A 72,089-nucleotide genomic window follows, 5' to 3' on the forward strand; every position below is an offset into this window, starting at 1 on the left:
GCCCTGCTGAAGACAGACAACTCAGGGCTTCTAATGAGCTCTGCTCTTTTACTGCCAGGCTAATGGAAACCTCGGGAGACCTGCGTCGCTCTCTGCCTTTTCTGTGCTTCCTTTTTCCCAGAGGCAGCTGCACTCTCCACCACCCTAATGGCCACCTCTGGGACTGAACACCTGCGACAAGTGAAGCTTTGCAGGTTTGCCGTCATCACTTTCTCCTCTCGCTCCAACTCGGCTACTTTTTCTCACCCATCTTTAACGCCGGTGAATAATTAACAAAAACCATATTAGCGCGTTTGTTTCCCTGCGGGGGGAACCTTCCTTAACGCGCTAAAGAGTGTTTATTTAGCAGCAATGAATGACCATTAACTCAGAGGGAGGACGTCTGGTTCTGTTCCGACATGTGCAACAACATCCAAATTATCACCTCATTAAAAAGAGGCTAATTCACACGTAGCACAGAGGGAGGGTTTGTATGCCGCTTTCTCTTCATTAGGAAGTATTTTATTGTTCTGGAATTACCTCATCTTTAGAGGAGGACATCAGGCGGACACAAACCAGCAGGCACCAGGCAGAGAATGAGCACAAACAATAGCTTTTTTAACCCCAAAATTGACCCGTGTCAATGTTCTTCAAGAAAATATTAGAAGTTTTACTGATATATATGGAATCACTTTAGATATTTTTAGGATTTTTGGGGGGAAGATTTTTACTCATTTTTTAAAAATATTTACAAGAATTTTCTTGTCAAATTTGGGGGATTTTTTAAAAATAAAACTTTTAAGGGAAACTTTTAAGGAATTATTGGAATTTTCTTCTTGAAGGTTTTGCACATTTTCAGAAATTTGGGGAATTTTTCTGCTGAATTTTGGGATTTTTTTCAGACAAGGAAACAATACTTTTCAGTGCCCATAAACGAGGACAGCAGGAGGCTTAAAAATGCTGTGTTTGCATCATCCAGGAGTGTGTGAATGTTTGACAGCAACTTCCTCTCCTCTTTCCTCCTCCAGCAGGAGGTTCTTGTCCGTGGCGGCCATATTGTCCTCCTGGAGTGGGTGGTGTTCACCAGACACCAGCATGGAGGAGGAGGCGCCGCTGCCCCTCTCCACAGGTCTCCCCTTTCACTATTAACCGCTTGTAATTTGGGGATGAAAGCCGCCTTTTCTCTGTTTCTCCACCCCCCAGTCGCTCTGTCATCCCGAATGGGCCATGCCAGCTTAGGCAGCGGGGAAACAGAGAACCTCCGTCCCTCCACCAGAGCTTCCTCCGGGGGGGAGAGGGCCACCGGTGGCCAGCGAGGCCTGCAGCAGCGAGCCCCGCCCAGGCCTGGATGAGCCGAGCATGACATGTGACGCTATTCTGACTCATCAGCAGCACAGCTGGAGAATGGAAGATGATGAGGAACTGGGAGGTGCTGAGGAGCAGGGAGGGGAATAAACTAAACTGGGTGCCGTTAACAAATAATCCACTCATTTGGGAAGTAAAAGGTGCAAGTTTAGCCAACACAGGGGCACAGTCTCAAGCTGCTTCTTTAGAGGATTTGAAGCCGAGGATGTGAACCTGCTGTCAGCTGGACCGTCTCAGAGGAGACGAGGATTTCCAGGAATCAGGAAACAATTTGAGAGCCAAAATATCTAATCATCCCAATTCAGCATTGTCCTCTCTACAACTGAGACTCTTAAACTCTCAGCTGATTCTGTCCCCAAAACCTGACAGAAGGTTTTGTACTCGTCTCGTTTAAAATTTTACCAAAAACAAACCATTTACTCAAACCAGATTCTGTAAAACACTAAAAATTCTCTGCACCTTGATGCAACCAGGAAGCCATGAGTGACTGGGAACAAAAGTCAGGTGACAAAAATTCAGATTCCCTTGGGATGAACTGCAGGCTGCGTTTTCCAGGAGAGAGAAGAAAAGTATGGAAGCTAATAGTTAAATATTATAATATGTATAGTATGTAGAGTCACAGTTGGACAAATATTGTACATGTTAAAACCACTTTTATTTTGCTAAATAAATAAAGATATTCAATTTTTGTGTTTTATTTTCTATGATTTATTTTGTTTAATTTTGTTAAACTGCACTAAAGGCATTTTTGCATTCTCTTTTTCTAGCTGTGGTTGTGTAGTTTTAAAAGGTGCAGGACTTCATAATGCAATAAAAATGAATTCATTGAACAAATCTAGGAGAAAAAACATCCTCAACTCAGTAGATCTAAGAACTGTGCCGTCATGCAATTGTTTTCTTTTTCCATGATTTTTGGCATTACAGCTTTTGTTAACAGATGACGTTTTTGAATTTTCTCTACTTTTAGTCATAGTTGTTCTGTTTTTAGAGGTGCAGGACTTCATATTAGAGTGACAAATGAGCCCACAGTGAGTCTCAGGTGCAAAAAATGCCCACAAACTGCTAGATAAAAACCATCCTCAACTGAGTAGGTTTAAATTTGTGCCGTCATGCTGTTGTTTTCTGCAGAGAAAGGCTCCAAAATCCCCAGTGGGGCTTGTAGTTTCCAGCAGCTTTCTGTAGCTCTGCAGATGGTCGACACACCGAGCCGCTCATCCAGCAGACGTGTCTCTGACCCCAGTCAAAGGCCCTTAACCCATCTCTACACATCAGCTCCAATCAGGCCTGACCAATCAATACCCGCTTCCCGGGAGGAGCCACGCCACGGCGACGTTTGTCTGAGTGTTTGGGTCTTTTGTGACGAGCCGGTCACAGCCACGCCTTGAGAATTTTTGGAACAACACTCCTCTCTCCGTCCCATGTAGGCAAACATGAGGCGTTCTGTTGACCCGCTGCCTTTCACTGGCGCTCTGTGGAACCAGGTGGCCTCTTTGGGCTTCGACAGGAAGGAAGGAGGGCGAGGTCAGCGGCAACAGAGAGTGGACGGGTCACCTACGTGGAAATGGGAACACCCCTGTGGCGAGCAGATAAAAGGACGTGCACCCATCCAGAACTGTCCAGGAGCTGCAGTCTGACTCCGGCTCAGCGGCTACCGGTGGGGGAGCAGATAGATAACAGCTTTCAAACAGCGCAGACTTCCGCAATCATCCCCAGTCTGATAGTGGAATTCGTTTTCTTTTTTTTAAGGGAGCCCCCCTCTTTTCAACAATGCTCCACTTGTCCTTTTGTGGCACCATAAGTAGCTTTTACTGCTTCGTGGGCCTGTTTACCTCCACTGTGTTTTATCACAGACGGGATACAAAGGTTGACCGGAGAGACATCCTGCTCTGGGATGGCGCCAGAGCCTCACCTTTGATTACAAACCACATCACACACAGCTTTACAGTTAGGTGTGTGGTCCACAAGTTACAGGTCAGAACTCTTCTAGTGCACAGATCAGCAAATGAAACATCCTCTGGTGCATTCTGGTTGAAACAAACTTCACAATAACACAAAATACAGAAAATAAAAACCACTGCATGGCTGCAAACTCTGCAGCTCTGCTCTCCTGACATGTGTACAGCTTCTAGTTTAATGCTAAAGCCACCCCAAGGGGAGGAGCACCAGCTCCCTGACAGTGAGCTAAGACCAGAGCCCGCGACACGACAGCAAAACCACAGTACAGTAATTATATATCAAAGCCCCTTCATAGCCAATACAGCTAAACAGAATATGAAGCGAGCAACATGCGCCACAGGCTGACAGGACGAGACGAGGGCTGCAGTCAACAAGAGTTAGGAGTAAATAAAAGGCCTCGACAACAGGAGCAGTGGGGAGGGAGGTGAACATACAGCTGCAGCAGGAACCGAAGCGACAAAACAGTAAAAATACTTCAATATAAAAGAAGATTGATGCATTTAAGTGGAACTTTGGCTGCTGTTGCTCCTCAAATTTGGCACAAACTTACAAAAAGTGTCAAAAAAGACAAATTTTCACACCTAAGCTGCAGCATGAACCAAAATAAGATTATTAAAATAAAATAATTAAAAATATATATAAGATTGATGTCTTTAAGTTGAGCTTTCGCTGTTGTTGCTTATCAGATTTGATACAAATTCAAACAAAGTCTTAAAAAAAGCAACATTTTAACACGAGCTGCAGAATGAACCAAAGTGACCAAAAAAACAGTGAAAAACAGTTAAATATGTAAAAGACTGATGCATTCAGTGGAATTTTTGCTGCTGTTGCTCCTCAAATTTGGCACAAACTTCCGTAAAATCTCAATGAAGCCAAATTCTCGTACATTTCACACAGGAGCTGCAGCATGAACCAAAACGACAAAATTAACAGCAAAAAATAGTTAAATTTATAATACGACATGTATTTAAATTGGAATTTGCTGTTACTGCTTCTAAACTTTTGCACAAACTTTCAAAGAATTTCAAAAAAGCAAAATTTTCACACAAGTTGCAGCATGAAGCAACGTGACAAAAAAAATTGCAAAAAATAGTTACATTTATAATAAAATTGATGGCTTTAATTTCAGTTTTTTCTTGTTCTTCTTTCTCCAGTTTGACATAAACTTCCAAAGAGTCACAAAAATGCAAAATCTTTGCACATGAGCTGCAGCATGAACCAAAATGACAAGAAAACAGCAAAAAATAGCTACATTTATAATAAAATCCATGCATTTAATTTGAGATTTGCTGTTATTGCTTCTAAACTTTGGCACAAACACAGACAAGGTCGCAAAAAAGACAAATTTTTGTACATAAGCTGCAACATGAAGTAAAATTCCAAGAAAACAGCACAAAATAATTATATTTAAAATAAAACTGATGCATTTAAGTTGGGCTTTTGCTGCTGTTGTTTCTCTATTTGGGCACAAACTTCCAGAAAGTCTCAAAAAGCTACATTTTTGCACATTTTGAAAAATGCTAAATTTCTTTTTTTTTTGCGCTTTTAATGTTTTTACAACTTCATATTTTGTCGTTTACACATTATGCCTCCTTATTTATTCATATATTATCTCTGTCTCTGACTTTCCCCTGATTTCCCTTCTAAAGCACTGTTTAACTGACTGAAAAGCACAGATTTGCTGCACATTTTGTCTTTTAATGTCACAAATTACAAAACAAAAGGCTGCTTCCTCTGAATCAAAGTTTTTTCAGGAATCAACTCCCTGCATTCACCCTGACTGTGTGCGGAAGTTTTTGTTCTTTTTATCAGATAACACCAGTTGCACTTTCACCAACCAAGAAACAGGTGCAGACAGAAAATAACGAACCAGTGTTCCTGTTCACATTCAGCCACATTGGCCCAGCAAGCTCTCACTGTCTTTCTCTCTCTCTGTGTGTGTGTGTGTGTGTGTGTGTGTGTGTGTGTGTGTGTGTGTGTGTGTGTGTGTGTGTGTGTGTGTGTGTGTGTGTGTGTGTGTGTGTGTGTGTGTGTGCCTTTGGGACCAGTTCATGCATGACCTCACTGTGAAAATGTGTACCTCCTGATTCAAGGACCCGCCGGTCGACAGCAAGAATCATGTGTTTGTCTTTGGCATAAATAAAAACTGTCAAAGTGCATCAGAAATCCACAATGAGGCTTCTTATCTCCACCTCCTTTCAGTCTCAAAACTTTTCCCAGAGTTCTTTTCTGCTTTTAGTTCTTCTACGACTGCATTTACTCGGGTGGAATTCCTAAATGTGTGTCCGCTGGGGGGACGATGGTGCAAGCTGGCTGGAATAGTGGATGGCAGAGGGCATTGTGCAAATGGACAAACAAGCAGAAGTGAGTTACACAACCCAGATGCACACATGTAGCCATCTGATCAGATCATGTTCCAGCTGAATTTATTTCAATGCCATGGGTTTTGGAACATTCTGGCGTCCTCTCTGATGGGACAGTTGAGGAGACTCTGCAATGAATGAAGCCTGATTTCCTTTCTGAGTCCATCCTCACTCTAGAAACTAACTCTTTCCCTCCACCTCCTCCACTACAGGGACTGCTTACGCCAGCTCTTTCACAGGAACATACATTTCATAAGTTCATAAAAAAGTATGTCAGGACAGATTTCACTGCAGCACAAACCCCAGATATGAACATCTAGCAGAAAAACACGACTTAATGGAGCTTCGATTGGCAAAACCACATCTGTTTAGAACAATAACTGAAGCATAAAAGTGCCTCAGATCACAAATGTAGTGTGGAACTGAACACTGATTGTGTTCTCAGCGTTCTGATGAATAAAATCCCAACATACGTGTCTTTCTGTATAAGTACATTATATTAATAAGTATGTATATATATATGTGTGTGTGTGTGTGTGTGTGTGTGTGTGTGTGTGTGCTTCAGTTCTGTGTCAGAAAGCCTTGACTTCTTTATGTAATCTAAAACGTATTAGATTTCATGGCCTAAAAACTAGCAGACAGCACTTTTCCACAAGTCCCAGTCCGTCAAAAAAACTTCTGTAGGTGTTTAAATAAGAGCCTTTCATACGAACCAGCAGATCTGGTTGCAGTAAATCAAATTTTTTCTTCTTTTTTATTTTATCAAAGCAGGGACATGAAACATCGGTGTCTTTATTTTAAATGCTGCCAACACTTGGTTCCCATTCAACTCTACATTTCCCCATTCTGTCGAACACTGGTGGACGCCTCCTTCCACGTCCTGCATATTTATGGAGGCCGAGGTTTTGAAGGGAAAAAAACTGGGCCAAATCTATTAATTCAGGAAGTCCAGAGGAAAATTTAACAAATGGTGGGTGGACTTCTTGCTTTTTAAATTCAGATAAAAGTTTGTGAAACAAGCCTGAGGGCAAAAGATTTTACATTTTTAGGTTTTTTATAAAGAGGGTATTTTTTTTGACTTAACTAGAATTTCAATATCCAATCAATAAATCGATTCTGCCACTGGCAATTAATTAGCCATAACTTAACACTAATTGTAAAAATAGATTTAAAAAAAAAAACGCCCATTTTATTGAAGCAACGATATAATTCAGGTAAAATAGGCAGCGAATAAAACCAAACTTTAAAAAAAAAAACTGTTGGAAGACGCGCAGTTTCCTTTAATTGATTAAGTCTGACTGAGTTGTGACCTGCGCACTGCGGTCATTAAGCTCAACGGTCCCTCAGCTTGTTATATTAACACTTTGTGATGTAAATGGAGAGGATAATGCTAGTTTGTCGACCTGTGGAGACGTTAAAACCGTTTTCTGTTTTGTTCGAAAAGAAGAAAAAAGAAAAAGGATCCTCACTTTGTCTTGCAGATCTGTTTTTTTTTTCTTCCAGGCCTGAAGAGCTCATTGACTTAAGAAAGCTCCAAACTACATTAAGCCTTCAGATCTTTAAGCACTATTAGGTTAAATCTCTTACAAGAAAAAAACACTTTGCTGTTCTGTTTTTACTGTTTTCAAAATGACGAATAAGTGGAGAAAAAAGGAGGTATTGGTTTGGATCTCATCACAGTGGGCTCAGTCTAATTTGCGTAAATTGTGCCATCCATGTTAAGCCTCTTATCACACTGCATTTTAGCTCAGTAGGAAACCTGAGGCAGATTTTGTCACCTAAATGTAATACAAGTTGACAGAGAGCAGCAGACTGCCTCAATAAATGAGTTGCAATTTACAAACAAAAAAACAAAAAAACCGCACCACACTCGTAAAATCACACCAAATCTGACTAAATTCAATTTCCACCCGGACACACACGTCTGAAGACGCCACCGTGAAGGTGCAATGTTGCTCTGTGTCCAATAGAGATCACTGCACGTCGTGGAACCGGGGCAGCTCCGTGCGTAATCTCCAAGCAGCCTCACATATGAGTCAGTTCTCTCCAAACAAAATTACATCCGCGATAAAAATCAGTCCGCTATGGAAGCTCCAAATTAAAAGGTAATTAAAAAGGACTAATCTGTGAGAGTCAACAGCTCGAAGAGTGTAAAAGACGCAGAACAAAGCAAAGGGTCACAAACAGCGTGTTGTCACCTTATTGTGGGTTTAATTTAAAGAAATAAAGTCCAAAGTTGGTGGATAAATGTTAGGATGTTGTGCTTTTTATGAGGTTGAAATTAGAATTACGGTAAACCAATGTGGAGTTCATTAGTTTGTTCTGCTGCGCCTCAAACGGCGCTAATGTTGCTGCGTAAAAATGAAATAAACTTAGAAAATTCCCTGCAGCTATAACACACTAAAATAAACTCCATATAAAAACACATTTGGCCTGCATTTGGTTCACTGTTCAGTTTCAGCATCACTATTCTGCAGCACTGCATTCCAATTCCTCCATAAATTCCCTCCCAGGAGTAAGAAAACGGTCTGAAATGGCTCAAAGTTGCCACATTTGGACTTTTACGCACGATCCCAAAAAGACGACAAATAACCAGAATTTTTTTTTTTTTTTTTTTTTTTTTTTACCTGTACCACTCCAGTCCGTTGTCATAGTTGCGGTCGAAGAAGTGCGGCTCCGCTCCCACGGCTCTGATGTCCGGATGAACCCGGAGAAACTCCAGCAGAGCCCGGGTGCCTCCTTTCTTCACCCCGATGATGATCGCCTGCGGCAGCTTCTTGCTCCCGGAGCCGTTGGAGAAGCTGGACATGGCGCTGGGGTCCGGGGCTCTCTGCTGCTCGGCCCGCATCTCGTCCCAGTCGTCCGCTCGGTCCGTCTCCAGCTCGTTATTGAGCAGGTCTCTGGACGCGGCGGTCCTGATGGACGGCTCCTCGTAGTCGCTCTCTATATCCTCCCAGGGCTGCGGTTTGGCCAGCAGTCTGGACACCAGGTCCGTCCTGCCGCCGCTCTCTGTCCTCTTGCCCACCGCCGAGCCGGTCTCCTTGCCCCGGTAACTCTCCACCACCAGACTTGGCATGGTGGAGCAGTAGCCCACGCAGGAGTACAGCATGTATACCCAGATTAAAAACATGATGCTGAGCAGAATGAGTTTCTTCTTCACGGGGCTGGACCAGAAGGCATACAGGCTGTGGCAGACCGGGCTATATTCCATAAGCCTTTCGGTTGAAAATCATATCCCAGCGGCGCATATTTGCCTTCAACTCACTCCCGGTGGCACCTCTGCAATCCGCGCAAAATCAAGCACATGCTCTCCTAAAACTAAAAATAAATAGCAAACAAACAAAGAAAAACAAAACAAAAAGCTACACTAAATGTAACCGGAGAGAGCGATAAATCCAGGAATGAAAAGGCATTGAGGAGTTTTTCATCATAATTTTGGCTAAAATGTGGGAAAGTGTTGAGCTGCGACTGACGCGCCGCGGAGCTTCTCCACAATCATCTCAGGTTTGTTGGAGCTGCTGCTGAACGCAGGACCTTATAGAGACACCAGCAGCAGACTGACAGCAGCGGCAGCCAATAGGAGCACGGAGGGTAAATATGCAGCCGTTTGTTGACAGAAGCGGACCAATCAGAGGGAGCAGTGGGCGGTGCCGGCCGTGGGAGCCTCGGTATGGAAATGAAGCGTGTGTGTGCGCGACTCTGCTGAGAGTTTGGAAAAACTTTTCTTATTGGAGTTCAATTAAGTGAAGTTTCTCGTGTCTGGCTGCAGACAGAGGAGTTTGGATGTTTCACTCAGGCCTATTCTGACGCATTTTATCACACTTTTTCCAACTGTTTGCTCCGCAATAAACCAAATAAAGTCATAAATAAATTTAATTAGAAGCCCTGCACATAGAACAAACCCGTCACGGACAATAAATAACCAGCAGCTCTATTTAAACAATCTATACAAGAAGTCATGCTGAAGAAATGAACAGAGGTTTAGTGGAAATTAGAAAGTTGGAGTTCTACTGGCACTGACTGAAAACTAACAATGAGGTCACTACTGTCAGTTCACGCCGTAAAAAGTAGAAACTTAAACAGGGAAAAACAAAGTCAGACAGATTATTAATTATAAATGTGCTTTGTTTTAATTAATTAATTAATTAACTGACAATCAATTTTACGCATTTGGAAACAATTAAAACTCAAAAAATATGCCACAAGAAGAACCAAAAACAAAATGTACAAACATACACAGGCTTATTATTATTATTATTATTATTATTATTATTAATAATATTATTATTATTGTTATTGTTATTGTTATTATTATTATTATTATTATTAATATTATTATTATTATTATTGTTATTGTTATTGTTATTGTTAAAACAAATGTAACAACATTTGTTTTCCATGTACTTCCTAAACGCGTTCTAATTGAATGCGTAATTACGCATTCTGGTAACTTTTCTTTACTTCTCCAACTTGTTATTACAAATGAACCCAAATGCTACAAACAACAAGTTCATTCAAAAATAAAGGCAAACTTTTCTCCACTGGTGTAAATTTGCTTTTACAAATTCAACAGGTTAAATGCATCACAGGACAGGACTTCTGTTGTTAATATTTAAAATAATCGACCCCCCTGGAGCGATATCCTCGGGGGTTTTGCTGATTTTTGTGACCCGAAGGCCTCTTTATAAACTTGAGAAGTCTGTTCAACACGCAAAAAAATAAAGAGAAAACTCTTATTAATTAACTGCTAATATCTATGAACCTTCTGTGTTTTATTTACACGAGAAATGTGCGTGTTTTACTTTAAAAGATGGCAACTTGAGCGTGCGTAAAAATGAGAGACGATCCACGTATGCGTTGAAACGTGTCCAACATCACTTCGTTTATTCGGACGTAACTTTAACCTAAATAACCTTTTGTTGTTTTAAATATCCGGGAAAAGTTGCACAGCTCAGCAAACTCTCGGAATAAAAACGTCCAACTTTGGAAATATGCACTTAATTTCCAATTTAGAGAGAAACAGAAAGAAGAAGAAGAAAAAAAGAGGGACAGCGAATACTTTTCATCTGCCTGGAGATGACTCAAAACAGATCTGTAATTTAAACCTCGGGAACTTCAGCCGCGGATGAAACAGTCAGACCCACTCAGAGACTATTTTTCATGTTTTAAAAACGAAGTAACAGATAGAATGAAATGTGCGCAAAGATGTTTTATTGCATTTTGTCGTTTTGGCTGCAAGAGTCGAAATAACGGCGCGTAATTATAAAGTGATCAAAGTGCTGCCAAAATATCACGTAAAACTGTATTTTAAAGAAAGGATTTGTCTTTTTAGGTGTCATTTCTCTTAAGAAAAAGAAAACTACAGTACAACAAAATGAGTTGTTGCTTGTTCATGATCCACTGAGTTTTTTTTTTTTTTTTTTAACACTAAAACTGCTTTTTCTGTGGCATCAAAGCAACTTTTCAGCCTAATATTCCTACAGGGACGTGTGGGTGTAGATTTACAGTGCTGGTTGTACAGTTTCAGTCTAAATATTGCTTTAGGATTACTGCAGCTATTTGGATTCTATTTTGCAACAACCAACCTTTGAAGAGGAGGCCAGAGGTCATCCGTCATCCTGAGATTTCACTGCTTGGTTTGAAGAGTCCTGGAATCCGAGCTGTTGTACAGTATTTCCCCCTGCGTCCTCTGATGTGAGCCTCAGCGTGGATACCGAGGCTTTGCTGCACTGGGGGGCTGACTGTGGATGGCTGTTTGGGGACTCTCTCCTGTATAGAGATGCATATTTCGCTCTTCTCTTTGTTGGTTCTGGCACCAAACCTCAGACTGAGCGGACAAGCAAATCACAGCAATGATTTAATGAGTGATATCAGCAATGGGAGAAAGAGGAAGCTCCGTGTGTTTAGGCTCAGAGAGGAGTCAAATAAAGGGGAAGAGCATTTCAAAAATAATAATACAAAGAGTTTTTAAAGTTTTCTGCATGAATGGGATAAATTCAAAGTTCAGAAAGTCAAAAAATTGAGTAAGATCTTATTACAAATAGGACTTTGTGGTCCAACTGAATAGCTATTCTCCTTCAAATAATAATTTAAGTGTAAAAAAAAAGTCTACTTATCTAAATAAAATCATCTTAAAACTACATTTCCACATAGTTATTTGACAAGGCTGCAAACTAGTTGCAATGTCTTAAAATAGTCTCATAAATGTCAGTTTTAGAGTCAAATTCAAGGTGAACATGGAGAAAAGTGACTGTAAAACCAGCCTTTTGTGTCAAACTCGGCGCATAAATCATTCTGTCCAGAGAAGGTCAAACATCCAGAGAAGCTACAAAAGCAAAATGTCTTTAAAAAAACTCCCACTTGTTTCTTTACAATGTCACTTTTTGGAACAACTCCTACACATCTGAGAGTGAACTTGTCCTCAACTTTCACAGTTAATTAGAACTGGTGCTAATTTCAAAGGATGAATTTAGCTTTTATCAGAGCAGAAGCTCAAAGTGAAGAAAACTTGAGCAGCTACAGGTCTGAGATTGAATATTAAATACCCAAAAAAACCAAAAAAAAAACAAAGAAAGAGGAGTTTGTCTCGTGGCTGATGCTACAAGACACTGTGAACCCTGACAGGACATCACCAGAGGTTGGTAAAGACATTCAATCCCCACTCAAGTTTTGTATTTTTTTCTCTCCCTGACTGCAACAGCTGGCTCAATCGCTCCGCTTTCCCTCCTCTGATATGAAACTCTGTATCCGGTCAGACACTTTACGAGGATGTCGAGCCGTTTCAGGTCTCCCGGCCTCGGCTAAATCCTACAGCCCCCTTTTTTATGGAGCTGGAGGACGGCAGCGAAGGGGGGAAATGGGCGCGCTTGTTTCTCCGAGTGCGGTGATGGAAATGTAACCAAATACCAAAAACTAGGGGTAAAAAGCGGCGGAAGGGGAGCACATGTTGACTGACAGGTGCAGAGGTGGCCGTGCTAAATAGAGCTGATTGGAGGGACGGTGATTTTGTGCTTAGAGCCAGCAGATCCACTAAGGCTATAATTGAAACTTAAATCCAGATATTACATGCAGGCCGGGTCACCTAACGAGGTCTGGTGGTGGTTTGTGTGGAGTTTGATGAGATACGCAGCAATCTGTGCACGATTTAAAACTTCTAAACTGACTTTTAACCCTCCTGTTGTCTTCATTTACGGGCCTCAAAAAAAATTGTTTCTTTGTCTGAAAAAAATCCAAAAATTCTGCAAAAAAATTCTCCAAATTTATGAAAGTTTGCAAAACCTTCAGTAAGAAAATTCCAATAATTCCTTAAAAGTTTCCCTTAAAAGTTTTATTTTAAAAAAAATAAAACAAATCTGTCCAGAAAATTCTTGTAAATATTTTTGAAAAAATGAGTAAAAATCTTCCCAAAAAATCCTACAAAATATCTAAAGTGATTCCATATATATCAGTAAAACTTCAGATATTTTCTTTAAGAACATTCACATAAATTTTTTTTTGTGAATGTTCTTAAACATTTTTAACATTTTTTTTCCACCAAAAAATGTTCAAAGATTTCCCAAAAATGTTGAAAATGTGGACATCAGAACTTTCACTGTGAAAATATATTTTTTTCCCCACATTTTCAAACTTTAAAACGGGTCAGTTTTGACCTGCAGGACGACACGAGGGTTAAGTGGAAATGATGAGACAAAGACAGAATAACAGTCATGGCGTGTTTATTGTTCGAGAACGTTTGCCCTTGTTTGGTACAGGGGTGAAATATTCCCTTTGTTTTGGTGCCGGTGAACCATGTTGAAATAAAGCATTATGCTAACGAATCATGACCCATCGAGGCTGATTAACCGTCAAGTAACAGGGATCAAGTGAAAGTCGAGCAACGATCAACACACCAGGTTGAAGCTGCGTCGGAATAAGGTTAAATTTCTCCTATTGTTTACACACGTGACCCCGAAATCAAACACAAATCTACTGATTACATAATTCTGCGTTACATCGAGATCTGTGTGGAGCGATTTACACTGTACAAGGTCATTTAAATCAGTCATGTACAACATAGAGAGAAACTGCTGGCTCCCTATATAAATAAATACAGAATATATATATATATATATATACAGTACACACACATTCAATGCAATAATTCAGTGTGTTTGCTGTAATTCGGCTGTTTGGATGCACATCGTTTCCTGATGTGTGGAGAGCACCAGAGGCAGAAATAAAGTCACCCGAGCAGCCCTCCTCCGAGCAGACTGAAAGCAGTATTGAGGTGAAAACAGTCGCTCTGGAGGCGTGGGGTTATCTGTGGAAACTAGTTGGCTGGCAGTGGGAGAGGTATAGCAGCTGGAGGCAGAGCGCCGTCCTCCTGCTTCCTGCTGTAATTCTTGCAGGTGAGCGCCAGCAGCAGCAGCATGGGCAGGTGCCAGAGGCTGCAGAAGAACAGCTTCCTGGCGCTGCTGCGGTCGCCCCTGCGGTAGAAGCGGAAGGCCAGGTAGCTGATGTACAGGTTGATGGGTAAGGAGATGACGGGGAAGGTCCAGCTGGTGACGTCCAGCGCCGGCGCTAAGGTGGACAGGCCGATCAGACCCAGGCTGTGGCGCAGGGCCACCCGCTTGCACATGGCGGGGTGGGTGACGGACATCATGCGATAGCCGCCGCGGGAGTAGTCCTCTCTCAAGTTCCAGCTGAGGGCATTGAAGTGGGGGAACTGCCAGCTGTACAGGAAACCACCCAGCAACAAAGCACCTAGGAGGAGGGGGAGAAGAATGAGGAGAAGAATGAGGAGGGAGGGGGATTAATGATGCAGACTGCAGAGACGGAGGGACTCGCAGTAATTTGCTGCTTGTTTAATTCACACTCAGCATGCCAAATATTAGGCCAAGTGCTGACGGGAAAGTTTCAGATAGAAGGACGCACTTTTAATCTCACATTAGCAATAAAAGACTGTAATTCCATCACACAAATTCATGAAATTAACACCTCGTCTGCAATATTTTCTCTACAGGATCTGGAGAAGTGTTTTATTTTATACGTCAACATTAACATTCTGGAGCATTTTAATATAAGAACGGCTGTGGATGATTAATAAACAGACCTGTGGACTTTTGTGTTGATTCCAAGTGCAGCATGGAACAGAAAACCTCACAGTAAGGACAGGCTTTCTATTTTTCATCACGCTTTGGTTTGTTCCATCAGATTCCTGAACTCAAAACACCTGAAAACCTGAACTCACAGTGTCACTTTTAACCCTCGTGTCGTCCTGCAGGTCAAATTGACCCGGTTTAAAGTTTGAAAATGTGGAAAAAAAACATTTTCACAGTGAAACTTCTGATGTCCACATTTTCAATATTTTTGGGAAATTTTTTAAATTTTTTGGTGGAAAAAAGAAATGTTGAAAAAGTTTCTTAAGAACATTCACATAAAAATCGACCATCACAAATCATTTTTTGTGAATGTTCTTAGAGAAAAAATAGAAGTTTTACTGATATATATGGAATCACTAGATATTTTTAGGAATTTTTTTGGAAGATTTTTACTCATTTTTTGAAAACATTTACAAGAATTTTCTTGCCAAATCTGGGGAATTTTTTTGAAAATAAAACGTTTAAGGGAAACTTTTAAGGAATTATCGGACTTTTCTTCCAGAAGGTTTTTGCAAATTTTCAGAAATTTGGGGAATTTTTTTGCAGAATTTTTGTATTTTTTTCAGAGAAGGAAACAATATTTTTTGGTGCCTGTAAATGATGACAACAGGAGGGTTACTGGTTCTAATGCTGCTTATGTGCAGTTTTATGACCATATTTATTCTATTTTATTAGTTTTTATTTCATTTACCTGCCACATTGTTTATATCTTGCCTCTTTTGCATATGCTGCCATTTTTAATATTGTCCTGTTTAATATGCATGCTTGATTTTATTATTTAATGTTATTTTATTACTTACTGCTTTTAATCAACACACCGTCCAGCAGTAGTTATTTATATTTTCGTCATGTATGATGACAATAAAACTATTCTATTCTGATGCTAAAACTGAAAATGAGTGAAAACTCAGAGCCTGTACTGTTTTCATAAAATATAATGATTTAATATAAGCCACAGTATAGATATGATTTAAAAGCTATAAGATTGAAAAGCTTTACATTAACGCTCAGCTTTTAAACAGAATTATTATCCTCTTGCACATCTTAAGTTGTTTCATTGCATACTATGAACATTAAACATTCTGAGGAGATGTGTTTGTGTATTCCTGCGCACTAAAAGTAATTATATTACTTTTTTGTGATTTATAAACCTCTGATAACATTTACTGCTACTACTTTTTTGTCCTGTAACGCTTCCTACCTACTGACTGGCTAAACTTTTTAAAAATCTAAATGCTATCGTTTACTTTAAAGTCAAATTCCTTGCATGTGAAAAATAAAACCTTTCTGATTCTGAAGAGTTGCAAAGGAATCGGTGGACACTGAAATACATTTTTGTAGCATAATTAAGAAGTTCTCAGCAACATGTTGACATACAACCCGTACAGTTGTCAGTAGATCTTTTTCAGACATGGGATACAGAACATTCCTGGCTTCAGTGATGTGTTAAAGTGATCATTGTGCTTTATGAACACAGATCACTTTGATACCAACGATGTGATGTTTGTACATCAAGCGATCGGTTAATATGACGGCGTAAAGTTTCTGAAAGTGTTGAAAATGGTACAGAAATGCTACTAAGTCTGCAGCTTTTGCAGAAAAGTGACCAAATGCCATCAGATTAATGGAAAGTAGTGCTTCAGTGTTTGTATTTCCAACTTATTTAACTGATCATTGCATTAATTTGGTATTTTTTTCTGCACTGAAGCGCCACAGGACGAAGAGCATTAAAAGAAGTACAGGTAATCTGAAGCTTTATGTAGTGTGACATCAGCTGATGAACCCACCCAACAAGAACAGCACCCCAGCCAGTTCCCTAAGAAATGTACTACACAGCAGTATGATCAAGTACAGCTGCAACAAACCGCTTTTATTAGGATATTTTCTTGATTTAGTGGATTACTTGTTTATAAAATGGCCATAAAATTAAACAAAACTGGTCAAAAGCTCAGGATGAAGTCTTCAAACTGCGTATTTGGTCCGAAGCCCGAAGATATTTTGTTTATAGCTCACAAAAATGTATTACCCTGCAAAATCATTCAATTACAGCTGCAAGAAACTATTCTTCTCATTATATTTTCTTGATTTAATGGATTACTAGCTTGTAAAATGTCCATGAAATGATACAAAATTGGTCAAAAGCTCAGGATGATGTCTTCAAACTGCATATTTGGTCCGAAGCCTGAAGATATTTTGTTTATTGCTCCACCAAACAGCTGGCAAGACTGCAGTCTCGGAGGCCAAATATAACTATCTGAACTTTATAAAGCAGCTCTTTGTCCTACAAAGTGTCTGCAGAGTGGAAATAGCAGAGACACTCAGCTCAGTCATATTCCAGGTTTGGATTTCATCACAGAGGCAAAGTTGAAACATGAACATAAAGTGAATTATGTTAGTGATGCAGAGGTGGCAGGTGGGTGTCTCTAACTGATCCTTAAGTTTCATTAAATGTCAGATAATAATTAAAAACCCACTTCACTGGAGAGGTTTAAAACTGCTTGTTTTATCCTTCGAATGGTCCAAAACCCAAACACTCCTGATTTACTGTGATATAAAGCAGAGAAAGGCAGTAAATCTACACAGCTGAGGAGCAGCATCCAGGAAATATTTGGCCTCTGTGCTTCATAAATTACTTCAAGCTGAAACTGTCCTGCAGCTGAATAATCTTTAATGTTTCTGCAGTGGTATACCTGCAGTTTAGCGCCGCATATCTCGGCTTTCGAGTCGTACCTGGCTCTAGGCAACCTGTAGCAGCCGTCCAGCCCATCACCGGAGGGATGGCACCCACCACTGCTCCCACCCAGGTGTTGCTGATGCTGAGTCTCTTCAGCGGTGTGTAACAACAGGTGTAGAGGAAGATGTTGAGGGCGCCCAGGAAGCCCGTCAAAGGGTTTACCGCCAGCGTGAGCAGAGCGACTCCAGGTACTCCACAGGCCAGAGCAAACGATACGGCATGGAGAGGGCTGTAAAAAGAAAACAGAGGGGGAAATCAGCAAAACGAAGAGAAGACATGCTGAATCAGGTTTAACCCTCCTGTTGTCTTCATTTACAGGCACCAAAAAATATTGTTTCCTTGTCTGAAAAAAATCCAAAAATTCAGCAAAAATTTATGAAAATTTGCAAGAAAATTCTTGTAAATATTTTCAAAAAATGAGAAAAAAATCTTCCAAGCTTTAAAACGGGTCAAAATTTTTAAAGTTTGAAAATAAAAAATATATTTTCACAGTGAAACTTCTGATGTCCACATTTTCAACATTTTTGGGAAATCTTTGAACATTTTTTGGTGGGAAAAAAAGAAATGTTAAAAATGTTTCTGAAAACATTCACATGAAAATCAACCAAAATCCAGTGAATTTCGATGGATTTTGGTTGATTTTTATGTGAATGTTCTTAAAGAAAATAGAAGTTTTACTGATATATATGGAATCGCTTTAGATATTTTTAGGATTTTTTTGGAAGATTTTTACTCATTTTTTTGAAAATATTTACAAAAATTTTCTTGCCAAATTTGGGAGATTTTTTTAAAATAAAACTTTTAAGGGAAACTTGTAAGGAATTATTGGAATTTTCTTCCTGAAGGTTTTGCAAATTTTCAGGAATTTGGGGAATTTTTTTGCAGAATTTTTATATTTTTTTTCACACAAGGAAACAATATTTTTTGGTGCCCGTAAATGAAGACAACAGTAGGGTTAAAAAAAAAACATATACATATTTAGATATCTAAAAACTACAAATGATATTTTCTCTTATCTTTAACAAAATAAAGAGAATTCCAATTTTATTTCTCTGCAGCAGGCTAAGCTGTGCAGTATGATGTGTATGTCCTCTTCTTAAAGACTGAAATTATATTTTATATTAAACAACAAAAAATAAATAAGATTTTCAAAACAAATCCCACATCAAAAATTGCTAAATGAAAAATAGAAATAAACAAAATCTCGTCCTTTTTTATTTTTGGGCACAGGGAAGTTAAAATGCTGTCACACCTCCGTCCTTAAACCCGTCTGTGCATCGATTTCAAAATCCGCCACGTCTCTCGTTCTGTCTGAATACCTGACAGTGACGTAGACATCAATCAAGTGAACTCTAAAGTAGATTAAACTCTCCGCTGTTTAAAAAAGGCATCGCGATTTGTTTTCATCTCAGCTGACTTGAATCGTCACACATTTGTATCAATTTTTAACCGTCTTGCGATGCATCATTACGCCCCTAAAAAAAAGCTCATCGCTACCATGGGGACTGAACTATGGGGATGATGAAGTTTTGCGGGTTTGTGCAGACACCAGATAAGACAACGACAGCTCCACATGTTCACCACAGACAGACGCAGAGCTACGGGGGCTGGTGTTCAGCAGCCCTGCGATGGCCGAGTCTCAAAACGGGAGGGAAACTCATCTGATAAGAGTTTGTCAGGGATAAAAGTAGCCCTGCAAAATGAAGAGCATGTGCACACGCCGGAGATCAAAACTAGCTGAAGAAAGCCACTGTGGCTCAGGCTTTTAGCCGGATGAAGACTTCCTCCTCCTCCTCCTCCCCTCTGGTCTCTAACTGAAAGCAGCGCTGGCGAGGTCTGGTTCAAATTCACCAGTAAATGCTCCATAAATTAAAGAGGGGGAGATTAAAATCTTGACCAAACGCAGGCCTTTTTCTTCAAAAAAAGCAAACAGGGCTTTTATTTTGGTGGTGTGGCCGTGCAGGGAGATGGGGGCATTAATGTGATTAGTGGTGTTATGTCTGTTTTATGTGGGCTGGGATGGGGCCGGGCAGGCTGGCTATGGGCTGCTGACAGTCTGGCTGTGGGCTTGGCTCAGCGGGGGTCAGGGAAGGCGGTACGTCACTCGGCCTGAGGTGGGTTTTACTGTCCGGCGCTTACAGTCTGACACAGCCGCAGTCACAACGTCAGCTAGGTAAAGTCAACAGGGAAAGCCCAAGATGAGGCCGTATGGTTAGACCACAGTCAAGGTCAGGGATTCCAACACTAAAGCACAAGAGTTTCACCCATCAGCTTGAAGAAACAAGATGAGTGTACTTAAAGCCGGTTACCAGGGGAATATTTCAGTGGTCAGAGAGGGCAAAGGAAACAAAACAACTGTTCAATGCCTGACCGGAAACACCAGCGGCTTCAGGGGTTGGTGTAAAACTGGAAACAGACTGCAAATTACTACGACTTCCACAAACATATAAAGATTTATTCTGTCTTTACAACCAGAGCAGAGAACATACCGAAGGACAAGACAGAGTAAATACAAATAAAGGCACGCTCCCTGAAGATTGATGGAGACATGAATTCAAAAACGTCCAAAAGAAATCCATCAAGAACAGTTTTCCTTACAAAGTTGTGCAGCGATTTACACAGAAAAAACTAAGACACTAATGAAAAACACTCGCTTTGACTGGAATGGCCAAATATGCAAAAAGATTTGAGGGTGACTGACATGTAGTTCTGTATGTAGAACAAGACAAATTAATTTCTACTCAAAGAAAGCAACATCATTTTACAACAAACTTGCTTCTATGTTATTGTTATTATTTTTTATCTCTTTTTTATTGGAAAATACCAGCACAATTTTGACTTTATTTCTTCAACCAGCATAATTTGCATGGTATTTGCATATTATTTTCTTCATTTTTCTTAAATGTAACATTTGTGAGCTGCTGGATATCTTTTATTTCCCCAAGTAGATGAATAAAGTGTCTATCTATCCATCCTTGTGGGTGATTTTTTTAAAAAAGCAGTAATATTTCTCCTGACAGTCTTGACTTCAGATATAGAAATTTAACTGAATCTCAAAATTCCAACAAGACCATGAGATTTGTTGTTTAAACCTCGTCTTAGTGAGAATAACTGGCAACAGCCTTTAACGTCACACACACACACATTGTGATTCCACTTTGCTGTGGTTCCCAGACTGTCTTTGCTTCAACAATTGCAGTGTGTGTTATCTTCCCGAGGGAGACTCAGAACGATCTACTGTACTCCTTATTTCGCCAAGCTGAAAGTATTTTAGCATCACCACAAATGGAAGCTTCAAACCAGACAGGACCACAACAAAGAAAGAGCAACGGTCATCCGCATTTCCCAAAAGACCAAAAAACGACAGGAAGGATGAGACACAACAGTCGTCCTGACGAGACAGACTCTTTCCAACACCGACGTCATAACGGCCAGAGCAGATCCTGTCAGGACAGACATGGGTTCATGCAAAACCCCGTGGTGAAGGCAACACGGAGAATGTGTAAAATGTGGCCTTCTGATGGCTTGTTTGACAGGACAGTCCAGCTTCCCATCTGTTCTCTGTCCTGACGCGAGATTGTATGTGTGAAGGAAGAGAAAGGAGACAGAGAGAAACACAGAGCGAGAGATAAAGCGTCTCTGTTTGTGTCAGAGACAGACAGACGTATACCTCCTCTTGTCAGAGACGGACTAAAAGCCAGAGAGAAGAGGCTGTGTTTAGACAGCAGCAAAATATTTCCAATAACCACCTCAACAGTGTGAGTGTCCACTTTTAAACAGCGTGTCAATGGAGAATTCCTAAAACTGAGATGAGAGATCTGTGGGTGAAGGTACGGCTGTAAAGTGGCGATGAAGCTGGTAATACAGGGTGTCCATAAAGTCTCTTTACAATATTCAGAATTTCTTACAAAGGCAGCTGATAAGATATCTTAGCCAGATTTGTTTTATTGTAATCAGTGTTTATTAAAGTTTGTAGTCACATTGAAATTGTGGGTTTCAGGTATCCTGTTGATGAAAGAGGTACTGTTAAATGAAACCCTAAAAAATGGCTACTTCTCAAGAGAAGGCACACAATGTGTATCATGGTTTATTGAGACAAAATCGGATGTGGAGACTCAGCAAAACTACAGAACTAAGTATGGAAGAGATTCACCATCATGTCCTTCAATTCATGCATGACACAAGAAATTTATGGAGACAGGGACAGTGTTGTGCCATTGCCACCACTGATGACTCTATGCTACAGCAAACATGGCAAGAAATCAAGTACTGTCTTGATGTGCTTTGTGCAACTAATGGTGCCCATATAGAGATGTATTAAATGAGGTAGAAAAAACTTTGACAACCATTTATTACAATAAAACAAATCTGGTTAAGATATCTTATCAACTGCAACTTTGTAATAAATTCTTAAAATTGTAAAGACTTTATGGACACCCTGTATACTAGCAACAAAAGGTATTCAGCCTCTGTTCTGGTGTCTGCAGGGATCAGCGGAGGGTCTTCTTGTGTCAACAGGTAGTTTGTTTTGGATCTTCCTGAATAAAAACGAAAGGAGAGGCAGTTTCCTGGCACAATGAGAGGACATGTGTCTGCTGAATATCTGTGCATCTGCTTGCAGCTGGAGTGAGGCAGTCTCTCAGAGAGGCAGGTAGAGACGAGCGGATCAAGTCACCGAGTGAGACTTGCAGGAGCGTGGCGCTGCATGAAAGTTCACCGAGCGCCAATACAAAGGTTATCTGACATCTGAACAGTAAAGGCAGCAAACTAAAGGTGGCAGGCAAACTACACCCGACCCTCGACCTCCTCCTGCCTCCTCTCCAGCCTGTTAACATCAAATTACACCTGACAGGTGTAAAGCAGAGAATCATCTCTGTCTGCCACTAATCTGCATACACAGCTACTAGTCTCCTTCAACGCTATAACAACTCAATGACTAAAGATGACTGAAGGGTGGAAATCAATATGGGATGTGTGCTCAGTGCTGCTGTTTTATTTAAGCTTCATTAGAATATTGCCTGCAAATGCACACAGGCTTTGACATCACGAGCTGTTAGGTCGTGTTTCACTCCAGGAAAAATATCTCTCTGAAGCCCAAGGTAAGGATCAGATCAGCGAGCAGGAGAACAGTGGTGCACATCGTCATTTACCCAGTACGAAGTGTACAAAAGGCGACTTAGGTGGCCGAGTAGTAGCCGTCATGTGGTGTTTCTGGGCTGATTCTGCCCTAAAGTCAATCCTCGCACATGCTCAGTTGGTGCATTACTCTCTTCCTGTACGTTCTCAGGTCAATCAGTCTTTTAAAAAGTGTAAACGGGGTTGCTATGCAAAATCATCCATACAGAGGATTGTAGGGAAAATGCTGTTAAGCTTCTGAACCCTAGAAGTCCATTGGCAGGTTTGAAAGGCAAGTTATCTTATCAAAATTCCAACATTTATCATTCTGCTTGTAAAATAATTTATATTAATAATTTAACCTTCAAATCATGACTTTTATAAAAATAATATATCAAAAAATTTTTGTAGTAACCAGATTTGTTTAAAAAAAAAAAACATATTCTGCAACACTTGGTGCAACTGTGTAGCCATGACTGACTCAATATATAATAACAAACAAAAAAAAAGTTCTCTCCACTTTAAACCAGGGTCGTGCTGTTCTCATAGAGGTGCAGGATGTTATACTGCAGAGGAAAATGAGCCCTCTGTGAGTAAAATATGTGACAGGAGCACAAAATTGATGTTCACAGGGTCAAATAGGGAAGAAAGAAAGGAAAAAAAAAGAAAACTGTACCTGATCTGTCCTCTGACCAGGGGACGGTTCTTTGTACGGTTCATGTTGGAGTCGAAAGGCATCTCAAAGTACTGTTGAGACGGAACAACAAGTACATTAGACAACAAGTGGGAAACACACAAACACATCACTGAATGTTCCACACACAATCACACAAAGGAGGAAACATACTGTGACATATCATTTATCTTGTGCTACTGCAGGCAGCGGTGAATATTCATCAGTCTGACTGTTAAATCTCAGTTTAACACTACACTGTAGAAGCAGTTGAAGTGTTTTATGTGTAGTTCTTGCGCACCTCCTACACTGCAGCTAAAGAGGTACAGATGTGGTTTAGGAAATTCAAATGAGTTTTCAGCAGCGTTGAGGTGAAAAAGTTGGGCTGAGATACAGAAAAATGTGTCTTCATGTTGCAAACAATCTGCACATGCAAAGATCTGAAGGGACAGAAAAAGTCATTGTGGCATATTTTAAACATATGTTGGTGCCGTTAGCTTTTAAAGAAATGCATGTCAGCTCGGTCAATTTATAAAGACTATAGCAGCACGAAATGTAGCGTTCATCATAGAGCAAGACTTCCACCGTCACTCCCTTAGAGGGTCTTTCTATGCAACATATGAAGAGAAACAATGGGAGTGGATCCACTTCATGCCTGGTCACAGCAAACCTCTGAACCAAACGCTCATTCTGCATTTGGAGAGTAAATGGACTGGAGGTGGAAGGTGGAGGCAGCGAGCTGTCGGGTGGGAGGTGGTGGAGGTGGGGGTGTTCTGGGATACAACTATGTGAAAAACTACTTATACTCCTGTTTTATGATCTGCTCTGGAGGAGTATGCTTCAAAGTGCTCCCATGAGATTGGCAATGTGTGACTAAAATGCAAACATATGGGGTGCTTAAACGCAGGAACTAGCTAATCTGTGTGTGTGTGTGTGTGTGTGTGTGTGTGTGTGTGTGTGTGTGTGTGTGTGTGTAAGTGAGCAAATGCACATAGATGTGTGTATTTGCTTGCCTGATAAAAGCCTCCGACTAATGAAGAAAACAGATAAAACACTTACACTGTGGAATATCAAGATTCATTCCTTCTGATATACGGTCCGCATAAAGAATCTAATAAACAGATAATCCACTTTTCTTGTCTTAAACCTTAGTTCCAGGATTTTCTACACTCGTGGCAATGGAGCAGCATCATTTTATTAAAGAAACCCTGGATGAATGCATTGCAATTCATATTGTATAGATTATTGTTTGTTAAGGTTATTAGGAAGTCGGCTGCACCATTAAAGATAAAGAGACTTTATTGTCATTGTGCAGAAGTACAACAAAATTTGTCTGGAAGAATACGACAATTAGCAGCAGTGCAAATAAGAATAAAAATAGATAAAAATACTCTTAAAAAATAAAAAGAATCAAAGTACTATATACAAAGTAAAGTGGTCCGTGTTGATAAAGCGTTGCAGGAATAAAGTATTAGTTCATTAATGTCTGATGCACAAGATATCGACATCAACTTGGAGTCCAGTTCCTAATAAAAATCACGAGAGAAAAGATGAAATATGCTGATAACAACTTGGCCTTCTTATATGTCTGCACTGGGTTACACCTCTCAGATCGGGGGGGTGAAAATACAAAAAAATGGCAGCCTTGAATCCCCATCTTGAGTTGTCAGGTTTTTCCATTATGTTGTACTTTACAAGAATCAATCGTGAACTTCCTTTGATTTCTGAATCTAAATGGACCGTAGTCACATGATATGACAACTTAAAAAAAAGACGAAGATGAAATTAGGTTAAATAATACAAGAAACAGTCATTTATGGTCATGCAACACAGAAAAAATATGTAAATATTATTTCTTTATTTGGTTCCAGAGATGCACTAAAATGTCAAAAGCACAGAAATACTTTAAAATTAACTGGAACAGGCTTTCTTGAAATGCTCCAAAGAAAACCTCTCCTCTCTTGTCCACCTCTGGTTCAGTCATACTGGTGTTCTAGTCTGCTGGGTCTGGACTGGGCTACGGCTAATGCACAGCTGTGTATGCGGCTGTCGGACCCCAAGGCCCAGACCAAGGTGTTAATTCTATTTCCTGGGTCAGGAAATGCGTCAGGAGGTCAGGGGCCGCATGAGAGAGAAATGCACTTTGTGGCCAGGCTTGAGCAAATCAGAGCTGAAGCAGGCCTGGGGCCGGCCTGGGGCCAAGCTCGCTGCAACTCTGCTCACATAAAAAGGATCCACTTAGTTTCCAATAACATCATCCCACATGTAAAGAAAAGCAGACCCAGATATTGCGCACAGATGTACTAATGCACCTGTACAGTAAATAAAACAGGAAGCAAAGAGAGATTTTTGAGTATGAGAGAGTATCTGCAGTGTTGCCGTTATCTGGGTGAACCTGTCGCATATGCAGATGATTTAATGCGAATCTCGGCCACTCGGTCGACCCCACCGTGCGTTGCTGTATTGTCATTTCAGTTTGTCCAGTCCTACGCTTGTTCCTCCCTCTCTGCCTTTTAAGTCGGCGGGGCCTCATCTGGTTCGCATCAGCGGCCCTCTCAGCCCATGTCATTATTTCCGCCCAACACTGCCATGTGTTACAGTGATGGCATCAAAATAATTGGGCCATTTGTGTTTGGTGTGCATGCACATGTGCTGCTGCAGGTAGGTCTAGAGTTAACGGGTCTTCTCCTGCCATGAATAGAGATAACTTGACCGTGAAATTACCCAATGATGGTCAATGGTTATGGCTTTTAGCATAGACCTCAAACTCCTTTCTTATTACTACATTAAACTAATTAGATCCATCTAACTACATTAAGGTGGACATTGTTGAAGATCCCCTCTAGATATGTGGGTAGATATAAAAATACTATTAAGCTTTTAACAGTCTCTTGTATCTGGCATTAGTTTTCCATAAACCTATTTGGAAAAAGTAGCATTAGTGGAGTTTGTAGAGGGACAAAGGTTTAGAAAGGATTTTATCTCCAACATTACCAATAATCTAATGCTCAATTTCTGTTTAAACAGATGCAAACAGACCTTTGCTTATTTGTTTTTAACCCTCCTGTTGTCTTCATTTACAGGCACCAAAATATTGTTTCCTTGTCTGAAAAAAATTCAAAAATTCAGCAAAAACAATTCCCCAAATTTCTGAACATGTGCAAAACCTTCAGGAAGAAAATTCCAATAATTCCTTAAAAGTTTTACTTAAAAGTATTATTGTTTTAAAAATCCTCCAAACTTGGCAAGAAAATTCTTGCAAATATTTTCAAAAATGAGTAAAAATCTTCCAAAAAAATCCTAAAAATATCTAAAGCGATTCCATATATATCAGTAAAAATTCTATTTTCTTTAAGAACATTCACATACATTTTTAACATTTCTTTTTTTCCCACCAAAAAATGTTCAAAGATTTCCCAGAAATGTTGAAAATGTGGACATCAGAAGTTTCACTGTGAAAATATATATTTTTTCCCCACATTTTCAAACTTTGAAATGGGTCAATATTGACCGCAGGACAACACGAGGGTTAAACTAATTAGATCCATCTAACTACATTAAGGTGGACATTGTTGAAGATCCCCTCTAGATATGTGGGTAGATAGAAAAATACTATTAAGCTTTTAACGGTATCTTGTATCTGGCATTGTTTTCCCATAAACTTTTCTGGAAAAAGTAGCATTAGTGGAGTTTGTAGGAAGGTTTAGAAATTATTTTTTGTCCAACATTACCAATATTCTGATGCTCAATTTCTGTTTAAACAGATGCAAACAGACCTTTGCTTATTTGTTTTTAACCTAATGTGACTCTGCTCGCCTCACTCTGACACACTACAACAAATCTAACTGAAACTGGATGCTACTGTTGAGCTGCTGATCTGCGGCTCACTCATCGTTTCTTCACTGACAGCGCTGAGCAGTGCAACAAACGAGAAATATTTAATAAGCCGTGTGTCTAGAGCAAACAAACAAAAGCTCATAAATGAATTAGGCTTCAGACAACAATAGAGTTGCCTCAAAAAAATCCCCGAATCAATACCAACCCCAACCCTATGGATTGGCCATACAAAGACAGATGGGTGGGGTGACCGAACCGGAAGCTATGGAGAGACGGCTGCTGCTTTCAATTACGAACACACACACACACACCAAACCCATAACTCTAGGGACAATTATCTGCCAGATGATGAGGACGGAAAACAGGCGAGACCAAAGTGAGAAGCAGAGGAGAGGGTGTGTTCAGCTGCCAGATCCTCGGAGCTATCAAAGACAGAACGTGAGCCACCGCCAACCACCAGGGCTCAATTGATAACAGGCTGTGGGGAGGCATTTCCTATTCTTGTGTAGAAGCTCAAGAGAACAACTTCACTTTGTATCATGATATAATTTACGGAGGCACAAAACCACAAATTGTATCTCTTTTCTGACTGTAATTCAAACACTCAGGCAGCATAATTGAAGGGCAAAGATTTGATAAAATGTGTAGAAAAAAAATCTTTTTGCATAGAAAATTCCATGAAGGTGGTCTGTAGAGCCCCTTAATTAGGGGAAATGAATATCTTGATTGTGCACCTACAACTCCTCAGGCTGCACCGCTCCAGTATGGCAAACGCATCTCTGATCTGAAAGCAAATACAACAATAGGAAGTGCAGAGATGGTCGTAGAAGCGATATAGTAACTGCACACTGTGTTTACTCAAGAAGCAAGAGTGTGCCTAAACACAGACGCAGGGAAACAGCGAAGCAGCTGTAAGGCTTTGGCACACAGAAACATCAGCTGGCTCAAACAGCGTGTCTCTCTCGCTTTGCCGAGTGAAACCCAGGTGCACGGCCTAAACCCAACAACCACAAGTCATCACTTGTCAGAATGTCACCTGTTTGCATATCAGAGCTGAATGGCAGACTCAAACATCCACGAGGGCGGGCGGTGCTCCGACGAACACCAGCCAAGTCTACTTAAAAAAAGGCACGAGAGCTCTCAAAGCCCCCTTCAACACCAACTGTGAACTGTCTCTGATCAGCCACTTGACAAACAAGCAGTCAAAGATTTACATAGATTAAGCTTTCCTCAGAAGTCAATTCAACGGCACTGGCAGACGCTCACAATGTTTTGAAGTCAAATGAAAGAAAAGAAATGAAACAAAAACAGACAAGCCAGGCAAACCCGACTAGTCGCAACACAAACGACGGTACGGCAGATCAAGGTCATTTCAAGGTGTTTCTGTTGTAGAGGTGGGACTGCTGAGCTGTCACAGAAATGCTACTGATGTCTCCTGAGTCAAATGAATAGTCTCAGAGCTATGTGAGCAATGCTGTGATTTTTCACCGCTTGCCTGAAGAACCTGTTAAACGCTTCCAGAGTACTAATTAAACCCTTAACATGAACCTGCACGTCTCTGTGTTTAGAGCAGCGGCGTTACGAAATAAGAATAAAGACAGAAAATGTAAAATAATTAACAGCAAATAAGAGAAGAGATGAAGAGGCAGAAACTTAATGAATGCAGATGGCTGTAAATGATGCACCAGTGGAGATTATGGCCATAACATGGATTCAACTATACATGCACGGATATACAATAGATTTTTGATGATCCCAATCTATAAAAGGCACTGTGCCATTAAATCGTGCTAAAATTTATCAAATGATACATGCATGACCTCCATACGGGAGTTTTTTGTCCTCAGGTTGGACGTGGTCTGGTTTTAAGAGAGTCCGAATTGAGGGCATCTCCATCACTTCATTTCCGTGACTGAGAAAATGGTAATATTTAGATCAGACTATCTATAGTGGAGGTGAAAGATAAAAACTTGCGTCTGTGTCTGGAATGCTCCATGTGGACAGCTGGCAGATGTGTCTGGGGATCCTCGCCTTCTGCGATCTACTGGTGTGATGAAATGCTGCGTTTCCCACAGAATTAGATTCTATTTGTGGCGTGCAGAAGGAGACCCACCCACAGCTGCTAAAATTATTATTAAATAAATTACTGTTTACATAAGGCGCTCCACTGCAAATATTTTAATTGCCAATTACTTTGCGACAGATAAATGACTGAACGATGCATGCGACTTCTCTGCTTTACATCGTGACAAACAAAACACAACATAAACTCAACTGCTTCACTTTGTATTGAATAACTAGAAAACAAATACCTCTAATGCTGAATGTCTTGGCACCTCATCAGAACAAAGAATTTGGGTCTCTGAAAGTATTCTTTTAGAGCAGAGGTGTCAAAGTCATCTTAGTTCAGGTTCCACATTCAGCCCAATTTGATCTCAAGTGGACCAAACCAGTAAAATCACAGCATAATAACCCATAAATAACCACAACTCCAAATGTTTCCTTTGTTTTAGTGCAAAAAGTACATTCTGAAAATATTCACATTTAAGAACTTTTCACAAAACACTATGAACAACCTGAAATTTCTTAAGAAAAATAAATTAAAATTCAACAATAGTATGCCTCAGTTTATCATTTAGACATTACAACTTCCAGATCACAAAGTGTCTACAAAGGAACACAACATTTACTCACAGATATCTGGAACTGAATGATGTAGTATTTTACTTTCTGACCAAAACGACAAAAGTCAGACAAAAAACAAGACAAAATATTACAAAAATCAGACACAAAATGACAAAAATGAGAAACAAAATGAGACAAACGACACAAAACAAAACAAGAAAGAGGCAAAATTAGACAAAAAAGTTAAAGCGACAAAAACAAGACAAAATGAAAAAAGCGAGACACAAATCGACAACAAAAATATACAAACAACACGAGCGAAACAAAAACAAAACGACAAAAACAAGAAACAAAACAACGAAAACGTGAAACAAACGACAAAAGTCAGACAAAAAAACAACAAAAACAAGATAAAATATTACAAAAATGAGACACAATAACAAAAGAACAATGAGCAATCTAGCATTTCACTTTTTGAGAAGAACAGCTTGTCATGGTCTGGAAATTATTTAAAATTTATAGTTTTACAAGTTTAAAATTTGCAGTTAATGTCGTCTCTAATTTTTACACTTTGCAAAGTCGTCCTGTGGGCCGGATTGGACCCTCTGGAGGGCCAGCTTTGGCCCGCGGGCCGCATGTTTGGGACCCTTGTTTTAGCGTTAAAAAAATAACATTATCTACTTGCACAAGCAGGTGATATTGACTAGCAGCTACTAGCTTCTTTTTTCCACCAAAAAATGTTCAAAGATTATCCAAAAATATTGAAAATGTGGACATCAGAAGTTTCACTGTGAAAATATTTTTTTCTCACATTTTCAAACTTTAAAATGGGTCAATTTTGACCCACAGGACGACATGAGGGTTAATTAAAAAGGAAAAGTTCAAATTGCTTGTGCTGGTAAATTCATGATTGGTTTCAAATTGAAAAACAAAATTAAAAAATAACTTATGATTGAAACATCTTTTCACAGTTGATGAGCCCTCGTATATATTCACAGTGACTCATTTATGTGCACAGAATCACCACATATTTGGGTCCAGAGCATCAAAAGCTTGCCAGGTTGAAACTATTCCTACTTCTTGGTTGTCTAAACATCCCTACTACATTATATCCTGCTGCTACACACCAACTTCTGCCTTTGTTCTTCTCTGGGACCACTTTGGCGACTGCAGTACTGAGTCTGGCCAAAGAGTGGATCACGTCTCCCTGTCAGCTGAACCCACATCTCTTCTAGCTCTCTTTATGGTGGTCTGTGTGGAGCCGTTGGCAGCAGTTCAGCTGGCACAGCCTCGCTCTTGATTAATGGGCTGAGTGTGGGACAGTGAAGTGCTAAACTGTCCTCATGTTAATCAGCCAATTAATGCTGAGCAGAGCCGCATTACCTCTGCCCCGCCAATAATCAGTCCCTCTGCCTGTGAAGATATGGGCTGGATCTGGGAAATTTGACTGCAGGGCAGAGGCGTGCTACATTGGGTGACCGGGCCGCGGAGAGGGATGAGGTTTTTGGGAACAAAAGGAGGATAAAGCTTGAAACAAGAGAAAACAAAGAAAATGCTGAAAGTAGGGGATTATTGATACATGACGCCTTTTCTTCTAACTCATCTGATCAAGGGAGGCTTTGACAGCTTCTGCTTTGCCTCCATAAATAATGTGAGGGTTCTGGTGCACAACTGAAGATAAATGAGTGTTATCCAATTCTGTTCCGCACAGGAGGCCGTCTTGAGCTGCTGGGCCAGGCGCCTGGGGGAATATACGCCTTGGGTTTAGAAGTGATGCCATAGTTCATCTTGCATTCCTTGTGTGTCATACAACATCATTATTTTCATCATTTACAGCGCATTGTGGCCGGGCTACAGTGCCTCCTAGTGTGAAGGAGGACTCGGATTACAAGGCAAACTCTTGTTGGGGAGGCGGTAGAGATGACAGCAAACCTTCAGGGGACCGTCTCTAAGAAAATTATATTTTATTAAAGGGTTTGTTTTAAGTCACAGAAAGAGCAGCTAGCACTTAATAGCTTAGACCAGTGGTCTCCAACTTTTTTTGCACCACGGATCGCTTTCAAGCAAGACTGGTCATCGCGCGCATAACAAATAATCGTGGTTTCCTAAAGTAATAAAATTGCTTTTTATTGCTAAATACGTATTTACTTCTTACTTACTTCTGTCAGCCTCTCACTCTTTTTCAAGAAGCTCTCCAGAGATGGTTTCTATTAATTTTGTCAGAGGTTAGATTGACGGCTTCATTTAATTTTGGGCATGAAAAATGACAAAATCAATTGCGGGAAGCAAGCACAGACGGAAGTGACAGGAAGACAATCTAGTCATTTTTCAAAATAAAATGCCATGTAAATTCCGCAGGAACTAAAATAACCAATAATGCGTTTTTATTATTTGTGTGCAGCCCGGTACCAAATGACCCGCAGCCCAGTGGTTGGAGACTGCTAGCTTCAACCATGACTGCACAATTTGTCACTTTGTTAAAAAAAAAAAGCACCATGTTGGGCTGCACCATATCAGAATTAAATGACAGCGAAATTTTGTTTTTCTGTCACATATATTATGATATGAAAATCACCAGGGGATTAAATTAACTATTCAGAAATGATTGGGTTGATTTTTGAAGGGGAGTGCATCTGAATTTAAAATTAAAAAAACAATTTAAAAAAGGCTAAAAATGTGGCCTAACATTGGAAAAACCCTCAAATTGAGTCTTTTGCTTTGGATGGCTTTCAGATCTGGCTTTGCTCTCATCATACAGAGCTTTGTGGTGCCGATTTAAAAGGTTAAACTAATCAGTTGTGCTACTTTGTGCAGTAGCAACAACTGCAAGATTGTTTCGACACAGTAGCTGTTTTTGGTCGACGTCCCGTCTTATGGAGCTGAAATATTTCCACTCTGATCCGTTTTTTCAGTGTCATGTCTACCTGTGTGTTAAGAAACTCAGTGTCTTGTGCATAAAGCTAAATAAAACATCAGTGTATCCAAGTACCCTTAAATTGGTGTAAATTATGCTCCATGAGACAGATTTCCTGTGTAGATTAGTCATGGAAAGTGAGAACTGCACAAGTTTCCTTTTTGTATGATGTGTTTGAGGTAATGTGTCTTACTTCATACACCGCAACACTGACGCTAAAATTATACATTTTAATCCTCATGTCGTCCTGCAGGTCAAAATTGACCCGGTTTAAGGTTTGAAAATGTGGGGAAAAAAAATATTTTCACAGTGAAACTACTGGTGTCCATTTTCAACATATTTGGGAAATCTTTGAACATTTTTTGGTGGAAAAAAAGAAATATTAAAAATGTTTCTTAAGAACATTAACAAAAGAATCAACCAAAATCCAGCGAAATTCGCTGGATTTTGGTTGATTTTTATGTGAATGTTCTTAAAGAAAATATTAGAAATTTTACTGATACATATGTAATCATTTTAGAAATTTTTAGGATTTTCTGGAAGATTTTTACTCATTTTTTGAAAAATATTTACAAGAATTTTCTTGCCAAATTTGGGGGATTTTTTTAAAATAAAACTTTTAAGGAATTATTGGAATTTTCTTCCTGAAGGGTTTTGCAAATTTTCAGAAATTTGTGGAATTTTTTTGCTGAATTTTTGGATTTTTTTCAGACAAGGAAACTATTTTTTGATGTCCGTAAATGAGAACAACAGGAGGGTTAAAGTCCTACGTCATGCCATTAAGTTAAATTCCATCTTTAGTCCAATTGTAAATATTGTCATCCACCTAAATCTGCACAGGTACATGTGCAGCTCAAAATCTGTGTCTGCAAATGGAAAAACAGGAAAACAAGTGGTGTTTAAAACAAAATATTTGATATGAGGAGAAAATGTACAAAAATAGTCTGGGGCCTGACACCTTTATGAATCAATACTGACACAGTTGTAACTGAATTCATCGCTGCTGGACTTTGGAGGAGCTTTGATTTGTACATGCTTTCCATCAACGAAGACCAAACACAGTAGGAAGCTCTAAATTCTCCAGAAATCCTGCACAGCTCAGGGATATTCATTGTATAAGCAGCTGCTATATCCTGTATGTTTTTCTGTGTTCATCATAAGGAGCGATGTGTCATATTTGTAGTAAGAACAGAGCTGTGTGCACATCTGTAGAAAGCATGAATTAGCCCTGGGAATGTTTTATGAAGTTGAATCTGAAGCTGGACTTGTGGTATTATTCTTGGGGGAAACGGTTTGAGTATCAAATATTTGCAGAAAACTGTTTGGTATCATTGAAAACGGAACTAGACATTAGGCCATGCTGGCTGAGACATTCGTTTTCACTCCACTGTAAACGTATCAACTAGACAAACACAAGGAATTCCTTTGGAAAGCTGGTCAGCCATATCTGTAGTCTCGGCCTGATAAGTTAACATTGCTACTAATGAGGGCATTTCACTCCGGTTCCTGATTACCATTAGCTGTGAACACACTTGGCTGCTTTCTATTCAGTCTGACATACTGTGGGAAAACATATCGGTGAATGTTGAATACATGGAGCTGGGCTGTGTGTGTGTGTGTGGTCACTTGTTTAAAAAGAAATAAACAGTCCTTTCCGCCATCAGTGGGCATTTTGCAAATAACTGTGAGGGTGTGACTGACATGACATGCAGTTTGACAGCCTCTCAACAGTTTGGGCGCAGTTGAAAAAGAGGCATGTGCATGACCATGTGTACGTTTGAGAGAATGTCAGTGTTTAGATTTTTCTCAGCCGCAGTTGTGGCTGACCACAACGAGACTGGAACGGGTGTGAATTTGTGTGTGTCAGCTTCAATACGGCTCCTGAAGATCTGCGAGAAAATGCACTCTTGGAAATTAGATGCGATAAGGAAAAGACGCAGATGAAGGCTCTCACTGTTCTCTCAAACATGACAGCAGCCATCAGCACCTCTGGCAGATTTGTATTTGCGGCAGTGACCCATGGTGAAACCCAGGCCTTCATCTGGACGGGCTCATTCAACAAGCCTTTCAAATCAAAATGATGAGGACCTCAGAAGAAGACACAGTGAGGTCTAGTTCTCTGTGTGCAGCCTGTATATTCTCTACTCACCCATAACAGAGCCTTTTAAGGACATTCAATTTCAATTCTGGATGAAGGTCAAGTAGTTTTTAATGAAACAAGTCAACTTGGCACAAAAAAAAGGTCTTTCAGTGACCTCGAGTATTAGGAATACGACTAGATGACGGCATTTGTGATCGCCAGTGTTTACAACCACTAAATCCAACAAGAGGTTGATTTATATTATGAATTACTCATGACTTTAGACAAGACAACAGGTCTTTTGGTTTACCAAACAATCCATCTGATTCCACCATCTATGACGTACAACTGCTTTATACTTTTGTTGTTGCTGGTGAACTAACATAAAACTTGATTATTCTGTTTGTGTGGTTTGGTTCTTGTTATGTTTTATCTCTATCTTGTGGTGACCACATGTTGGAACTTGAGTCAGAACTGTCTTATTTTTCTGCAAGGTAAGGTTGTTTTTAGATAAACACAAACATAAGTCTCACGTTGTTCAATCAGCATCTTTAATCTCGTTCCCTTTATTCCCCACTGGCCTGTTTTGGTGAGATGATTTGTGATAACACGTGGAACTCAAGATGGTATGTTCAGGAACAAGACAGTGAAGCAACTGGAAATATTACAGTATTCATTTCTATACTGTAATATGCTTGCAAAGAAGTGTTTAATTTAAATTTGTATGTTCTGCTGTTCAGAATCACATCCTATAGAGCTTCACAGCCACCTGCTTGACCCAAACAGAAAAATACAAATAGAGAGCTTACTATTAATCAACCAGCTGTCACAATCCTTATTAAAAACAAAGAAGAAATTGTAGATTTTTGGTTTACACTAAATACCCACAGTGCTACCCCAGCTGTTTTTAGTTTGACATTATTTAGTGACAGAAAACAAAATAAGGAACAATGTTTATCGGGAGGCAGAACATTTGCAGATGCAACTAACGCAAGGGAGCAGACAGTAAACGATAGAAAAAAGCAGCACGACTAAATTATTTATCCATGAGTGACAATCTTGTTTGCTGCAGCAAATAGGAGGAGACTGTGTAAACAGGCTAACAAAGTCGCTGTCAGAGTCTGTCGTCCTCCAGCACCAGAGCGTCGCCCCCGAGACCCATCCCTTCCCTCTGCCATATTCTAGGTGTCTCCTCACCTCTCCCGCTGTCCCCTAAAGGGGACGGCAACCAGTTAGCATCTCGATGGGTTCTAGAAGTGAGCTGTCAACTCTCTGTCCCGTGAAAGGAACACAGATTGTTCCTGTCAGGATGTGGCGTAACACAGCTTCCCAGTGTGCATGAGAGCCGGCACAGTTTCTCAAGAAGTCACAGTGATGGTTAGACACTGAAGAATGATGCAAAAATGTCCTTTTACAGGTGTGCTTGCTTAAAACAAAGAATTCTGTGGGCTCGGGAATATTGATGTCTGAAAGTTAAAGGAGATAATGTAGGGACAAAGTGCAAAAGAATGAAAACAGCTAATGATACATGAACAGTTATAATACTAATCTGAATCTGTATATTGATTCATTGCTCTGAACACGTGAGTCTCTGTTGGAACAGGCCTGGGAGATAAAACAACCACAATATGTTGAGGAAGTAGACCATTTAACAAACAGTAAGAAGACACTTGATTAGTGGAAACTTCAATATTTCAAATGCAAACTGCCTCCTCGTCCTGTGTCACCGTTCCCGTGGGTTCTGTGAAAGTTTCCAAGAGTCCACTATCAACTGTATGATTCAAAATAAACATTTTTTTCATTCGGGCTAAGTTTTTTTTTTTTTTTTTTTTTTTTTAAAAGGCAATATTGACTGAAATAAATGTTATTGTGATAGACCAGTCGACTGTTTCATCTAACCCTAACCTGGAGGTTGCTATTTCCATATTAACTGTATAGAAAACACACAGAAGCAACAACCACAAATCAACCTTTAATTCTCTCCAGGTCCAGTGAGCAACAATGAACAAGAAGCGATGCTCACTTTGCAATTTAATGAAATAAGCATGATAACTGTACATTTGAATCCCAGTAAATTAAGGGAGAATACTGGTAATAGAATGACAGGTATCAATGTCGATAAGCACCATTCACTGTAATGCTCTTTATGTTTTATGTAAAGCACTTTGAATTGTCTTGGACATGAAGGGGGCTATACAAACAAACTTGCCTTGTATCAATACTAGTATTGACAAAATCCTAATAACTATCACTACTATTAAGAAGGAAAGCAAATTCTAAGTAGCGTCGTTGCTGGCAAAAATTGGAACCACACTAAGACCATGTCTTTTCCATAAGCATTTAGTACAAAAAAATCATATACAGGAAAAGACCTGCAGGCTGGAGAAGGAGCCAAAGTACAGAACACCACCACCCAGTACACATACCACCAGTCCACAAACAGTAGGAATGTTCAATGTCACAGGTCCAGGTGAAAAAAACACTAAGATGTTCCAAGTAATACACACATGTATAGGTATAACAACTTCATGGAAGCAATCTCAGAAATGATTACAGTTGTGTGGGTGCAAAATGAATGGGAACACAGCAGTGTCCTTCTAGCTGAATAAGTGACTGTATGGTGACATGAAAGGTGTTCAGAGTAAAACAGCTTTTACTCTGAAAAAGGCTTTTTTTTTCATGCATTCACGGCTGTTGTGGTGGAGGCATGTAGGCAAGCAGATAATACCACAGAGGATGAGTGCAGCTTGAGTCTCCACTGAATGCAGTCTGAACGATCAAACAAGGTCTCTTATGACACGACCAGAAATGTCCATGAGCAAAATATAAAAAAAAATAACAAAATGCAGCTGACCTTTGGCCACTAATTTGGATGAGAGAAGCCCATTCAAAGCAGAGTAATATACTCAGTCCCTCCTGGATTTCGTGGACATTTTTCGAGATTGTTGCGGCCGAAAATGCCTGAATTTGCGGTAGCTTTACTAAAAAAATTGCAATGTAAGTTGCGATGTTTCAGCCATTCTCCTGATATGTTTCGTGGTAGAAAAGTGTTCATCGATCGATGATTTTTTTTTTTTTTGTATTCCACCATAATATTGCACGGGTGTAAAACTGTTTACTTCCACTTTGGTGAAGAACATCAGGAAAATTAACTGTTTTGCACAGTCTTCAGCAGTAATTTTTGATGGTAAATGAGAGACATTAGAATGGGACATGTCTGCATCTTCAAACCAAAAACAAGGAACAAGGAAGTGAATTCGGTGACATACGTACATTACGTTTGCGCCGGGGACTGCTGTGATTGGTGGAACTTACGGGAGGCGGGCCAAAATTGCGGAAAAGCTGCGATGATCGGACAAAATTGCGAGGTCACGCAGAATTCACGGAGATTGGTTAAATTCGCGTGAATTGGCGCGATCGCAACATTGCAAATTCCTGGAGGGAGTGTATACTGTAGTTACACTTGAACCAGATATACGTAGGTTTGTTAGTGGGATGACAGCGCAGTCATCTATGATCCGGTTTACAGGTGAGCTACAGCAAACAGTTATTAGGAGGCATGGAGGGGTAAAATAATGCTATGGTGCAAACACTAACAATAACAAGCACAACCTTTGAGATAACCAAGTGGGGTTAGCTACAAAGCGAAAAGCTTCACCTCATGTGAGGTGTGGAAAGAGGTAAGTGCAGATGAAGGCGTCAGAGCCTGAGCAAATATGTATGTACGTGCAGCACACACCCAGAGACACACACTTTGAACTGTCCAGCAAACGGTAATCAACACTCAAGACATGACAGAGTCTGACAGACTGCCGTGTCATCATACACCTGAAGATCCTTTCAACTAGCCGTGGTGTCTGCAGTAAAGAAGGCTCAGACGGCGGTACACGCCCAACAAAGAAGTATGGCTTCCTCAGGTGAGAGAATAATGATTGGTGGAGGATGAACAGGTGAAAAATCATGTGGACAGAACACGAGCAATGTGATATCCAAGCAGAAGGAATAAAAAAATCTGACTTTTACAGGGCTGCAACCGCATATAAAAGGCAGTCTGTATTTTATGGCACTGGAAAACTGCCTGGTGATATTTATTAAAAGGCTATTTGTGAAACACACAAAAATGAACTCTGGGAAATTCCAACAAAAACCTTTAACAACTGAAGAAGCGAAAAATGCATCAAATATTTTCATGCTGAGGAACAGCGCCCAGTGAAAATAGACGCAGAAGCCTTTTTATAGCATCATTTCAGATGCTTTCAATGCTTAGACAGATGAGATTGTATGGAAGTTTTAGACATTTCAATTAAAACAGGCATACTGAGAATGTATTCCACTGGATTTACTAAAGCTCACCTTTAATACCATCAGCAGATTTGTGCATGTCTATGAAGAGAATGTTGCAAGAGAATGAGGATGAATTCTGCATTATGCTCAAAATAAAACTGGCAGGAGACATAAGTGTGTTTAGTGAAGAGAAACGCAAACAAGACTTAGCTGTCTGAAATGTCAACGTTCCCCAGCCCTTACATTATAACAGTCTTAGCATGGGTACAAGTGTCACCACAATATGGCCCTCAAGGATGTTTCTAAATGAGACTATTATGAGCAAAACTAAAAGGCCGTCCACGGTCGCTCTTTTTCGTATGCTAAATATCAGATGTGGCATTTTTCAGCTGTTCAGGATACGCTTTGTGATTACAAAATGAAGGCCCGAGGACTTAAAATTCACAAAATACACTCTGAATAATAGTCACTGGAGACCAGGCAAATGACCTTTTTAAATTTCAAATAAATATGTGCAGAAGCGGAGAGCACAGAAATGATTACTGAAACTACAAAGTAGCAGGAAATGACAGCTATTCTAAATCTGGGGTGCCTGGTAATAATGTGATGTCTTTATAGAGCTCAGCTGATACGAAAGCACCGCACAAGGAGGGAAAAGGATCTTTGAAGACTTTTCTTTTATAGACGAGGTGCAATAACCTAAAAGCTAGTGTATGAAGATAGTGTATGAACCTATAGAGACAGAGAAAGGAAAGTTGTAACAGATAAACAACAAAAACTGTGATATCCTACTAAGCATTCAAGCAGAACTGTTAAAAACTATTCAATGCAACTCTGAAGCTTATCAGCCAAGTGTGTGAAACTATGCTGCAGACTAGATTATCTACCAACAGTGTGAAGCAGGACAGGTGTATATGAATGTGATCCATCTAAAAGCTGCTCAATATTCACTTTCCACACCAATCTGCACAACCTGAGCAGCTACGTTTAACCCAAGATTAAAGATAATGTGTGCCTCTTTCAGAAAAGTGGAAAGCTAAATTAATTATGTGCCACAAAAACATGTTCCTTGTCAGTTTTTAAAAACATTCTAATAAAAAAAAATCATCAAGCTGTACACACTGTAAATCCCTATGAGAATGTAAGACACGCCCAAAGCTTGGGGAAAAACACCGTCCATGTCGGTAACCATTTTGTTTTCCAGCAGCGATGCCCTTGCCCTAGAAGCTTCTCGGTGTGAATGAAATTAGCATGCGGTGTTGGCTCACGGGCACGCCAATAACAGGGCTGCTTTTGTTAATTATCCATGGATCTCAGCATTACAAAGAGTGTTCCTACTTGCCTTTGGCTAAGTTATGTTCAAAAAGAGAGGGCAAACTTGAGTTTCATAGAAAAAAAAAACTGTAAAAATACATAAATGAGATGTCTTAAGAAAGCAGATGCTCAAAATAGGTGTTTTTCTGAAGCATTACTTTAAAAAAAAGGCATTCTTAGATTTGAAACGACAAACATTCACACATATGTTTGTCAGGATTCCTATTGTGAAGCAAGGTTTTTTCTTTTATTTATCTCTCTCTTTGGCATGAATGAGACCAAAAGCTTGTAAAGAGCACAGATACCACTGAGCTGAAAAACCGTCTTTGTGTCCACATGTACAATTATCCCTCCAGCAACTAGTTAAAGGCAGAGCAAAAAAATAAAAAAAATCACAAAGCTGAATAACTATTATACTTCAGCTCAACTAAAAACAGCAGGTCATTCAATGAAATTTGTCATTTACTTTTTTCTGTGGAGGACTTAAATGCAATACAGTACCACACATCACAACACAGCGAGCACTCATCTGACTAACATTAGCATCACAAAAGACGTTCCGCATCATTGCACAGCCATTGCTTTTTCTGTCATAATACTTTCACTTTCTTCATGTCATAATGCAGAATTTTGAGCAGCTCAACTTAACAGAAAACATTTGGGCTGAGGCTTGTCAGTGACATTACATCTACTAAATAGGCATGCAAACTTCTGTCTCCATTACAGCAACAATGCAAAGGGTTGGTGACAAGCAGAGAGGGACGCTTTTTAAATGAGTGCATTTTTGGCAACCCATTATCACTGTCCATAATCTGCTTTAGTGAGATTCCAGAAAACAGTTTGTCCTCTAGATATGCAGAGGCCTCTACACCAACTGCCTTCACCCACTGATACGTCCACCATGTTTGTTGAGGGTCCGAATGAAACTAAAAAGAAGACACCAACAGCACCAATATCATAAACACAGGAGAGGTAGCTAAGGCAGTCGCTCAAAGAAATACTGAGAGAAATTTATGGTCAAAACCTGTCAGATTCTACTTCTTCTACTGCTGCCATAAACAGTAATAGTAACAGGGGAATTAAATACATCATATGGAGTGTCCCTGGTTGGTGCAAAAACATTTACTCAGCTTGTATGGGGTCAGCCTTTGCCAAAAGCGACTGAAAGTATGCGTGTGTGAGCGGCGTAGAGACGGTTTCCCTCCTCTCTGACTCATGTCTCAGTGGTGTCTGCATCTCGCCTTGTTGGTCAATGAAGCCCATAATCATGGTGTTTTGTCAAAACCAAAGGCCTATCAGGGCGGTGGAGAGGAGGCGCTCCACCTGCCCATCTGTCAGTCACGTTCAGCCCCTTCGGGTGAAGTCAGCTCTACTGTGGTGAGGTGTGTTTGCACCAACAAGCTGTGGCAAGGAAAGCTCAGATGCGAGTATCAGTGCGTCACTCCAGTGTGATCTTGACAAAAGATGACAGTGTGTTGCTGACAACTTCAGTAAGAGTCATTGTTTTGATCTTGTACTTCCTCCTTTGAAGTAAGAAAACAGTATTTATCACCCTGTATGTATTTGATGAGCCTTACACTTAGCATACTTGAAGCAACAAGAACATGAGTTGATAAACAAAAATTAATACATACACTACCATTCAAAAGTTTGGGGTCATACAGGCAATTTCATGTTTTCCCTGAAAGCTCACACTACTGCTAACATAACTGCACAAGGGTTTTCTAATCAATGAGCCTTTCAACACCATTAGCTAACACAATGTAGCATTAGAACACAGGAGTGATGGTTGCTGGAAATGTTCCTCTGTACCTCTATGGAGATATTCCATTAAAAATCAGCTGTTTCCAGCTACAAGTCATTTACCACATTAACAATGTCTAGACTGGATTTGTCATTCATTTAATGTCATCTTCATTTTAAAAAAAAAATGCCTTTATTTAAAAAATGAGGACATTTCTAAGTGACCCCAAACTTTTGAACGGTAGAGTGGATTGATACAATATATAGTGTATGAGTTGTGTTACTAAACTACAGTGGAAAAAGATCCAAAAATTAAACAATATGAACTCTTGAGCACCTGTTTTTCACTTTTATGCTAGTTAGGTTGTGTCCCTAACAGGGGTATAGTGTAACTCAGGGTGGGCGTCTCAGTAATTTTCTTAAATTAAAAATAAAAACAGAACAACTATACCTTTTTAGACATATCTCTGATTACCAGATCATTTAATAACACCAAGTGGAGATTAATGTCAGGACGATACAGCTACCAGTTTAAAAAAAGTGAACTTGAAATATTACTGTTGTTATACCTTAAGAGTTTCCCTTTCAAAAGGTAACAACATTTGGTGTTCATGGTATGAATATTTAAGCCTTTAAATGACATGTTTTGGCTCAGAGGGTTATAACCCCGTGTCATTTGATGCAGATAAGACCGTTGAACTGAAGAGAAGTTGCAGAAAACCGATACTGAGAAAGACTTTGCTTTAGCTGTTTCCAATACTTCTCTAAATTCACTCAGTTGGATTCATTAACTTTTATTAGCCGGGTTATACTGACTGCAAGTGGCGAGCTGGTATTTTACGGATTCAGTAGGAAAGAGGCGCTGCTGAAAATTAACACCTTCGAAGTAATTCATCAGAATGCGGCGGTTGCCTGCCAACATGCTTTTGTAAATTACTCTCTTGCATCTACTTCAGTAAGTTTGTGTGCCTATTTAAACTTTTAATATCCCTACTGTAATTGAAATGTGTAAAATGTAAATGGATCGTTTTAGCAGCTACATCATAGTAGCTTCAGCCTTCAACTGGATTAAACTTTAATTTCAGAACCAGGATTTAAACAGCTTCTTAGCCACACATTCAGTTAAAGTCATGAAAATATTGTATTAAAGTGTCATTTAACTACAACACTGAGGACAAATTCTATGATAAACCCTCAACATACAAACAAAATAAACCATTACAACATTATTAGACACCAGAATATTATCGGTATCATAGCATCCAGGCCGAACAAACACTTTGCCAGGCAACACTATTTGTTCTAGCTTCCTCTTAGGCGTTGTCCTCTGGGCATATAAAAGGTGGATTTACCCTTCATGACTCTATCAGAGGATCGCATCTGTCTCCCATCTGAAGCTACAAGGGATCCATTTGTACAGTTTGAAATGGGCTGGCACCCCACAGCTGATAAAGACAAAAGGCTTTAAAGAAATTAACTATTAAACAGGCCTGTCTAGTTAAATATTCATTTTAATCCGGCACTGAAAGAGAGATGGCCATCGTGTCCTTTTTGTTCTGTCTTGCTAGGCGATTAAAAAGGAATTTCCATACCTTCTCCCAGGCTGAATTAACAGCTTGGTGGAGACCATGAAAACAAAAAGCGTACAACTATTAATGGCAAAGGTCAGCTTTCTCTTTTGTTTTAACTAAGCTGGTGGGAAACAAGATCTTAAGAACAGCATCTGCAGTCAGTAAGGAAATCTCCTTTGTTAAGTCAACCAGTTGGCAAAAACCCTCATGTGTTTGACCTTTAACTCCATGAAAGCGCTCCATAAAATGTTAAAAACATAATAATTTGACAGACGAACCACTTGAACATTCAGTAAATACTATACTTACAGCAAAAGTAATATATACAGTAGTTTGAAATTTCACTGTACTGTTAAATATCTATATAAAAATGATATTTTTTTATACCATTTGCATATAAATGGCGTAAAATCGAAGTCACCCTCTACTTTTAAAGCATTTAATCTCCAACTTAAGGGCCTAAAGCAGCAAAAGCATGACTTTAATTACTTTTAACACACTTGGACATCTATGTAAAATGTTATGTAATTTTTACATCATTTGCACATAAATTGCATGAAATAAAAGCTAAAGCTAGTGTCATTACTGTGTTTGATCTCACTTTCAAAAGACTAAGGAGCAAAAAAAATCGTCATTTTCCCTCAACTATTAATGTGCTTTTGAAGGCCGCTGTATGTATAATATAGGGGGTATTGTGAACATATCCGCTGCAGTTCAACACATGAACCCTGGTAAGTTAACAATGGAGGGTAATTTGAAAACAGAATGAAAATAAACGGCATGAAAGGATCGTCATGCTACGAGGTATTCCACATTTGAAACCATATCTTCTGTTGATACCTCTCTGCAAGGCACAAATCCGGTGGTGCAAGGGTTTTATTGTCTTTGAAGAGTGGAATGGTTGGTGGGATTTTAGCGGCTATGAGGTCTTGTTACAACTAATGATCCTCTCAAGAGGTACCATGTTTTGCGAGGTGCCCTATCCTGGAAAATTATGGCGGCAGCCTTGACTGTTGGGGCCCAGAAATGCAACGCCAACCCAGCCTGACGTAGACCAATACCACCTACCAGGCTGCTCATGTGCCACTATCTACTACACCTAAAGCACATCTAAAGCAGTAAATAAATAAAATCTGTTCAGTAAAATTATCATAATCAACCATCTTAGCAGGAAGTGTATTAAATCATTAAAAGTATAGGCAACGGCTACTGGTAATTGTAATGGTCCCGTAGATGTGAATTTTGATGAATCATTACTTTGCCTGAGCAAAATTAATTCAAGTTATATAATGCATATAACAACAGTTCAGGATTACACAACCCCATCAAAACGCTCACTTTGCTTTGGCTGTGACGAGGCTCGATAAATTAAAATTACTCACTGCAAAAACTCAAAATCTTACCAAATCCATTTGTCTTATTTTTAGTCAAAATGTCTCATCCCACTTGATTTAAGATAAATTCACTTAACAAGAGACATTTCAGCAGATGGAGGGACTTGTTTTAAGACAATGCATCTTAAATATCTTGTTAAGTCAAACAATCTTGAAATGATCTTGTTTTGAGTTGAATTTTACAAGAAACAAGGTTCATTTTATTTTTCATACATTTTTCAAACTGAGATGTTATTTGTAGAAGCTACACAATCTTGATTTAACAAATAAACTTCACTTGATTCAAGTAACTGCATTTTATTGGAAAATCACCAATTAGTTCATATTGTCAAGTTTGCTAACGTGTTGCTGCAAATTCAAAAATAAATAGTTGATTTCAATACTAGACTTGTTTACATGGTGTAGAGTTATTTATAAATGAGGGAGGAAGAACCATGGTCATATTTACAACTAATGTATTTTCAACCAACTGTATGCAGACAGATATATGAAAATGATTAAATCACACTTTTTAATCTGGTTTCAAGGACAAGCTGGTCTTAGATCTAGAGTCATGTCACTGTTATACAAGCTGAAATAATTAAAATACATCTTACATTTTGTACTCAACATGAATGTTTAAAAAGCAAATGTCTACTTTTGAGTTAAAACCAGCTGCTTTTGGACATAGCTGGCTGACCCTAAAACGCAACAAATGCTGTCAAACACGACTAAATATTTGGATTTCTAGCTAACAGTGAGAAGACATATCTGAAAATGCTTCAATTAATCTTTGTAATCTTATTTTAAATGCATGATCTTAAATCTAGAGAAGTGCTGCTATAATACAACTCAAAATAAGTTTAATACATCTCAAATTAGGAGGTTACATAAAGCAAAAATCTATTTATTTCCAGAAATCTGACCAAGCCATTTTTCACTTGTTCTATTGGCAGATTTTTTCATTTATTTCAAGGTTAAAGTTCCTTGAAATAAGTTTTTTTCTTGTTTTGAGAGGGGCATTTTTTCCAGTGTATTCATAAAAATGCAGAGAAATATAAGGAGCAAGAGTTTCCAATAAGGGCCTTATTAGTGACTCAGTATAGTTGATTGGCTAATAATTGGTTGGCATTTGCACAAATTCACATTATGGATTTTCAACTGGTTGGTTGGCTTCCTTTAGATTGCTATGAATTTGTCTGATTATTTGTAGTACAGAAAATAATGGCGACTATTTACAGAATGGGGTGCAATTCCTACAAAATGCCTCTAATATGGATTGTAACTGAAGCTAGAAGTCAGCATTTAGAGTTAGCCCACAAGTCAAATATTCATTTCTAATTCAGTCCAGATCCAACATAAAACTGCGTCACAGAGCTAATGTAATCCAAACATCTTCCTAAAGTGTGATTCAAAGACTTAAACCAAGATCAGCTTGTAAATTTGTATCGGTGCAGTTTCAAAACCCAGATTCACGAATTACACGCCTCAAGGGGGGATTCGTGTACAATAACGTGTGGGAATTTCCAGGCTTGATTCAACTCGCATTACAGGTGACGGCACACATGTGATGGGCAAATGTTTTGATAAATATGATTTAAAAGATGACTGCTATTTCAAACAAAATACAGATGGTAGTCAGAGATTAAGATCTCAACCATGAAAACAAGCTGCTATTGTAATAACATGAGCTTGAAATAGAAGACTGAGGTGCTTTACAGTGTTTCTACAGTTAAAACCATGAGCTTGTGCTAGATATAGAAGGTTTGTATATCTCTGTTAACCCTCGTGTCGTCCTGCAGGTCAAAATTGACCCGTTTTAAAGTTTGAAAATGTGGGAAAAAAATAATATTTTCACAGTGAAACTTCTGATGTCCACATTTTCAATATTTTTGGGAAATCTTTGAACATTTTTTGTGGAAAAAAAGAAATGTTAAAAATGTTTCTTAAGACCATTCACAAAAAAATCAACCAAAATCCAGCAAATTTCACTGGATTTTGGTTGATTTTTATGTGAATGTTCTTAAAGAAAATATTAGAAGTTTTACTGATATATATGGAATCACTTTAGATATTTTTAGGATTTTTTTGAAAGATTTTTACTCATTTTTTGAAAATATTTGCAAGAATTTTCGTACCAAATTTGGGGGATTTTTTTAAAAATAAAACTTATGAGGGAAACTTTTAAGGAATTACTGGAATTTTCTTCCTGATGGTTTTACAAATTTTCAGAAATTTGGGGAATTTTTTTGCTGAATTTTTGGATTTTTTCAGACAAGGAAACAATATTTTTTGGTGCCCATAAATGAGGACAACAGGAGGGTTAATGTATATATTATGCACATTAACAGAGATTCAAAGAGTTGACCGTCAAAAAAAAAAAAAAAAAAAAGCTGCTACGGTTATATGACAGGTAAAACTAAACAACTTTTTTATTTATTCTATGTATAGCATCTTTTTAAAAAGTAAAAAAAAAAACATAATATCATATGCTGGTAATACATGACTGTCTGCATAACCTGTGCCCATGTTCAGTCATGTACCCACATACTCTAAGGACCAGGGTTAGGGAAGGGAAGCATGCAGAAGGGTAAATAATGCATGCCTGCACAGGACAAGGGAGAAGGGCGTAGCTTGCAGTGGTAGGAGTGGCTGGGCTGGGGGCTTGTGGGGGCTCACTAGAGCGTGCCAGCCTCAGACAGCTCACCACAGACACAGACACAAAAGGAGACCAGGTCACGAAAGCAGAAATGACACTAGTCAACCACAAAACAAGCCAGCTTGAATTATCATCAAAACAAACACGCACGCCGACATGGGGAGACTTGCACTACAGATCCCGTCCCAAATAGCTGAGCGGGACTCTTCTGGCAGTAAAAGGCCATATCAGGTCTTATTTACACTGCTGGGGACCTCAGACCTCCCTCCGGGTCTTTCAGGCTCCAGCCTCAAACTCTCATCTGACCCAATTATCCAATTAGCTGAAGTAGTGGCCAGACTAGAAGGTGATGATGGCTGGAACACCTGCAGAGGCCGAGCCTGCTGTGGGGCCCAGGAGTGCTGAAGTCTGAGGCGAGCAGCATTTTCCAACTAATGTTAGCTGGGATTCAAACTCACAGAACCTCAGTTGTCAAATCTTTGGTGAGACTTTGAACAGGCTGAGTCATTTCTCTCAGAGTAAGTTCTCTAGAAAGGTGAGAGGCTCTACAAAGGCTTTAGTGACAATCAAGCTGTGCAACAAAAAACAACACACTAAAAAGTTCTTGCTTAAGAGCCCAGAGAAAACTACTTGAACTGAAAGTTTAAATAATTACATCCCTTTGTTGTTGGACCTGACTGTTCTCTCTGACTGTAAGAACAACATGACAGCATTAAGCCTCCTGACTGTGGCAAGAAACTCAAGACGGTGACATGCCTTTGTTACGTGACTCCGAGTGCTTACACCCTTCCGTCAGTTTCCTAAATAGAGTAACGTTTTAAAAAGAAACCACAACATTTCTGTTTGGCCTGCAGGCACTTCCCAATGGGACAAAGAGCAGCCTTGGGTTTTGACAGCTCCGCTGAAGGTCTGACTGCCACTTCCAAGAGCCAAAGCATTTTTTTCTCCCTGAAAGCATTTTCCTCCTTTCCTCAAGGTAATTCGACAGTTGTGTGGTCACATACACTCACACACTCCTCGGCTTCTTTAGATGCTGAACATTAAGGGATTAGGGTGGAGCAGCAGAATCCATAGGAAGTGATGTTCACAAGGGTCTTCCTCTGCTTTGATTTGTTTTCGAGCTTTTGTTTGATTTTTCATATAAAAAGACTTTAGCTTTGATCACAACTAATCACACTAATGGCAAAGCACCAGTAGTTTTCAGATGAAAAGCGGTAAAAAGGAAAAATCCCTGGCAGCAGATCTGAAGGGAGGATGTTTCTCTGTTTCATTCCATCTTTTCTTTTTGGGATTATGGAAAAAAATGGATGGACAAAGCGCTGAGATCAACAGCACACAGGTGAGGGTGTGTCTGATTTTTTAAAAAAGAGCCAAACTACACTCCTGAGTGTATTTAGTCTGTTGCAGAGATGTGGATAGCACCACCACAGTGACTGAGCAACAGCCAATTATGTGTCACACATGACATCCTGAGTGCTTCTGTGTGTATAATTACTTGGAGGAAAATGACATTCTTCTCCAAACAAAGTAACAACTACTGCTGCGTTGTACGTAGAACGGCACATATTTGTCATACTAGACAAACCAGCCCACTACAAACAAGTGTACTTTCCCAACAATGTTTCTCCCTTTAAGGTTTCCTCTTGAATTACTTTGTCTACTTCAAAGTCGACTTCACTCCAAGACAGGTGGCTAATTTGTCAGAAACAATAATCTCATCTCCAACTCTTTCTAATTAGGACCATGATGACATGCAAAATGTGCCCACAGAGAAGAAGGGATCAGAGAACAGAGTGGATCTGACTTGTGTGAAGGATCAGGCTCACATACCAGCTACTAGCCACAAGAAAGGATCCCTTGGCCTCAAACAGAGTAAGCACTGATGAATTTCAGGCTAAGATACACATGGCCATTTGTGAAAACACAGAGAAATGTTGAAGTAATATTCTACCAGGATCTCTTTACAGTTCACTGTATATTTATGCGCAGAAACCATGTGAAGCATTCCCAAAATACCATGCCTTCTACCAGAGGACACTTTTACCCACATGTATAAGGCAAAAACAGTCTTTCAGACATTAAAATTTACAGATATTAAATGTTTTCATGACTTCATACGGATGTTTTATGATGTTTTATTAGAGCTTAAAAAGGGACACAGACACAGCCAAAGTTTTGGAATTCTACCACAATCCTGCAGTCATTTTTAACTTTCAAGCTTTAAAAACCCTGCTTTTTAAAAAATTTGACTTGAACAAAATACCTGCAAAGTGCTTAAACTCATCCAAAACTTCCATGACAATAATTGAGGATAAGTATTTTCTGTACATCTTTGCACGCACTTATTTAATTTGGAAATACAATTTAAGCATCGCTCTGAACTTTTGAATATTTCGCCCTCAATGTTATGAAACTAGACCTGAAGCGGCAGAGAAAGCAAGAGGCTCTGAAAGGCAAATAGCATTGTTTTAATGAAACATGAAGCTGTGTTGTATCCTAACCTCAGGCTGAGTTAGTGGAGAAAATGAAGACTGACAGGAATGATGTGAGGGTGGGCCTGGAGTTAGGGACACCCACGGTACAAACAGGGCCTGCCGCCTCTTACATCACTCAACGCTCTGAACGTCTTGGAGCTCGACTCTCAGCTCAACTACTCTGCATGGGAATAGGGGGACATTTTTCAAATACCTGAGGGATATTTACACACCTGCTCAGTGTGTGGTAGAGGTGTGCAGCTCTGTTTCAGGCCGCTACGGAGACAATATAATTTTCAACTGACGTGACTGAAGCCTGACCACAGAGTCAGAACTGTCCAAACATAACTAAAGATGTAACACCTGTAGCTAAATGACAGCACACACGCAAGATCATCAGTGTTGTTTCACATCTTTTTGGGCTTCATGGAGGAGTTTGCTATTAGAAAACAATTAATGACAGCAACTGTAATGTAGCTGTTGATGGTAGGTTCAGGCAAGGGGATTGGGGCGCCTCAAGGGCATGAACCTGCAGTGTAATCAAGGCCTTCGCCAAATTACAGACCAAAGACACCACAAAGCATAGTTCAATCCAGGGCTGAGGGAGAGGTCACCCATTATACTAATATTCCTAAGTCACGGAGCAAATTCCAATGTACAACATCAACACTAGACAGTAAAGGGAGGCTCTGCTTATTGGAGGCATTTTAAGCGTCTGAGCACACTAACTGTCCTTTGTTTACGGCTTCAAAAAAACCTTTCAGCATTACAGTCAGCTCAATGCATTTTTAAGATGCGTAGCAAATGAGGAATGTGGAGTGGGTAAAAAAAAAAAAAAAAAAAAAAAAAAAAAAAAAAAAAGGGGGGGGGGGGGGGGGCTTTTTCAGCATTCTGTGGAACATAATCAACCCCAAGAAGAAAACTGTGGCTGTGGGAGTCTGTCAACAAGCAAGTTCATGTTTGTATAACATGTCAAGAAAAAAACGACATCACGTGTTATTGGGCCAACAAATATCTTGCCAACTCAGAAACAAGTCCCTCTCTTCCCAAAAGGAAATTGGTACTTAGTCAATAAAAAGACCAGAAACATCTGTGATGTTTACTGCCATTCAAGAAACAGTTATGTGTTTAATATTCTTTTGCTTTCAGTAAATTAGCTGTGGTTATTCATTAGTTGCACAGAGTTACCATTATAATCCTGGAGTAGCCTTGCTGATTCTTATAATATTCCATTTGTTGACAGTTTGACTGCACTAAATACTTTAAATCACACAACAGTACCAGTCAAAAGTTTGGACACACCTTCTCATTCAGTGCTTTTTATTTATTTGTATTATTTTCTATATTGAATTGTTGTTTTATTGTAAGACTAAAGGGCATATAAACTGTTGTTTGTGTTTGTTTGTTTACAATATTATTGTGTGATTATGTTGAATAGACTGATAGTGGGTCACCTGCATATGGGCGGGGATAATCAAGTGAATATATTCACCTGTCTTGACTTTTTCATTGTTTGAGAGGGAGTAAGATGGGTCGCCGTTTTTTTTATTGACTGCTATTTTTCTTCGATTGCCTTGATTACTTACATTATGACTTTGTGTACGTAATCATGAATTGATTATCTTTTTCTTTAACAAAAGGTTAATTTATTTGTTGCAAATCTCAGTGTATTCTTCTGCTAGCGTGTCAGACAAACAGCCCCAGCCTCTCAGCGACTCTTGTTCATTTAGGTAGCTACAGTAGATTAATACTGAAGATTAACACTTTCTTGTTTGCAACATAATTCCATTTGTATTGTTTTATAGTTTTGATGTCTTCAGTATTAATCTACAATGTAGAAAATTATTAAATAAAAACCACTGAATGAGAAGGTGTGTTCAAACTTTTGACTGGTAATGTACATTGAGTTTTATCATGTAAAAGGCGAGCTGTGATTGGGCCGACATGTGGTGTGCAAAAACTCACCTACAAAACACACATTCATACATACAGAGATATACATGTTTAGCTTTGTCTGGCCACCGTTTGACAGTAAACTAACCTGGTTAATTGAATTGGCGGTGCAGGAGGCGAGGCCTGTTCCAAGCAACGACACGGAAAACATGATGGGATCGAAGGGCACTGGAGCCATCGCATAGCCAGCTGCTGCAGTTGTAACCACCAACGCTGAAACAAAACAATACAGCAGAAATCCATTTTTAAAGTTTTCTTCAAGTGTTATTTCTTAAAATAACATGCAAACAGTAAGCACTGCCAAAGCTATGACTTACTGCTGTCAAAGTGTGATTGTAAGGAAAGCAGCGAAACAGGAAGGAAAAGCTAACAGCACCTTACGATTCATTTTACTGCAAGAGAGACACCTTTTCATGCACTCTTTGAAATGGTCTAAAACGTAATTACACTCGGATCCTGAGGCTATCCAGCTGACAGTACCAGTATCTCTACTCAACAGCTCATAATCAGTTTTTAAAAAAAAAAAAGACTCGTCAGTTCAAACATACGTAAAGACTTAGTTCCGTTTTAACAATATAGGCTGCTAAGCTCCACTGGAGGATGTATATTTTGGAGTTTGCTGTAAAAACAGGGATTGTTTTGGCCATACTGAGCAAACAGATCAAAGGAAAACAGGATTATGCTGCAGATGTTGTCTCCTGGGAAAATGGGCCAAATGTGAGACAAGGAGCAGTAATGCCAAATAACAGTCACTTAATGACTGACAATCTCAGCACTACCATAAAATAAAACCTGCTTGCATGGTTTTAATCTGTGTAAAGCACTTTTGTACATGAAACAGTAAGTACTTATCGGTATTTGTTTCATCCACAGGGCTCCAAACTAAATTTTTACACTAGTTGCACTGGTGCACTCAACTTTTTAGAGGTTCCAGCACATAGTTTAGATGCAACTAAAACCTTTCAAAATACCTTTTGGTGTCTAGTAATGGATTAGAAGTGTTACTTTTGCTGTCAGTTCCCATATGCATTGGTAATATCTTAGCAAATTAAGTAAATGATTGTAAACAGTAACACAGATAAATGTTTTGTACAGTTTACTCCTTTGTTTTCATAAGAATGAACTGGAACTTCAGTTTAGGGAAAGGTAGCTGTATTAACTATACTATTAACATTGGAGAAATGTACTGTCATGTCCTATTTTCTACTACTTCGGTTTGCTCTTGCCTAGTGCTCAAATGCTGTGCGGAGAGGTATGGCTCTACCAGCAACGCATCTGTCACAGGAAAGGACAAGTTTCCCTGTCCTTTTTAAAGGTTTGTTTGCTTGTTTCACTAGATCAAAGTCGAGTCCCACAGGCTGAGAAATTAATTCTGGGTGCTGCAACACAACCAATGTGCATACAGAGAGTCATGCACATCACAGATTCCACCTCAACACCACACAGGCAGACTGTTTACTAGAATTTACAGATGTTCACAAAGCACTTCACATGCATAGGTAAGCTAAAGCGGGTGGCTGTGCACAGAGAAGTCCCTAGTCCCTCTTCAGGTACTGCAGCTCAGACAGGTGTGTGGTCAAATATTAGTTTGAAAACAGTGAAATAAAGCATTTATAATGTCAGATTTTTCTCAGATGACAAAAGTGATTTTATCTACCTGTGTGAGCTGCCCAGAGACACACAGAAAAATCTGCTAAATATCAGGTATGACAGTATGACTAGTAAAAAAAGTTTAGCCACACCTGACAGACTTTTGGTTGCAACCAAAACTGTCACTCTGGAGCTCAAATCCAGCTGCCTTCCATGGCCATTATTTAACACAGTTTCAGATATGTACAAGATTCTGAATGTATTTTGTGTCACTCTTGTTTGCTTGCATGCTCCTATATGCACAATCAAGTGTATATGTATACTCTACCTGTAAGTTTGATTTTGGCAAGTCTGGCATAGACATCTGGTAAGTCGGCCACATCAACCTTCAGCTCTTTCCACTGTCTGTCTAGACGTGCCTGCTTTGCCTCATTCGACTCGACATGGATATGTGGAGTTTCTTCTGTAGTGGCAACAACACGTGACACAGAACCTTTTTTTGCTGCCACATCCTTTGACTTCAAGGTGGAGACTTCAGGCTGTGCTTTACTGGTGACATCCTGTGGCTGTGGAGCAGCTTCTGTGGCCACAGCCTCAATAGTTGGTATTCTCTCCACTTGCCGTTCAACGCTGTCATCTCTCTCATCCACAATGGTAAGAACAGGCGACTGTTTGGGGATTGCACGTTGCTGAAGCTCACTGCTGGTCTTTGAAACATACTGAAAACAAACAAACAGATGGAACAGGTGATGAATGCCATAGTTAAGAGACAATTAAAATGAATGAAGAAATGTATTGGGGGGGGGAAAAAACAATCAAGGTTACTGTGGTGTGCTATGAAGAATATAGCAACAATAACAACCAACTCAGCTTTTTAAGTGCAAAGGAAATTGCAAATCAAAGAAACGTACCTGGCGTTTGAGGAAGTTGAGATGCTGATACGTCAGCCATTTTGATGGATCTCTTTTGTGCAGTTGGATGAGGCTGCGAGCAATCTGGTTACATCGAGGAACATTTTGAACTAATTTCTGTTTTACACTTACACCGACAAAACCTATAAGAAACACAAGACAGAATGTTTCATCGTTCAAATAGTGTGGTCTGATTGTACCCAAGAGAAAAAAAAATTGTTCAATATTACATAGCATGTCCATGGAGACACAGAAAAGAGCAGAACGACATCAAACTAAACATTTTAGACAGCATATAATGTGTCCTTCATTAAACAGAAGCATGATCACGTATGAAAGGTGATACATGTAGACTTATTATTATGGTGGCCATGACCTTCCAAAATTAAGATTATACCAACAAGGACTAGTAATATTACATCAGATATACTACACCTCTAATCTTTTCCACTTCCTTACTACATTATTGTTGATAGAATGACACGTGTTCACCCTGAAATGTAAAAATGTTCAGTTCAGGAACAGCTTCTTTCCCACCACCATCCGTCTACAGAGGACTGTAAATATCAACACTCTTTACTGCCTTTCACAACTGCAATTACCTCGGGACATGTGCAATAACTTCTTATTTACTCTCTTTTTTTCACTTATTTATTTTCATTCACTGCACTACTGCACCAGTATTTATTTATAACTTTTTTTTTTTTAATCGCCAGCGTGTGTTTTTTATCACTGACCCTGCATCATCACCTGGTTCTGCAGTGAATCTCGGATGTAATTTGCCTGAATGACAACAAAGTCATCTAAATCTGAATTGTAATTGGAATCTGTTTAATTGCTAAGTTCATATATTAATAATAAATTTGAGTCTGTGTTTTGTTGCATAACTGTAAACACTTGGTTAAAAGATTTTTTTAAAAAAGAAAGTGTTGCAGGTCAAATAAACACTAAGTGCTACAAGACAGATAACAAGCAACATACACAACTCAAATAAAAAGCAAGTGCATCAAGACATTCAGATATGACAATCAATGCTTTTTCTATATTTTTATACCTTGTGCTGTAAATAACACTGTCCGTCTAAAATGTTCAAAATGTTCTATAAATAAATTTGTGGGGAAAAAAGCAAGTGCATCAAATCAGAGCTGTTATCAAGTAATAAAATATTTACACTGTCCTTTAAGTAAGACAGCTGCACAGGAAATGTGCAAAAACTTACAGTATGAAAAGTAAAGCCACAGACTTAGTGTACGTGACTACTGCACTTCACATTAAGTTGCTGGTTTACTGGGTATATTTAGCTTAAAAGAATGCAGTGTAATTCAACCCTGAAGTTAGTTAGTGGAGGGTCAGCGTTGGCTAAGACAGTTTTATAACGATGCTGGTTTAACTTTAGGCTCACTTTGACAATTTGTCAAACTGTACGATGTTCATAACAACATGTGTATGCTTTTCAGGTTAAAGAGGATGGCCCACTTATTAAATACACTACAGTATAAAGCTACTAAGGTAAACGTTACGTTGTTTTGCTGTTGTAGCGTCCTTAGCTGACTTGTCATTAAGTGACATTTACAGATGATTCCTGCATTAATTTTACGGTACACCAACGTTTTTGAAATGTTTAACAACATGCAGCTGCAACACCACAGCTACAGTCACTAATCAGCTTATTTTAGTGTATGAGGATGACTTCTATCTAAGGTCACTGCTAGCTTCCTGCCTCTTCTGTTAGCTTCCTTCCATCCGGATAGCTGAGCTAGTTAGTTAGCTCCTGCATTAGCTTCAGTGCTGTTATTAACAAAGCGCAGATTAAAATGACTTAGAAATGTAACAGAGCATTGAAATAAACAGTCATCTGCTCTGGTGTTACCTGACAGTCTGCTACATGGCGTTTTGTACATGTTCTCCGATCAGAAAGCCGGTTCCCGGTTCGACCCCTTCACATGCAGCACGCCGCCATTTTCACCTCGTTAGGTAAAGAGAAGCACTTCCGGAGCACACAACGTCACGTAGGCTTCCTCATACGTCATATATGAGTGAAACCACAGACTGCATAATGATTTATTTTATTTTATTATTTATATAATGTATTTATTATGCAGTTTATGAGTAAAACAAATAACTACAACCAGACGAATATAATATTTACTGTATTGATATATTGATGCGTATTTATGATATTCCCACCCAAAATGCACAAATAAAAAAAATTATAAATAAATAAATCTACTGTTTCTTAAAATAGATTGTGACCACATAAACAAATAACACAAATATTTTAATTTATTATATTATATTATATTATATTATATTATATTATATTATATTATATTATATTATATTATATTATATTATATTATATTATATTATATTATATTATGTGTCTTAGTAAAATGAGACACTGCCCTTATTTATTTTGAGAGCAAAAATGTTTTTTCAGAATCACAAATTACACGGTGTGTTTCATTTCTAAATCACATCAAATATAATTTCAGCTAAATATGTGAATAGATCATTTACTGCAACTAAACTAAAAAAGAGCTACCATAGCCATGGTTTAGCTTGCATACTCAGAGAATTACCACAACAATAAAAGTTCTATCTAGTTATTTGTACGTATGTCATTTCTTCTCCAAACATGTGCAGTATATAAACATTGTCAGAAATGAGAAGTATGCCTATGTGGTGACCTTGGTCAAAATGGTTTTGACAGCTCTGTTTATTTTTTTGAATTTAATAATGGTGAAATAGTTAATAATACTGCAGCGTTTCAACCTTATAATAAAAACAATAAATACCCCTTAGCTTCAGATTTGGTTTAATGAAACATACAATTCTGCAGGCTTGATTTCAAAGAACTGACAGTTGCACAATCACTGCTAATTTAATTAGTACGACTGATATTTTTCTTATAATATGATGTAAGAAATAGACCACCATTACTGTACAGCATAATATATTTTATATTAATGAATTTGTTTACTTGTTTAACCAAATAATTTTACTTTATTGAGTTTTCTTGCACTCCCTGTGTGGCCTTTAGGGTTTCCCTCTGCTACCTAGATCCTTAGTTTGACATCATCAAAATATAGCAATAGTAGATTATTGTCTAATACCATTAATTATCATATGGTGGTTTTGCTGTTTTTCAAAAGAGTTAATGTTTTACTTCTTAAAATGTAATATATTCTTATGATGGTCTGTCTTATTTCATGCAATGTGGGCCACTGCCATAAAAACAGTGATAACCCTGCTTTTGTTAGTTTGTTAGTGAAATTATTTGATTTTAGTTTTAAAAGGACACAACTATGTGTAATATACATATAACTCTACATGTGTTGGACTATGTTGGCATGTTTTTTTGTTGTTTTTTTTTTGCACTTAACATGCAGTTGGATTGAACAGCAAACCACAGTTAGATTTTTTTTTCTCAAAAGTTAGATTACCAGAAAAAGTCCATCAATGACCAATAAATCTGAGTTGTAGATAAAATGACTTTGATTCAAAATCGCCGTCTAATTCTACGTCTGCTTTCCTGCCCTTGTACGTCCTCTGACTGCTGTTTGCCGGTTATTTATGTGTGGAATCATCTTGTTGACCCTGGCTGCCGCAGCCAGCAAGATGGAAACCTCCTGATTAATACCCTCTGCAGCGCTTTCACTTTGCAGCCTCGCTTTATTCAAAGAAATATAATAAAATAACATGATTGTCTGTATTTAATTTCCTTCCAGCAATAACGTTTTACTGACCCAGGAGGGCAATTCGTACAGTGATCTGATTGTAGAGATCACATTCAATATAACGGAAAAACACTCCTCATTGTTTAGCTGCTAATCAGATTTCAAGGAAATCTAATATTGCAATTGTTGTGTACTAATACACAGCTTATTTAGTAAACATAGAGTGCTCTTATGAATAACCTTTATGGAAATATGTTTTACAGTCACAGGTGTTGTCTATGAAGTCAAATCGAATCGCAATCCAAGCTGAGCATCCAATCCTCCTCATTCATTCCACTCCACCGCCAGCTCCTGCTAAGATTACATGGTGTAATCTTCATGCACCATCAAGATGTAGGACCTGATGAATGCCGACAATACACACAAGGCCATCCCAGATCCGCCATAAGAGCACCTTTATTACAGGAGATAACCATTATGTTGTGTTCTACAAGATTTCATTCTGCACTGACCCGGTCAACCTCTTTGGTTTGGATGTGTGGCCTGAAAAGGAGGTTTATTGCTTCATTTTACACCATATCATTTATTTCCAGATAGCATTATACAACTTCAGTTTTCCACACTCGCTTCATTTTGCTTCTCCAAGGCTGCAGGGGAGTAAACCTGCAAAGTTAACAGGCGTGCAGGGCGCCTCGTTGAAGCGTTTCTGCAGGAATCTGTGGGCGACTGCTACCGAATTACTGGCATCTTTAACAGAATATCAGGGGCTTATACACTAACAAACACACTCATTCAAGAGCCAGCCCTGCTTCTCTGGACTGGAGTGGGATAATATTTGTTTATTGCATCAAGGAATAGTTTGTCCTCTGTCAGTGAGAGAAGTGAATTCCAAGGAACCAACCCCAACATAGAAAACTCAATGTGTTATTGAGGTTTTGTGGTAAAAAACTAAAAGAGAGACTGACACTTTATTTTGGGAATTTGTGATTTGTTCTCCAAAAGTCAGGAAGCTCCACTTGTTTGGATAATTGCACGATGCATTCGGGTGAGTAGAGACAAAGCCAGACAAGCCTTTAATGTCTTCTTTCCATAAGGTGGGTAAAAAGACAGGACCTGAGGAACAGATGGGCAAAATGGGACGGAATGACTCCCAGACAATAGGAGGAGTTTGTGAGGTCTGTTCAGCCTGAAACGACGGCCTTTCAGAGGATCTTTACAGTTGTTCTGCCTCTGCTGGTGGTCCCGGTATGAGGGCCTTTTATCATGCTGCTTTCACTGCATCTTAAAAAGAAAAATGAAATGGCTGTAAACATCCTCTCTAGAGAGAAACAAGGAAACAAAAGGGGTCCAGGCTTGTATTGTCAGGGTGATGACAGAGCTTTTACTTTTAAAGGAGGCATACAGTCCACCTTATGCTACACCTACTGTAGCAAACTTTACTGTGAAAGTGTTATTTGACATTTTCTAAATTACTTGTTCAGTGTCACAGTTGTTGTGTATAACTGATTACAGCACTATACAGTAGAAAGAGGTCTATAGTTTAACACTGCAACAAGATTTTTCAATAATATTCTCTATTAATATCATGCTGCTGTTGTGATCAACATCAACTGCAACTGTAGTTTTGTGTTTTGTGTTTCTTTTGGGTCTCTTTTGTGCCACTTCATGCTGTTTTGATGTCTTGATTTTGTCAGTTTGTGTCTTGTTTCTTTTAGTTTTGTGTCTTGTTTTTGTGGTTTTGTTCCTCGTTTTTGTGGTTTTGTGTCTCAGTATTGTCATTTTGTGTCTCATTTTTGTTGTTTATTGTCTCATTTGCATCATTTTGTGTCTTGTTTTCATCAATTTGTGTCCGTTTTTTTAGTTGTGTCTTGTTTTTGTGGTTTTATGTCTCAGTTTTGTGTCTTCTTTTTGCTGTTTCGTGTCTCGTTTGCATCATTTTGTGTCTCGTTTTCATCGATTTGTGTCTCGCTTGTTTCATCTTGTGCTCTGTTTTTTGTTTTGTATCTCGATTGTGTTGTTTTGTTTCTCACTTTTTTTATATTTTTTGTTGTTTTGTCTTATCTTTGTGTTTTGTTAAAAATTTCTTTTAATTTCTTGTTTTATTCCTGGGTTGTTTGTAATAGTTTTGTGTCCTTCCTGTCATTTTGTACCTTGCTTTTGTCATGTTGTGTCTCACTTTTTCTTTTGTGTCTTGTTTGCGTCATTTTGTGTCTGGTTATTGATGTTTTCTTGCTCAGTTCAGACCGTCAGTTTTCACTGGAGCCATCTGTTGAGATTTGTCATATTTTTGGCTTCAAAAAAGCATCACAGTTTTTATGTGTACTTTAGAATAACTGCACACTACTGTTCCAATGCGGTTGTATTTTTACAGTAATTTATTACAGTGTACTGCAGTTAAAGTGCACAATCTGCTTTGAGAAGTTTTGCGCATTTGTCATGCTAGTAAAATGCAACTTAGAGGAAATTTAGGGCAGAGTTTTGACATATCTAGGCTGGGAATAGGTCTCGTAAATGAGGCTAAAATAAGAAAAAGTAACATAGTGCACCATATGTGAAGCTTGGGAGTGAAGACAGTGGTGATACAGAGTTGGGTCTGTGGTTTTCTTCACAAAATAACTAATGATCCCGTGTTATCTTAGTCAAATGCTTTCAAAGTGGCATAATTTACGCTCAAAGAGAGCAGACACAAATAATTCTGAAGTGGATAGCAGATGTCAGTAAGATTGATGGGCCAGCAGACTGCTAGGATCTGTGGCTGTCTGGTTTACTGAGAAGCTGGTGTAGCGACAGGGAAAAAAGGGTCTCTTTAGCAATTTCAAGGGTCCAGGAATTTACCCAGCTTTCTGTCTAAAACACAGCTCCTTGGCACTTAGTGGTGAAAAGGTGACATGTTGAATCAATTGAAGGTACCACGGGGCCCCAGGTTGTGTAAGCAAAGTGCTGAAGGGTCATTAATAGACATTAATAAGAAAGGCTCTCTTTCACGTACAGCCTGCTGCCTACATATGGCCCTCACAAAACAGCCAAATCATTTTTTATTCCAGTTTTACACGTCTCACACTGGGACAACACACTAAACCGCCTCTAATGAAGCACCACCCACCCAGGAGGCCTCCAATAAATGGCCCAGTCAAATAACTGAGGGCCTCCTAGACCTGTCATCGCCTTGGTTCATCTGTTCTGATTTACAAGCACTGTCCCAGAGGTTTTAGTGCCATCACTAATCCCACAGGGATGACCATCTGAATGGCAGTGGAGTCAGACCGTCTAAAAAAAACACAGAAAGAGGCAGACAGTGCCGCATAACTCCAAGCAGAAACAGATGCAGGGACGCTCTCCTGTTTATAATTGATTTTCAAGGGCAACATTTTGTTGTCATAGTTTGTCTAACGAGGCCCCGGCTGGCGCCCCATTGCTCGTCAACCGCTGGGTGTCAGACGGATCGGCCATTCAACCGCCACCCAATGGCACCATGCTGGAATACTGACATCACCCGTGGTATTTCCTCCAGCGAGACAGACTTTTGTGCTGTTTTAAAATGCTCACGGCTTGTTTTTGAAAGGTATTTTGAGTCGACAAAGAATCCAAAACCTCCAGGGAGGAACTGGTGACCAACCCCCAGCTGCCTGCCCTCTGTCCGTGGACAACAGGTATCCTCAAGCCCTGTGGCCACCAGTGTTTATGTCTGAGATCACGGGTGTCTTTGTGGGCCTCCAAGGCTAAGCTTCTAATTGGCCATGGCTCATCAATCACACAGAGCAATCCCTTTCACCTAGAATCTCATCCAAACAGTTACAAGGAATGAGATCCATGGAATGGACTATATGTCTCCCGGAGGCCTAAATGTAGGCTTTGGGAGGGGCGAGTGGTTTGTGAGAAAACCACATTTATTCCAAATTGATGTCAAGCGCAGTATGTGTCTGTCCTTTGTCTTTCTTGACATGTAAAAGACTACTTCTACTTAACACTGAACCAACAAAAAACTAGACGTTTCACCCAAGTTTGAGATTAAGTTGAGGAGGAGACGCCTTCTAATGCTCATCACGTGTAAACCAAAACTGCACTGAGACTGAATCTCATCATTTCCATTCAATGTCGGTTCAAGAAAAACAGACAAAAGTCCGACTTCACTTTCTCCTCTGTCTTCACTTGAACTTGAGCTGATTTATTGAGTGGATGACAACAAAAGCATTTCTTTCATTCGACTTTATTATCTTGGTGTGATTGCAAGTGGAGAGTCACTCAGACGAGGTGACACTTGGAAGTTGCTGGTTCTGTCTGACCAGAATCCAGAAACTAGCTTCCAGACAGGGTCAGAGGGGTCATAACGACTCCTCAGGCATTGTGCAGCCGTTATTTGGTTTGGCTGAACTCTCAAAGTCCAGGATCTGGCCACAGTGTAATGGCGAGCCCACAAATTTGTCAAGAGGAATAAGGAAATCGTCCACAGTGCATGCGGTTTATGGGGTCACAGCAAAGTCTCCACATTTCTTCACATCCAGAGACAGCATGCGTAACACTCAATGTGCTTTTTCCATTAAGTTCAGGCGTGTTATTTATTTATTCCTTCATTTCCTTGTTCCTTTGAGTTTTAATACTTTTCATTCATTCACCACAACAGTTTTTTTTTCTGATGAAGGTTGTAGAGATTTGGTGAAGATCAAGTCTGATGAGAACTGCAAACAAATCAGGAGGCTACTGTGGTTCCATTTGTCCTTTCATAAACACAAACACACAGAACATCCCTGAAGCTGGTCCATGTCCAATTCTCTTCAGTAACCAAGAGTAATCAGCTGTGTCATCCTTGTCATAAATCTCCGTGCAGCAGTGGCTCCCAGCCCAGATGGGAATAGGCCTTGTTCAGTTGCACACTTGCCTCCGCAACATAAATCCATGCCCGTCTTCGCAGCATCGGCTTCCTGCTTTGTGCGTATCTCCCAACAGAGGAGTACATGGGGGAGGTGAGGATATTGCAAGACCGCAGTCTCCTGAAGGAGTCAATTTGCAAAATGGACTGTTTCTTCCTCCCTGCTGAAATAATGTTGGGTTTTGAGGCAATTTTTTACCATCAGATGCAGATTTGCAGCTTGGTCCCTGAAGCTGGAAGTTTGGCAATCGATGGGAAAAACATGGACAACCCAGGTCAACGGTGGTTTTATTTTTAAACTACAATTCTTCACATCAGAAATATATATCATATTAACCCCTATACAACCCCAAAATCTCCTAGTGGCTTTGAAAAGCATTTTGTCTTTAAAAAATCATCTAAATTCCACCATTTATCAGAGCCAGAAACTGTAGAAACAGGGAAATTGTCACCTTTTCAACAGTCCTTGAATGTATAATTTGTGACATGTAGTTCCCTTTTGAAAGTTACGGAATTCTAAGCCTGAAATTGTGATATTTAATCAAAATCACTTTATTTTACTCTTCTCAGTTAAAAATTAGCAAAACTTGAATGCTTGCAGTTACCAGATTCTGTCAAAAACTAAAAAACCTGGAGCTCCTGAACACAACTAAGGTACTATTTGTGACTCATCTGTGACCAACAGTCATGACACAAAATTTCATGTTCATTTGACTGAAATGGGCTGAACTGCAGGCAGTGTTAACAGGAAAATACGAAATATTAACAGTATGTAGAGCCATCATTTTTCCCAGTATTTGTAACCCCTGTGAGCACTTGGAAAAATGTACATGTTGATTTCATTTTTTATATTTTTTTCAGTTTTCATAGAATGAATAATCAAAGAAATTCCAGGTTTTTTTTTCTTTTTTTTTGTTTAGATTCATGGCTCCATAACTGTGTCACATTACTCATAAACATTTTTTTGTTCCCTCTACTTGTAGTCATGGCTGCGCTGTTTCCACAGAGGTGCAGGACTTTATATTGCAGTGAAAAATGAACCCACAGTGAGAAAAAATGTAACTGGAGCAAATAATGGCCAGAAACTACGTGGAGTTTAAGGGTTAATGTAGAAAGCTAAAGTTTAATGTTTAATATAATTCCTACTGGAATATTATCCCCAGTCTGTCTGGTTACTGGTCTAAAAGAGAAATGATTTGTGATTCGATTCATCTCATCATAAATCATAGAATGATCTTATTTGTAATATCTACATGGAAACCTCATAGGTCTCATTAAAATAGTATTGATTGTCAACTATAATGCACTAAGTAAAACTATGCTTCAGATTGAAACGGCTTGAAAAATGTGACTCAGATATTCAGTATAATCCATCTGAAATGTTTGAGTGCACTCCTGAGTATTCTTTGCACTCCTGAAAAGTGACTCTATCACAGTCTCTCTGCCACATAAATTGGCTTAAACTCTCAGTATGTTTAACCTTTCGTATCTCTGTATAACACACTTTGTGTAATGACTGCGAGCCGTCCCCTCTTCTCAGAGAAAATGTTCTATTCGAGGTGGAAACCAGCCACTTTTACACACTGTGCAATAGCCTCGAGGCCAGAGGAGGACCTTCCTGACTGCAGGTCAGTGTGCATGGCTGGCTGGATGACAGCCTTTGGCAGCAGTGGTCTAAGTGGTCTTTTAAGGCGGGAAAATATGGAACATTTCTGGATCCCTCTCTTATCTACGGGGACAAAGCTGTTCCACATTTTACATTTACAGTCTATTCCTCCATTCCCCAACCCCCAGTAGCACTCATATGGTAAGAAACCATCAAATGTGATTGGATTACACTCTTTAATTAGAGTATCCATAACCAAATTCACTGTTAATTAGATTATAAGCAAATTACATCCTAATTATAACACCTAAATGTTTAAGAAAGAGGGTTTGGTTAACCTTCCTGTTGTCTTCATTTACGGGCACTAAAAAAAATATTGTTTCCTTGTCTGAAAAAATCCAAAAAATCAGCAAAAAAAATCCCCAAATTTCTGAAAATTTGCAAAACCTCCAGAAAATTCCAACACTTCTTTAAAAGTTTCCCTTGAAAGTTTTATTTTTTTAAAAAATCTCCCAAATTTAGCAAGAAAATTCTTGTAAATATTTTCCAAAAATGAGAAAAATCTTCAAAAAAAACCTAAAAATATCTGAAGTGATTACATATATATCAATAAAACTTCTGATGTTTTCTTTAAGAACATTCACAAAAAAAAAAATCAACCGAAATCCAGTGAATTTTTTTCCACATTTTCAAACGTTAAAGCGGGTCAGAGTTTTGGATTACATTCCTGACTGCAATCTGAAACAGAAACTCTATTAGTTTTTAAGAGATAACATTTTTAAATTAAAGAAAGTAAAATATGATGTGTTTTTTTTCCATAGCTGCCTCCGTGGCTACAGCATCCCTCCGCCATAACTTCCCTCCTCCCTTTCTGGAAAGTGCCAGAATGACAAAGTGTGTAAGAAAAGCATGGTGGCAGAAAACGAGGGAATCCTATCAGTGCATGAATTTAATTACCACTCAGATGGCTCCACATAATGAGGAAAAGGTGGATGTGTGAGAGACTTGCATAATTCATTTTACTTTTCTCATCTAAACCTGCCCTCGCCTCCTCCGCACTTCTCTGTATTTCCTGCATGGTGCCACATTTCTCTGATCTATGATCAATAATTTCTTTTCAACCAAAAACATTTGCATAGCGGGAATTATCGGCCCTCTCTGTGCCGCTGAGGGAGAACTCGCAGGGCAATTGGGAATACAAGTGGTTGAAATCAGCTTTCATGTCATGCCCTCTCTCCCTCCACTCCTAATTTTTCCTCTCCTGTTGTAATAAATGGCAGCGCAGCACCACAGCCTGCCCACCAGAGTCCAGATTTACAGTGGAATACCTTATACCATTCACAGCAGCTGACGGTGGGCAATAAAAGAGACAGAAGCCCATTTCATAATTACACAGCGCTGTCAATGGTGACCTGAAAAATATGACCAGTGGCACCACATTTTAGGAATAAATCAACACTAGAAGCCATAAAATTAGGCTAATTTTGTTGCAGATCAAACAAACGCGCTAGATGACACTTAGCTTAGCAACAACAGCAGTTTGGATTTTACTGTAGAGTTAATTCATGAAGATCCAGTGATGGGTTTCCATGTGTGCAGCAGTCTGAGAAGCTTCATGCTCACTGTTCCGTATGCTTGAATCCCAGCGGCCTCCGCCCCCGTGGGAGGCAATTTCCAGTAAACAAACTGACATTAGCAAGGGGTTACGCCGGATTTTAAACATGTGTGCATCTTCTCTAGTTTACTAGCAGCAGCGATTGCATTTACCAGCATTTACACCATCTCAGTGAACAGCTTAGATGAGTGTAGCCCAGAGTTGTTAGATGAGCAAAAACAAAATAAATGAATAAACATCTTTACTGATGTAAAGCAAAAGTAAATATTTTATTATAATACATATTGTTGTTCAGCTGTTCAGCCTGCTGTCATCAGGGAAGAGACTGAGATCCTCAAAATGCAGGACAAACAGGCATAGGAACAGTTTCTACCCATGGTCCATCAGACTCCTGAACTCCGAACACATGTCTGTCTGAATGCACAATGTCACTTTTTGCTGCTTTCATGCAATTCCCTAACATATTTATCATATTCTACTGGTTCTTATTCCATTTCATTTACCTCCCATATTGTATTGTATAGATCTGGCCTCCTTTGCAGATGTTGGCATTTTTAATATTGTTTTGTTTTATATGTACATTTGATTTTATTATTTAATGTTGATATTTTATTTCTTGTTGCTTGTCGTTATGCACCGTCCAGCGGAAGCTATTTGTATTTTCGTCATGCCATGTATGATGACAATAAAGCCATTCTCATTCTCATTCTAATTCTAATATTATGTATTTAATTTTTTAAATAAATGTACATTAATTGTTTTTATTATCATCATCATTAGTAGTGGTAGTAGTATCAGTAGTCGTATTACACATACTAATAATTAATATCGACTCAGATTTAAAAATAACGTTTCCGTGATGAGCGTGGAAAAAAACCAGTAAGGTAAAGCAGTTTGCGTTGACGTCGACCAATCAGATGCTTTAGCCCGCCTCCTGACTATTTAAAGGGTCAAAGGGCAAACAAAAAAACATAGCCCAATTGTTGATGAGAGCAATTTTAAAGACTATAAATTTTATTCTAGTAAAAACACAAGTTCCTATTGCCATTTTCCGGCCATTGTGCCAATTTATTGCACTGAGTTGAGTCAATTTCTAGCACATGACACGAAATAAACTGCGACCTGAATGTCCGCTAGCCATGATGCTAATCACCACCATGGTAAACGCCATTGGCTTCTGCTAAAAATGTTAGCACCGTAGAAGTCCGCTGGCTGAAATGCTGATTAATGATATGTAAAATCCCACTTGAATATGCTAAAAATATTAGCGACTTGAATGTTGGTTTATTTAATCTATTGCTTTCTTTAAACTTAATTTATTTTCTTATTCTGTATTAACAATTTTGACTTATATTTTGCCCTTCGCCTACATATCTATAATTCAATACTAATTTTATTCTGCTTTATATCTTTATCTTATTTTATAAAATTTTATCCCATCTGGAATTTCCTCATTGCAATATTGCAATATTATTTAGGATAACGTTTCCTCAATACCTCAATTGAAGTGTTTATTTTAACTAATTATTTTTATTAGATTTAAAATTTATGAAAAGTGCTATATAAATAATGTCTGACAATTTTATTGATGCTTTCCATTCTTTGCTGCACTTTAAGTGAGTTTGTGCTTAAAGCATTCGCTCTCAGAACTAATTATTTAATAAAATTGTGACTTTGAAATGAATAAATTATGTATGTTGCACAATGGACACTTACATTGGATCGAATAGTTGATTTGATGAGCTCTATCCTTTGATATGGCAATTACCATAAAGGTAGTTTTCTGTTGACCTCTTTTTGTTTTCTTTAGACGAGCTGAGTCCTCAGAGTAGAGCTCAAAACCATCAAAGCAGATTGCAGAGATTGAGGCAAGATTTCAGAGACTCCAGAGGGAATAATTTCCAGTACTGAATGGCGAGCGCAGCACACAACATGCTGAAGCTGTTGCAGTAGTAGGACTACTGTGAACTAAGGACCTGTCTGATTTTCACAACCTACTATGAGTGTGGTAGGATTGAACTGTACACAGACACACAGCTCTGGGAAGATGAATAATCTACTTACCGCTCTTCATACTGAATTGAGAACAGTGAATCTTACAAAGACTTTGGGACAATATCCGTGTTTTTCTTGCTTTTTTCTCTTGCTTTTAAGTGTGGACAGTCTCCTGTCATTCTTGAATCTGGTCCACTTCTAGTATTTACTTTACGCTGCACTTATCAACAGCAAATATTGGTTACATTAGCAAAGCCTCGGAAAATAAAGCTCAAATCAGGCAGCTTTTCATGTAGTTAATGAAGAACTGAATGGATTAAAGTCTTGGTTCTGGGATTTATGGGTTTTAGAGAAATCTGTCTGTGTTGAAAATCTGAATGGTCCTTGTTTTTACAGTAGTGCTACCAGGGCTACCTGAAGGCCAATTCGTAGTTTCCACGTGACGGATGCAGACTTTTAAAGCGGACGCTGTTCCATTTATGCTACAGTAGATAGGATCTTGTTTACACATGGATGTCCACAGAGGGGTCACTCACAGACTTGGGTAGATGATGAAACTTACACCACATATGTACTTGTGGACATGTGGAAAGCATGGATTTGCTTTAAACGTCCAATCTAAACCATAGGTCAGGGTGCAGTTGCCTTCCAAAGCAATACATATGAGCATTTTATGATCTGTCACCGCTATTGGTGGAAAAGCTTGTTTGCCAGCGCTGTATGGCATTTGAAAGAGATTGAAAATGATGACCGACTTTCCCTTTGGATCATAACACTGGATTACCAACTGGGCAAAACATCTGCCCAGTTAACCCAGACCTTCAGAGGCCCCCAAGGAAAATTCACTTCATATTATTGGGTCTGTATGATTTAAATAACTGCAAAATTTGTCTCAGATTTCCATCAGTGAAAAACCAACTCTATAAGATCCTTGGAACTCATCTGGTTGAAGGACAGAATCTAGCCTTGAATGTGTTTGAATTGATAACCACACAAAAAGTCATGAAAGGTATAGTGTTACACAATCATATAAGTACCATAAGGCTGCAATCTTTTTCTTTCATTTTTCTTTTAAGGGTAAGAAATTGGAAAAACTCTTCATTGCTTTACTTTAAGATGCCAAATGTACATTTTTACAGTTGTAGATTGGATCTTAACCACCAAGAACAGACATATTGTCACAAAACAACGTTAAAAACAAGCTCCAAAGAGTGTTCTTACGCGTTTACATCCACACATGCACTATGGCATGTAATCATTTATCTATTGTGTGCTAGATGGTAGTGCAGAAGAAGTGCAGCAGTCCATCTCGCTGAAGGTCTTTTCTTTCAAAAGACTGTTGGCTTCACCTCCTTTACAGAGCTTTAAAGCATTCATTAGGCTGAATTCCTGAGCTTTTACAATAAACTTCCGATTGCTCGACGTTATGAGGAACATGTCTCGACACTAAAACCATTTTACACGTGGAGCGTGTTTGTGTGATCGTGCTTGTTTGTGCATCTGAAGCATCAAACACACAAGCATGGTGTGTGTTTGAGTGTGCAGGATGATGGGGATGCTTGTTTGAAACTCGACCTGGGGGCCAGTCAGATTCATAAAGGGTCCCTTTCATGTCCCCTTCCCATCCGATGTCTGACTTGAATCGTCCTGAATCAAGTGCTTCCTTATGCCAAATGTTTACTCGGCCACTTAAGAATATTAAACGGGTCTTTCTGTGAACGATGTGTAGCATTTATGTGCCACAGTGTCACTGAAACGCCTGCAGTTTCCAGAAGAAAATAGACACTTTGTCATCTTGTTTTTCTGCTTCCTTCCCAAATCTCGGACATGTCGCTCTAAGAGAAATCCATATGAAACCTCTTACACCTACGTGTTAGATCAGCCTCAGCACAACGAATCGTGCTGATTTATTTTTTTTGGTCCCAACTTGATTCTGTTTCTTTTGTGAACGCTTGTGCCAGGTGGAATAGTCATTATCCGGCAGCAAACGGGAGGAAGACAAGAGGAGTCAATGGACATTCCGTACTCAGGAATCCTGAGATACTTTATAGGACATGAGAGCTGTTGTGACGTCTCCTGTACTGTAAATATATGTTTAACCGTCGGCGTACCCACAAGAAGAAGAAAAAAAAACACTTGGAGATGGATGCTGACTCGAGGTTGTGAATTAAGAAAAGAAAGGAAAGGGAAGTGTACAAATCCAGATGGCAGGGGAAGATTCTTTTTTGCAGCTTTTCCAAAACTCAATATGTCAACAAGTCGCAAGAACAACATTAAGCAACGCACTCGAGACATTAGTGGGAAGTGTGTTGTGCTGGTACAAATGTGTTTCAAGCTCCTGAAAGATCCAGCATGCACCTTCACCAAGAGGCCGACATATGATAGAAATGTCCAGCGTGTATGTGTGCAGTTAAAATGTCCAGATTCAGGTGTGTGTGTGTGTGTGTGTGTGTGTGTGTGTGTGTGTGTGTGTGTGTGTGTGTGTGTGTGTGTGTGTGTGTGTGTGTGTGTGTGTGTGTGTGTGTGTGCTTTGAAGGGCCTATAAATACTGTAGGACTAATTTGATTTAAACTAAAATGGAAAACATGTTTTGACCCGTCAATGAAAACCATCTGTGTGCTAGATGTGGTAGCCAGGTTGAGAAGCAATCTCTTCTGTGTGTGTATCGGTGTGTGTCGACGTGTGTGTCGGTGTGTGTGTGTGTGTGTTTTTATTCCCCCGGTGGCACATTGTCTCCAGCTGGATACCTTTTAGCACAATACAGAAACTTTTGATAAACCGAGGCTTTTGTTACTCTCGCTGCTCATCATCAAAAGTTAGTTTTAAAGAATTGCCAGCAGGTTGAAAACACCTGCGCACATCTTGAAAAGCTGCTCAATCTTAATGAATAAAAATGGAGCTATAATTCATAATGGATTCCTCTCTCACCTTTTATTTCTTGCATGCGAGTTTGTGATGTTTTATATTCTGTATCTTTTAGATTTGAGAAAGAATAATGTTGGACATTTTTCATAATCTTCCCTTTCAAAACAAGAAGGATGATGTGCTGCTGATTACTATTTAAAAACAGAACGAATGTCATGCTAAAATTGGAAGCATGAATCTGCAGCATGCACTGTTCCACCTCAATCCCTCCCAATATTACAACTACTTGAAAATACTAAATCACTGCTGTCCCATTTGAATCAAACTGAATCTGTAGCTGATAATTCTAATCTAAAACCTATATTTCCCTTTACAAAATTAATCTGCTGATAAAATTCCAAATTGGCCATGGACGTTTAACTAAATAAATTCGATTTGTCCATGCCCAGATCTTTAAGATGAAAACACTGCATGTGGGAAATGTTGCCCTTAGGACCTTTCCTGGTCGGTGCACAGCCTCTCTGGGATCAAACCAGAAGCAATGATTGATATTTAGCTCAGATTTTGACCCCTGCTGATAAGTGTGAGCAACGTCAGTCAGGATTCTTCATTTCCCTCCATGACCAGTGTTTCTAATTACACGCAGAGCATCACTGTTTTCCAGCTACAGATGTATGGGAATGCCATGATTTGTTTTTCCCATGGGTCGTGTTTTTCTCTGAAGTGGAAACACGAGGTGATGTTTTTACTGTCTTAAATTACCACTGCAACATTTGTATACCTATCAACCTCTTTTCCTGTTGCTCCA

The 72,089-nt window shown here is 39.2% G+C and overlaps 2 protein-coding genes across 2 annotated transcripts in view; both read right to left on the reverse strand.

Moving 5' to 3' along the window:
• hs3st3b1b (heparan sulfate (glucosamine) 3-O-sulfotransferase 3B1b) overlaps window positions 1–9,176 on the reverse strand; it is a 21,831-nt gene extending 12,655 nt beyond the window's left edge. Inside the window, exon 1 of the mRNA XM_023262282.3 lies at window positions 8,291–9,176. Within this exon, the coding sequence (XP_023118050.2) occupies window positions 8,291–8,874 (584 nt within the window). The 5' untranslated portion in view covers window positions 8,875–9,176. The remainder of the gene's footprint in view (window positions 1–8,290) is intronic.
• A 4,185-nt stretch (window positions 9,177–13,361) lies between these two features.
• On the reverse strand, window positions 13,362–56,649 carry LOC111563277 (protoheme IX farnesyltransferase, mitochondrial). Its single transcript, XM_023262285.3, has 7 exons — window positions 56,524–56,649; window positions 54,654–54,796; window positions 54,071–54,461; window positions 52,241–52,365; window positions 23,329–23,399; window positions 17,534–17,766; window positions 13,362–14,405 (listed from the first exon to the last, which is right to left on the reverse strand). The coding sequence occupies exons 1-7, from the start codon at window positions 56,552–56,554 to the stop codon at window positions 13,972–13,974; spliced, it is 1,428 nt and encodes a 475-aa protein (XP_023118053.2). The 5' UTR covers window positions 56,555–56,649; the 3' UTR covers window positions 13,362–13,971.
• Between the last annotated feature and the right edge of the window lie 15,440 nt (window positions 56,650–72,089).

This window comes from Amphiprion ocellaris, chromosome 18 (assembly GCF_022539595.1).
Source record: "Amphiprion ocellaris isolate individual 3 ecotype Okinawa chromosome 18, ASM2253959v1, whole genome shotgun sequence".
Classification (NCBI taxonomy): Eukaryota; Metazoa; Chordata; class Actinopteri; family Pomacentridae; genus Amphiprion; species Amphiprion ocellaris.

What these genes read in the sequence shown, in the direction of transcription:
- LOC111563277 (XM_023262285.3), bottom strand. Translation starts at nt 56,554, where the DNA reads ATGTACAAAACGCCATGTAGCAGACTGTCAG. An exon ending in CCGCCAATTCAATTAACCAG is followed by an intron (nt 23,400 to 52,240) that starts GTTAGTTTACTG and finishes CCGTCTCAACAG; the next exon opens with TACTTTGAGATGCCTTTCGA. An exon ending in CTGGTCAGAGGACAGATCAG is followed by an intron (nt 17,767 to 23,328) that starts GTACAGTTTTCT and finishes TTCTTTTTACAG; the next exon opens with CCCTCTCCATGCCGTATCGT.